This window comes from Spermophilus citellus (assembly GCF_964194105.1).
Source record: "Spermophilus citellus genome assembly, chromosome: 1".
NCBI lineage: Eukaryota > Metazoa > Chordata > Mammalia > Rodentia > Sciuridae > Spermophilus > Spermophilus citellus.
The window spans coordinates 258,052,396-258,124,484 of NC_138182.1; positions in this window are offsets into that span (position 1 = coordinate 258,052,396).

A 72,089-nucleotide genomic window follows, 5' to 3' on the forward strand; every position below is an offset into this window, starting at 1 on the left:
ATAAAGATATATATCTCATTTTTTTTAAAAAGTAGTTATAACCTCCCACTAAATTTATAGCATATAGGTATATGATTATGATTGTGATTATGTTCCAATATAGGAAAAGGTCTGAGATGCTGGGTTGCTGAAACAGTAACAAAATTGTACTGGAGTAAAGTTTGTTATTTCTTTTTGCATTGATTTGATTGTCATATTTTGTAACTCTTAGATACATTTTAACTAATTATTATTATTTTTTTTAGAAAGAGTGAGAGAGGGGGGAGAGAGAGAGAATTTTTAATATTTATTTTTTAGTTCTCGGCGGACACAACATCTTTGTTGGTATGTGGTGCTGAGGATCCAACCCGGGCCGCACGCATGCCAGGCGAGCGCGCTACCGCTTGAGCCACATCCCCAGCCCTTAACTAATTATTAAATACTACATTGATGCATAACTAAAATGCATAAGAATTTCATAGAAAATGTTACCCAGTGTTTGAAAGACTGAGAGTAACTTACAGTCTGTCTATTCTGATTATCTAACATTTCAACGTACATATTCAATTCATTCTCTAACATTTCAATGTACTTTTTTTCAAATGAACTCTCATATAAAATAATATAATAGATGAATACATTCCTACATATACAATTTTAAAGTTATCTAATATTCCTTTCCTGTGAAGTTCATTAGTTCCCTGGGCTTGTGTATCTGAAAAGACTTTGTGTCACAGAGTTATAAAAGCACTGATTTGTCCAATCCATTCTCATATTATCAACATGGAAACGTTGGAGACACAGTTAATAAACTGTTCAAGGTAAAGAAATTGGGATTATAACTGTAAATATAATCCACAGGGCTTTTCTAATACATGCATTTGGACTGAAACTTAATTTTTTTAGTTGCATTTCTGGGTATTAAGATACTCATGCTTCAGGGGAAAATCTTATAAAAGTCTTTGCTCACTTTAATATATAGATAGGAAAGAAAATATTTATATACACAACTATTTTTTCAAGAATAAATTATCCTTAAATAGAAGTCATTCTTTAAACCTAGTAGACAATGCTTTATATAGGCTTGCATTCTTTAAAAATAAATACTTTCAATATGCAAAGATATGTTTTTCTAATTTTACATGGAAATATTATCATACACAATTGCAGAAAGTTCAGGTACAATACTTAGAAATAAAGATGTAAGAGGAAGTTACCCCTAACTTGGGGTTCTCATGATTTAATGATAACTGAATTACTTTTTTTTTCTTCATTCTACTGCTCTCTCAAAACTTTATCTTATCTGTCTGTAGGTATTATTTCATTACTTTCCAGTATGCTTTGTTCTTTTAGTCTACAGAAACTTAAAGTTTGGTTCTGTTTCATGGGAGATGATTCATTCTCTTCTCAGTCCAAAACAAAAAAAAAATGGAGGGAAAGTATAATTATTTATATATGAATTAGGGTCCCACTTATAACTGTTGATCATTCTATTGCTCAGGGAAAAATCTGTTAGAAGACACTGAATGATCGATGCTTTTCAGGTATACTGCTTGGCTAAAATCACATATGTCACCCATTTTTCTCAAACATAAGTTTTTAACAAGGTTTCCAACACCATGATCTAACAAGGTAAACCATGTATGAGTTTGGATTCTATGTTCTTTCACAATGATGACAAGTAAAACTGACAGCTTTTGATATTCAAATACAGATTCAAATGGCTATTTGAGTGTTGTTTAATAGCTCATGAAACCATCTTTTCAAGCAAGTAATAATTGAACACATAAAATAATTAAAATGCTATGATATTTAGGGCATTAATAAAAGAAAAAAATAACCTAGGTCTTCCACAGGAAGGGAGACTAGAAGCTAGCTAGCTATCCCTGGAATTTTCTTCAAACGTTTTCAATGAAGTGGGGGAAGGGACAATTTGGGAAGAATACTGAAAAGACTCAGAGGTAACAAAACAGAAATTGGAAATTACTAAAATTAAAATAAAAAGATAATTTATAAATTCTCAAAATCTGGGTTGTTACTCATACACTGCAACTAAAAATACACATCTTAGCAGAGAATAAGGCTGGACTTGTATCCTCTCCATCCCAATAGTATTTAGGTAAGCAGAGGTGCTAGAGTAGTTTGCCATTGCAATTGTGAACATTCTGAAAGGAGTTAAAATCTTCAAAGAACTAAAATTACCTGAGATACATGAAATACACAGTATAGATAAAGTGCATACAACTGGCTCATTTGTTGATACCGGATCTTGGCTGTTCCTAAGAAAGTCCACAGTAAAAGGCAGGAGCAATATGGAAGTGAGGAATGGCCTTAGCACATCTTCTAAACTTGTGCAAAAATCCTGATAGTTGAATGGGAAAGATAACTCCAACAAAATTCCTGGATGTAACTGGTGATCACCTAGCAAAAATTAATCACTATCTATTAATATTCTCATCTTAATAAAAAATAACTACTATTTGATGTATCAATTACTTCTCCATCCCATTTCCTCAAATCACGATTTTCATGGTTTTTATAATATTATGTCTGAACTCTGAGATCTCACCATGCCCACTCTGCATTCTCACAAATCCAAGGCCTATAATAATCCTGTCTTTAATAGAAAAGACTGAGTATAGGGGTTGAAAGATTATTTTAATATCTACCTGTTTTATGCAATTCTGCTTGTATATTTCAAGAAAATATTCTTTAAATATAACACAGACATATTATCTTGTTACACTGTTCATGGTGTAACATATTTAAAAATCACTTAGAATTTTAAATAGATAATGTGAATTTTTTCAGTCCTATAAACATACTCATTTGAGTATGTTGATATATTTTCAGAAAATACATATTTATATGTATGTTATCAATACTCTACTAATATTTTGTCTTTCCACAACATAGCCTATTGTTACTTATTTAAGAGTATCCACTCATCAAATAATCATTTCCTCTGCATGAATTTTCCTATGATGGTTAAAGATTTGGAAAACAAAATGAAATTTTTGCTTATTAGAACATGAACACACTGAACTATTTTTCTTATATATGCAATGGGTAAACACTGTGCTAAAAAAATTTCTAAATGTTAGTGAAGTTAATGTTTTTACTTGTGTATGGATATTGCTCTATTATTTGACTATATTACTGACAGTTTCCATTATTATGAAAGATATGAATTAGCCTTCTGTTTAAGTACATAAGTATACTGTGTGCAATTCAAGACATTTCTTAACTTATCAATCAGTTCGAATAGTGACCATTTTCTTTTGTATGGTAGGAACAATTGATACCTATGTTCCCGACAAATTTTAAGTACAGAATACTTTATTTTTTAATGAAGTTGCTATGCTGTATATTCTGTCTCTATTAGTTAGTTCATCTTATAACTCAAAGTTTGTGTCATTTGATGACTTTCTCCCTTTGTTTTCAATCCCCATTCTTACCCACTGATAAAATTACATGTAAGGTTGGGGATACAGCTCAGTTGGTAGAGTTCTTGTTTCCCATGCACCACACACGAACAAAATGTAAATAAATAATTTTTACATTTTACACTGTGTAATAAGCAAACTCTTAACTCTCAGTGGCTTTTAGCAATATTTGTTTCTCGGCTCCCATGTGTGAAAGTAAGCTATTGCTCTAGCCTTGGAGTCAAGTTGTTGACTAGATCTTCTCCAGTAATTCCCATTTTTATATATTACTACTCAAGTCACTTTCTTCTGATGGCAGTTCTCTAAAGGACAAAGAGGACAATCCTTTGTGATGTGTGTGTGTGTGTGTGTGTGTGTGTGTGTGTGTTTGCTGAAGATCAAACACAGGTCCTTGCACATGCTAAGTACTCACTCTACCAAAGAACTGTCCTCCCTTTAGCCCCCAGAATTTTAAATGAGGTACAACTTGAACCTTCTGAAATTCTCGTCACAATTATTTTGTCTGAAAATAATTTAAATGTTGAAATTCAAAAATTTTATTGAGGTTCATCCAGTCTAAGATATGTTGTATAAAGAGATTTTTAACTTAAAATTTAAGACAAGTTGTATGAACTATAAATAATTGAACATCCCAAACCAATTAACATAGTGGGGTACAGGTCCTCTCCCTAATTCCTATGCTAGGAGAGGGGCTAATGTCAGTAAGTGCTTAAATTGTTTGAACAACTAGGTAGGCCACAGATTTCTAAAATTATTTAATTCATTGAAGGTTGCCTAGAATATTTTAAGTTAAACTTTAATTTTTGATGTATAAAGTTGTAATGTACCATCTTTAAGTGTCCAATTTGATGAATTTTCATAAACATATACATCTATAGAGTTATCACCAAATGAAGATATAGATCATTTTAATCACTCTGGAAATTTTCTTCTTTTTTAAGCTATAGTCCCTGAGCTTAACTCCTAGTAACCCCATCTGTTCCTGTTGTTATTTTTTTTAAAGATTTGCTTCTTTTAGAATTGTGCACAAATAAAATGATATTGTGTCTTTATGTTTGTTTCTGGACACTTTCATACAAGCAACTGTTTGTGTTTACCTAACAAATTCTGTTTTGTATACAAATGTCATTTAATTCTATAGAAGTTACCTATCTATTCACAGCAATTTTTATCCATTTTTAAGTTGATGGGCTTTTGAATTGGTACCAGTTTGTTATTATTGCATATAAACTTCTGTCATTTTTCATATTCATATATCTTATGGATATGTGGTTTTGTTTCTCTGGGGGGAATTCTGGAAATGGGTCCTGGAGTCCTAAGCTGATGCTCACGTTTTGGCCACTTCTTCTCAGAAGCATCTTTCTCTGGAACATTCTGTGCAGCACTTCCGGAGGGCAGGCTTCCTCTTTTCTCCTCTTCATCCACACCTATTGGCCCTGCAGATTTGCTGTGTATTTGCTCTCCTTGTTCTTGTTGCTGTTTAATTTATTTTTATTTTAACCTTGAAAATGAACATGTTGGAGTGCATCATTGGAATCTCATTTGCATTTCTCTAATGATTAAAGTTGTAGAAAAATCTCTGTTCTTTTGGCTCCATGTCCATCATTTGTAAAGTGCTGTTTAAGTTTTTGTTCTTTATTATATTCACTTTTATCCTTTCATTTTTTAAAGTTTATTCTCCCCCCCCCTTCATTTTCTATAGCATGTGGCTGGCCTTTTCAGCTTAATAATGGTAAATTTTGAAAAGTAAAAGTCTTTAACTTTGATAATTTATCACATTTTTTTCAACAGTACACTTTTGTAGTTGTAGATGGACAGGATATTTTTGTTTATTTTTATGTGGTGCTATAGATCGAACCAAGTGCCTCACACATGCTAGGCAAGGGATCTACCAATGAGCTATAGCCCCAGCCCCTAGTTTATCACTTTTAAAATAAAGTTTTCTGAGAAATGTGGGCATATCCATCATAATAAAACATATAATTTATTCCAGAAATTTTATAGTTAGCCATTATGTTTAGAACCTTTTTAAAATATATTCCAGAAATAATACTCTGTGAGTAAAAGTAAAGTATGAATTAGAGTTTTCTGTTTTTTTATATTAACATCTTAATTCAGCATCAGGAGTTGAAATGACTACTATTTCTTTATTAAATAAATTGGCACCATCAAAAAATTTCAATTGACAGTATGTATATGAAACTCTTGTAAACTCCATTTTTAGTTTTTTTTTAGCTTCATGCAAAATATGACATAAATGTGCTTAAAAATACTATATTTTATAATTTTGTTTTACCAATCTGTGATTTCTTAAGAAAATATTCTCCAAAATTTGAAGTCATCAATGACAGATTTATTGGTATGTCCCTTTATGATTTACTGAGATTCATATATGTTATATATGTATCAAATTTTTCATTTCTATTGTTGGTTCTTATTCTTTATGTTTTATTTAATCATGTACAATTAAAACATTATGTTTTCTAAGAGTTTCCTTTCATTACACACCTCACGCACCCCTTAATAATGTTTTACATAGGCAAAAAAATATGACCATGTGAATTCATTCTTTAAAACCCATGTTGCTTTTCAGTGTTAATAACTTCTTTAAAAATCCTTAGAGATCACTGTATTGGTAGCTTGAAAGACATTGCAACAAAATAAATGAAATAATAATTTAACTTAAAAAATCTATATTTCTAAATAATCATAACTTTCTTTAACAAAATTAACTTAAAAAATCATGAAAGGATTCTACTTGTAGGAGTTGAGGGAAAATGAACAATCACAACATATCTAGAAACTATAAAAATGATTGCTATATAATTGCTAAGTTATTATAATTATAGTAAAAGAAATAATAGAACATAGAAAAGAAATGATAGAATGGAAATAATGACTATAATATTCTAAAGTAAAATAAAAAGCAGATGTGCTTTTCAGCCATAAAACTGCCATGCTTTAATTAAAAAATTTAAGAACTATCCATTCCAACAAAGGAATTGAGGAAAGTGGCACCCATTCAATAAATGTTGTTGGAACTATCAGTTCTCACAACGGATAAGGAAAATAATCTGGAAATATCTAGCTGTAAAATGATATAAATCACAAATAAAGCAATATATCCTACTAAGAAAAAGAACTCCTGTGTAAGGATTTATGTGCTAATACCTATGATATGCTATGTTACCTGTTGTAACAACTATAACAAGATATCAAAACAATATGATCAAACCGAAACAACTTAAATGCCTATTTTGAAGAGAATGGTTGGGTATATTATTGTATATTTACATAACTGAAATATATGCATGTACATTTTTTATGATCACTTAAAAGCTACACAAAGCTCCCTCTCTATATTTGTGCATTTACTACGTGTTTATTCATGGCCAAATACATGCCAGAGTGTTCCAAATATTTGAATTACCGACAAGATAAAACAGCCATTGCTTTATTTATTTATATATTATAGTTTATCTTCTGTAGAGTAGAAGACAATTTTACATGAAATATATATATATATATATTACTGAGTCAAAAAGCTCATAGGCAGTCAGGAAACGGGTCTCAGAGAAGAAAACCATGAGGCCACCATGGCATCCTAGCCTGGAGAACATTCTATAGCTGTCCCTGCCAGCTTGAAATTCAATGGCTGTACCATAATCACCCCTACTCTTCCCCCAGCGATAGACAAACACAACATCTTCTTAAAAGCACTTCCTCACCTCCACCCTTTTATTAATAGAGGCTTAAAAATTTCTCTCACAAGATTTTTTAAAGAAGACAAAATTGGCCCCTTTCTGAATCCTGTGTCCCACCAATCTCCTATAGGAACAGATCAAGCCCATAAAATCCTCTAAACAACAAACACCCTTGCCAGCCCACTCTTGGGACCCCTCCCTGGTGGGGAGCTCTGCTTTCTTTCTATTACTCTCATAAATACTGTTACTTTGCTCTTACCCTTCTTTCCTTGAATTTCATACTTCAAATTTGCACCCATTCATGCTTCACATTGCATTAGCATTCTTAATATCATATGTGTGTGTGTGTGTGTGTCGAGTGTGTTGCTAAAAGTGCTATTGTCAATACTAACATGATAAAATTGTGAAAACTGTAAATGAAAATTATATTATTTCAACTTTCTAGACTTTATCATACCTTCCAATAATCAGAGTTGTGCATGGCTTCCATGATAGGGCAATATTCATACACTTGTCATCATCAGCTTACATCCTAGTCAAGGACCCACAGTTTTCCTTAAAAGTCTATGGTTTTATAAGAAAATGTCAAACAATGAGTTAAAGTTTTCAAAACAAGAGATTTTGTAATCCTAAATAAATTATCAAAATACTATTTTTTAATGGTGAGTTCCCCCTCTCTGTCAATAACTCCTTATAGCTCTCTATCTTGCATGTAAATTTATTCACCATGATTTCTATCATTATCTTTATATTTTTACAAATACTTTGAGTAATTAAAAGATAAAGATGAAATATTTCTTTGGAAAAAAATTTGTAAAAAACAATAAAACAATTTGACCTTCTGTGAGTAAGTATATCAGGTATAAAGGCCTCTTCATTTTTTAATCTGATAAAACCATATGAGGGCTGGGATTGTGGCTCAGCAGTAGAGCACTCACCTGGCATGGGCGGGACCAGTGTTCAATCCTCAGCACCACACAGAAATAAAGGCATTGTGTTGTGGTCCATCTACACCTAAAAAACAAATATTAAAAAAAAAAACATATAAGTCAACAAACACCCATTCTTGGTTTAAACAAGGACTGTGGAACAAATTCATGTATGAAATACTTGGAAATATTATTGTTGCTGTTATGTTACTATTTACAAGATTTTTATTTCATCATCCCAAGGTGAACATGATTTAACATTTAGGCAACCATGCATTTAGTATCTATGCTTCCTAATAATCACCCTGGAAAATAAAATAATCCTTGAAAAGGACCTGAGGGCTAAGAAAAAATAATAGGCAATGAAATCAAATTGGTGCCATGAAATTATCTGAAAGACAATGTCCTTTTGTCAATTGAAGCAAAGTTATAATATTTTCAGATGTAATTTGCATGGTATCCATTGTTAAGAGAAATAGCTGCAGTTATAATGAATGACTTCTACTTCCTTTAGTGTCCTTCTTTTAGTCAGGATCATTATATTAGGAGAATTTTCAAATTTTAAACTTCAATCTTCACTCAAAGACAGATGCCACTTCTTTCTACCCTTTCACATATTTTTCTTACCTCTTAGGATTAAAAAAGCATCACAAGGAACTCTTTGAGTCCTTCAAAGAAAAACACATTGTAAAGAATGGGATACTTTATAACCTTTGAATATGTTTGTTGACAAAACTTTTGCAAAGATGACATAGGTATAATTTGTGTGCTTTCTCATATTTTTAATAATCAAACCCCATCTTAAAAGTATATCCCCAGGTTTAAGTGATTCACCTTGTGTCTTAAATTTTAACTATTTTTAAAGGGAGGAGTTTTAAAAATGTATAGTAAGTGTGAAATTCTTCTTCAATAAATTAATTTTTAAAAGTCAGAAAGTGTTAAGATGATTTATTTAAAAATATATGTATCTATCAGGAATATCAGGAAGCTACAGCTGTGCTTGCTATCAAAAGATGTGTTGATATTTCCTTTTTCTTTTTTTATTAATTTTTTATTTGTTTTAATTAGTCATACATGACAGTAGAATGCATTTATGCACTTTGCTATATCATACATAGATGAGATATAGTTTCTCATTTCTGAGTATACATGTTGCAGAATCATATTCGTCATGTAGTCATATATATATATATATATATATATATATATATATATATATATAAATTAATAACCCCTATTCTATTCTACTATTCTTCCTATCCCCACATATCCTCCCTTACCCTCCCATCACTTCCCTCTACCTAATCTAAGGTAAAGCTATTCTTCTCTAGTGCCCCCTGCCTTCTCAGCAATTAGCATCTACATATTAGAGAAAACATTTGGCCTTTGGTTTTGTGGGATTGGTTTATTTTGCTTAGCATGATATTTCCTGTTTCAAGGGGAATAAAAGTTAAAGAAAAAAAATAATGGAACCCTGGAATTTAGGTGAAATAAGACAGGGAGGGGTAATTCCAAAAGAATGAATGTGAAAAATAATGAAAAAAATAATATTTTAAAATATCAAACTTTATCATTTACAAATCTTTAAAAATATTTTAAGATATTTAAAGTCAGGTTGCAGGATATGAAAACATGGAAAGTCAGAGTTAATTGAAAATGTTGTATCTTATAGGCATATAAGTTGCTAATAAAATTTAACATCCTAAATTTGACAAAAATCAATTATTTTTCCTTTCTATGAAAAATATAAAAAATGATATTTTCAGTATAATAAAGGAAGCTTAAGATTCTTTTAATAAGAAAAAAGTAAAGTATTTTCAGTGCAAAGATGCAAAGGACACTAAGTGCCCACCAATATGAAAATTACAGATACCAAAGACATAAAAAATAATGTATAATGTAAGATACAAAACTTTTAAAAAATAAAATGTTCATTGGAAGGAATAAAAATGGAAAATGACTAGGTTTTATTCAGAATCAGAGTGTGTCTACCCTAAAGTCAGTATGAAAGGACCTCAAAATATTGTACCATATATTTCATTTATACATACACCATAATCAGCTAATATATTATGAATGTTATTGATTTAGCAGATATTTTAGATTAGATCAGAGTTTAAAAAACAGAGGGTGCATGGTGCATACCTGTAATCCCAGAGACTTGGGAGGCTGAGGCAGGAGGATCACAAGTTCAAAGCCAGACTCAGCAATTTAGTAGCCCTAAAGCACTCAGCCAAAGACACCCTGTCTCTATGTAAAATTTAAAAAGGAAGAGGTGTGGCTCAATGGTTAAGTATCCCTGAATTTAATCCCTGGAACCACAACAAAAAAAAATTAAAAAATAATAATTCTTGTTAATTTTGTTTAATCCTTTTCAAACATATATCTCTATTTCTTGGGGGGCAGGGAGTGGTTCAAAGGATTGAACTCAGGCACTCGACCATTGAGCTACATCCTCAGTTCTATTTTATATTTTATTTAGAGACAGGATCTCACTAAGTTTTTTAGCACCTTACTTTTGCTGAGGCTGACTTTGAACTCTGGATCCTCCTGTCTCAGCCTCCTGACCCACTGCTGCTACAGGAATGCACCACCACACCAGGCTCACACTTATGTTTCTTTACATAGATTCCTGTATCTCACATATAATTTTCTTTCTCATTGAAAATTTTTAAAAATTAGTTGTCTGGCAGGTTTGCTACTAATGAAATGCCTTAATATTTCTTCCTTTCATTTTTTTATCTGAAATTTTTTTTTTATTTCTCAGTTACATTTGGATGATGATTGTTCAGAAAGCGAGCTACTTTCTTTCAACACATTCTTCTACCATGATATTCTGACTAACTTCAGGCACAGAGCCATAATACCCACCCACCATGGACAGAACTTCTAAATTCCTGAACCAAAATAAAGTGTTCCTGTAAATTGTTCTTGATAGGTAATTTAGTCACAGCAACAGAACAAAAACAAACAAACAACAACAACAACAACAAAACAATAAAAGAGAAAGACTAAAGGAGCTGCCTTTTAGAGAAAGCTTAGGGATCATAGAGTGAACCTGCACTTCAGTTTTTAACTGGTTCAGAATATTTAATTATTTTAGTTTGCACAGCTAGTCTTATTTTAAGTACAGGAAAAATCACAATCTCTTTACACAACAGATCTTAGACTGAATGAACCTCAAGAAAGTTTTTGAATTTTCATCTTTATGTTGAGACAAAATAATTGTGACAAGAACTCCAGATCTATGGCTAAGGTGCTTAAGATGTGTCTCAATTGAAATTCTACGGGTTGTATTGAAATTCTCAGTTGTAGAATGAGTACTTAGCAGATACAAGTCTCTGTGTTTGACCTCTAGCAAACACACACTCAGACATACACACAATTCTGTCACTCAGTGGTCTATTTCCTGGCATTCATTTTGAATCAAGGATGTGTCATTAAGTATCAAAATAACTCAAACATTTAATTACCTTCTGAAAATAACTAAAAATTCAACTGTTGGTAGAAGTTTTAAAAATGGAATGATAATCACCTATGTGCACTCATGTGCACACTAAAATTAAGAAACAGATCTGGGTAAGATAACATGCATGAAAAAGATGGAATATTTATCAACAAATATTTACTCCCGTCTTCTATGAATTTGAGATTGATTAACTTTTTTTGGCCAAAAGAGAGTGAAGAGGTGAGACATAAGAAAAGATATATGGTATAAAGGATTGTCCTTTTTGTTATCTGCCATCCAGAAGAAAATGACTTGAGTAGCAGTCACAGACTTATACAAACAGGGAATTACTGGAGAAGATTTGCTCAACAGCTTGACTCCAAGGCCAGAACAAAAGCTGTCCTTCACACATTGTAGCAGAGAAACAAATATTGCTAAAAGTCACTGAGAGCTAAGAGTTTGCTTATTACACAGTATAAAATAGCTCATTAAGATGTTAAAAAAATATCGATTTACATGTAATTTTTTCAGTGGGTAAGAATGGAAATGTTTATATTAGAATTGTATGATACTTATATATAATCAACTAATTATAAGGTGAATAGTTCTTTTTTATCTAATATATGAAGCAAAGTTTTACATAACTCTCATAATGATTGAAGATAAATAAAACTGCGTTATACTTAAAAGGGTTTTCTATGTGGTTGCTCATTGAACAATTTCTGTTTAGTGTACACAGCATGAACCTGGTCATGGCAATATTTATTTATTTATAATTATAAATATTCAAATCAGGAGCTTTTTAAAGCAGATATCTTAAGAAAGAAATGTTGTGCAGATGAAAATTTCTATTTCTTCAAAAAAAGTAATTAATCACTATTTAATTTAAAAAGAAAATCAAAGCTTTTCCTATATCCTCCAAATTTATACTTAGAATATTATTTAAGAATCAAATATTTCACTTATAAAAAAAGAAATTTATTTACAGAATCCTAAAATCTATCATGGAAACACTAGCATTCACTTAGACTTCAAACATACATGATTTAAACATAAAATATTTTTCTTTTAATATTGTATTTTTCCACCTTATCTTTTCTTTGCCACATTTTTTTAAAATTTAGACTCTATTTTTTTTTATGCAATCATAGGAAGAGATGTGTTTACCTCCAAACAGTATTCTCCCTAATCAATTTTTAAATTTCCTCTCAAAGAAGTTGTTGATTTCTATAAGTGTGAAAGAAATTCAGCCAAAGAGCTTAATTTATGTGCAATATTTAAGCTAAACACCCATTTAACAGAATTCTATTAAAAGTAGATAATAGTATAAAATTACAATGTAGTTTAAATATATTTAATTTTACAAATAAATATCTTTCAATTTTGTTTTCCACATCCTCTGAATCATATTATGGTTGTTACTACTACTTCTATGGTAAAAAGAAATGATAGGTATTTTTTCATAATTAGTAAAGATGCTATTTATCAACAGGACATACCAATTCTATAAATTTGTACATTTCATAAAACAGTTTAAAAATACATAAGGCAAAAATGAATTAAAAGACCCAAGAAACTGATAAATTTTTAATTATAATAAAAATTTCAAATTTCAAAATAGCTCTTAGTGTAACTCTTATGGAAGATACAAAATCAGTAAAGACATAGATGATCTCAACAGCACTCTCAATAAATTTGTCCTCCTTGGCATTTATTGAGCCCTTCCTCCAACAATGGATGGAGATATGTTCTTTTCAGATGGAAAAGAAGATTTGTCAAATTAGTACATATTATTGGCCCTAAAAGAGTCTTTATAAATATATGAAGAGTCAGTCAAATAAGTGTAAATAAACATGTGCTTAGAGCATAATGGTATTGAATTAGAAATCAGAAACTAAAATATATATTTTAATGTACATAAAGAGTTTTTAAAATAACTGATGAATAAAAGAAGGAATCAAAAGGAAGTTAAGAACATATTTTAAAACAATGAAAACATAGTGAAATATATTTACATATAAAGAAATAGATAAAGTTGGACTTAGAATGAAATTTAAAGCATCAAAAGTTGACATTAGAAAAATATTTCCACTTAATGAACTCTGCTTCCCTTTTAAAAGCTACAAAAGAAGATTTAATATAACATAAAGCAAGTAAGAAGAAAGGAAATAACGAAGATCAAAATAGAAGTTAATGATGTGGAGAACAGAAAAAAATAGAAAATAAAAGAACTGAAAAATTTAATCTGAAATGCAAAATTATGAATGGAACACTGCTAAAACTTATTGAAAGATGTGTCTTATCAAACAGGCAACTATAGGTAATAATAACATGTGTGCTTCATTTCAAAAAGGTAGAAGAACATATTTGGAAAATTTTCATCATAAATTAGTAAGCATTGGAGAGAAAGAATCTAAACATTACACAATGTATAATTCTATCCAAATATCATATACTACAATATTAAAATGTATAATTTTTATGTTAGTGTGCATGCGTATGAATTAGTTAAAATTAATTTAAATTAAAAAGTATTTTGAGATATCACGTCACTAATGCTAGACTGGGTAGTGTGAAAAAGACCAGAGGTGATAAATACTGGGAGGATTTAGAGAAAATGGATTCCTTGCACTTTATTTATAGGTATTTAATTAATAAAGCCAATATGGAAAACAATGTGGAGGTTCCTCAAAAACTAAAAATAAAAGTCCCATTTGATTGAGCAGTCTCAACACTGAATAAACATTCATTGGAAATAAAATCACTGTTAAAGCAATAACTACACTCCTGAGTTAATTGTAGCACTGTTAACGTTAGCCAATACATGTAATCAACTTAAGTGTCTATAAACAGAAGAATAGATAGAGGAAGTGTGGTATGAGTGAACACAATGAAATATTATTGTCATTAACAATGATATCCTTTCATTTGCAACAGGAATGAATCTGGAAGATATCATGTTAACTGAAAGACACCAGCATAAAAAGACAAATATTACATGATCTCAGTCAAAATATGTAATGAAAATATCCGATTGCACAAAGGTAGTGAGTATAAGGGTGATTGCCAGAGGTGATGGTGATGATGGACAAGGGAAGTTTGGAATATGTTTGTCGAAGGATAAACATTTTTGCTTTTATAAGCTTAACATATATGAGATCTTTTATAATGCGTGGTTATTATAGTTAATGATACATTGCATCCTTGAAAAATGAAAAAAGGCATGAATGTTAAGTGTTTTATTAAATAACACCTATGAGAAGATACATTTATTAATAGATTTAAACATTCACCAATATTCACATACTTCAAAAACTCAGGAACCTTATGTTACAAGCAATAAATTGTTAAAATTTTGTTATTTTTTAAAAAATAAATGATTGGAACTAAAAAAAAGTGTGACACTGTAGACATTCTCAAACACAGTTATAAAAAATATTAAAAACATTGGTTATTGTTCACCATAGAACAATATCAGAAGAGACAATATAGGCACTGAAAAAAAATATTACAGTAGGAATGTACTTCTTTATTATCAACATCTATTCTAATTCTTCCATGAAGCCTATACTTCAATAATCGTCTACAAATAAGTTTTTGTCTGAACCATTATATATCAGGCACCTTAAATAATCAAGTAAAATAAGTTAAAATACATAGTCTTAAATTTTCATTAGCAAATGCATGTGTTGTTTATTTTTTATTCTTAAAGATAAATATTTCATATAAAACAATTACATTATAATTTTAAGCCTCTGTCAAAATCACTACTTTTATTGGTTTTCCCTTTAAAAATATAATTTTTGAGTATTACAGGTTTATATATTAAAAGGAAAGGTGGTGCCTTTATTAACAGTAGTAATAAGCAGAAATAAGAAAGAAATTCAGGAGATATGGTGTGATGATTTTAGAATTTAACAGTTTTTACTTATATATATTTCATTCCTCCATTAAAGTGAGTGCTACAAAATGTATCTGAACCATATCTTCAAAGCTTTCATGTACTTTTTCTTAAAAAAATATTTATATTATGGCATCTATCATGAGTAATATGCAATTTTTAATTCTCATATGCTGTAACGTATTAATAAAATTATAGTGACAGTATTTGGTATTATGGATCCTTGAAAATCTAAAAGTAAGGGCATAAAGAAGTTTAAGGAGAACACAGAAACTGACCTGGATTTTGAAGATAAAATGTCAAAGTTGGGCTATACATACCAATGGTGCAAAAAGTGATAGGGGATCAGGATCAGGAACAACTTACTGAAAAATGTCAACATATATTTCTCAGTCAAGAATTGTATTCTATGATAACAAAATTTATATCATTATTAGCATATTAAAGCAAATTGATATATAATGGAACTTATACTGAAATAGAATATTACTTTTATTGAGAAGTTAACATAACACTTTAAAGACAGCAGAGATGGAATGGCATCATCTAGTAGGTTGTGTATGCTACAACTCATGTTCCAAAATATAGTACTGTTTCTCCCATACCCAGGATTCAAAGTTCCAGAAAACTGGGAATGGAAAAGGAAGAGGTATCAGTAACCATTAACAAAAACTTTGCTTCATAATTCTGTAAAGTCTAGAGTCTGCTTCTGTTCTCCTCTATTATATAGTATAAAAACGTTTAGTCTTCTGCACTATCTGATTCTGTAGAAGACTTTGTTCTGAAGGAAAAAAAAAATGCTTCTACCAGAGATACAACACTGATTCCACTGATGGAATAATATTTCCATTTAGTTATGTTGGGCTTCTTATATCTCTGAATAAACAAGCAAAGAACAATTACTTTCTTGACTGGGATTATTGATCCTGCTTACCAGAGATAATTTTAACTACTATACCACAATGGAGGTGAAGAGAAGTGTATTTATAATATAGGATTTTTCTTTTTATCTCCTATTACTACCACTTCTTATGATTAATGTCAATGGAAAATTGCAAAAAGTCAATTCAGGAAGAATAACTAATGCTTAATAGTTTGGAACAACAATTCTTAGTATCAGACTTTTTATTAGAGAAATAAATGTTAAGATAGGAGTTTTCTGGTGGAATTTTTTGTATCTTCTAGATATAGAATCATGTCATTAGCAAATAGTGGTAGTTTGAGTCCTTCTTTACCTATTTGTATCCCTTTAATTTATTTATTTTGTCTAATTGCTCTTGCTAGAGTTTCAAGGATGATGTTGAATAAAAGAGGTGAAAGTGAACACCCTTGTCTCTTTCCAGTTTTTAGAGGGGATGCTTTCAATTGTTCTCCCTTCAGAATGATGCTGAACTGGGATTAACATAGGTAGCTTTGACAATGTTAGGTATGCTCCTACTATCCCTAGTTTTTCTGGTGTTTTGAACATGAAGGTGTGCTGTGTTGTTTTTGTCAAATGCTTTTTCTATATCTATTGAGATGATCTTATAATTCTTGTTTTTAAGTCTATTAATATGATATATTACATTTATTGATTTCTGTATGTTGAATGAACCCTGCATCTCTAAGATGAATCCCACTTGATTGTGGTGCACTTTCTTTTTAATATATTTTTATATGTGATTTGACAGAATTTTATTGAGAATTTTTGCATCTATGTTCACCAGGGATATTGGTCTGAAGTTTTCTTTCCTTGATGTATCTTTGACTGGTTTTGGTATCAGGGTGATATTAGCCTCATAGAATGAGTTTGGAAGGGTTCTCTCCTTTTTGATTTCATGGAATACTTTGAGGAATATTGGTGTTAATTCTTCTTTCAAAGTATTGTAGAACATGACTGAGAATGCATCTGTCTTGGACTTTTCTTGGTTGCTAGGCTTTTGATGGCTTTTTCTATTGCATTACTTGAAATTGATGACAGAGGGAAGTTGCTCACCTCATGGTAGTCAGGAAGCAGAGAAAGAGAGAAAAGCTGGTGGACAAGATATAATCCCCAAGGACACACCCCCAGAGACTTACTTCTGCCAACTATACTCTTCCTGCCTACAGTTATCACCCAGTACAGTAGCCCTTTCGAATTATTAATCCATCAAGTGGATTAATCTACTGATTAGATTATAGCTTTCAACATCTAATGATTTTGCCTCTGAACACTTCTGCATTGTCTGTAATATTAGTTTATTGGGTGACACCTCATATCCAATCTATAACTAAGTACTCTATGTAGGAAAAAAAAACAAAGATGTAGAAATTGCTAGAAGGGGAACCATAACTAACTGAGCATCAAGAACAGGATCCTAACTCTATAAAACAGAGGCAACTGTGTTGAGAGGTTAGATTGCTCTTTTATCTGGAGTTTCCACAATTGTTTGAACAGGAATTTTAAAAAAAAGTTATCTTCTAATGGGTGATAAGAACATAAAAAGTCTATTTCATGCAGAAGGCTTTAAGTATGTGAACACCAGGTGCCACAACTTCCCATGAGGCACTGGGTTCAATCTCAGCACCACATAAAAATAAAATAAAGATCTTGTGTCCACTGAAAACTGAAAAATAAATATTAAAAAAAATCTCTCTCTCAAAAAAAATTATTAAAAAATCACTAGCATTTCCTAATGAACCAAGAAAATTTGGGACTTAGTAAAATAAACAACATATGTATATATGGACATATATATTTGTAAAGAACGGTAGCTGTACAATATAAAGATAAATAAATCAGGAAGAAATAAGAACAGATTTAATAAATATAGAAATTCATAGATTAAGTAAAAATCACAAATTTAACAGATAATATCAGGATAAAATGCAGAAATATATAACAGCAATATAGAGATAAATTAGACAAGAGGTTTAAAAAGTAAAAAGTTCACAAATACAGACTGTTTAACAGATACAGAAAATTGTGAGTTAAGTGGAACCTAATCATGAAATATCATGATTAACAGGTAGCTCAAGGATAGCATCCTCCCCCAAACAAACAGGCCCTGAGTATGATGAACTCTGAGGCTCTATTGCTCTAACAATATGTGGGAGATATCTCATGCCAAGGAATGTAAACTGAGTATCAATGGCAGAAAACACCTTTGCCATTCTAAAGCTAGAACTGGCATTATTGAAGTCAGTATTAGCCTCCCAAGAGTCAAGGCCACAATCACAGGATGCTGAGGTAGACACAGTAAAGAGGATCAGAATTTGATTTGTAAGAGCTAAAAACATGGGGGTTTTCTATGATCAAGTTCTGATAGAAACAATATGACAAAGACTTGGTCCTCAATGAATGGACAAAACATGACAAAGATTTGCTCCTCAGTGAAACTTTAGTACAACTCCATTGAATCCTCTTCTCAACTGGGACCATGAATTTGGCCTGGTCCCCTGCCCTGGCCTGCCAAGTGCAGTTTAGCAAAGATTTCTGCTAGATCAGATTAGTAAGAAACACCACACCTGTGATGTGTAAATCTTCCAACTTTAGCAAGAATCTGAATTATACCAAATTACCCTTGCCTTTGAAATGAAGATATTTCATTCACAAGCAAGTCCTTTGACTTCTTTGTTCACTTTTCCATAGATAGATAGATAGATAGATAGATAGATAGATAGGGAGAGATATAGAAACACTAGGTGCCACAACTTCCCATGAGGGTATTTTTCAGTTCAAGCAAAAAGATTGTGAAAGCATTCAGAGGGAAGAAGGGAAATTGAAATATGTGGATTATATAGAGTAAGCAAATGTTTATATTTTATATATATATTTATTATTATATGTATTATATATCATATATATTATTATATAATATATAAAATATATTTTATATACACAAATATATAGACATTTACACATATTATATATTATAATATATAATACTATGATATTATATTATAATGTATAATAAAATATATAATATATGATATATTATATTATAATATTATATATTATGTATTTTTGTTGTTGTTGTTTTTGTTGCTATCGGGGGCATGGACTGAACTGAGGGGCATTTAAATCACTAAGCCTCATCACCAGACAGGGTTTCTCTAATTTGCTTTAGTCTCTCACTAAGTTGCTGTCCCATAGTTATTTTATATATTTGCCAATATACATATATACAATATACATACATATATAATATCCATTTAAAAAATAAAGTGTTATATAATACAGTTCTCTTAAAAATCTGTTTTTTTTTCTGTAACTTCTTATATTTTGCAGTATCTCCATATCACTGAATATGAAAGTGATTTATAATTTATAATAATTCTATTCAAATACATGAAGGGACCATAATTCATTCATTATTTTTTCTTCAAGGGCATTTAGGTTGTTTTCTAAGTTTTGTTTTATTTCAGTGCAATGCTTTATACATTAATCATCCTCCTCAAGTGACACTTTATCAGTAATATAAATAACAACACTCTAGCACAAGAATGATGTGCATGTCTAAGTCTGGTAGAAATTATCAAACATTCCCTTTACAGGTTGTACAAGTTTACATTTCCATCAGCAATGAAGAGGAGTGATTTTTTACATTATTTTGGACCAGTGTACTCTATTTTAATAGTCATTTCCACTCTTAGCTATAATGGACATTTCTTAATGTATATTTAATAACACCCAACAAAAACATTTGAGATTAGTACTGTTTTTTTAAGTAAAAGAGGATTTTTAAAAATTTATTGGCTTGGATTTTGTCTTAATTTCACTTTATCTTTTTCTTTTAAGAATCCATTTCATTTTACTTCATTTCTATCATCTGGAGATAGTTTTAGTAAATTATATGATATTTAAAAAAATTATGAAACTATTGATGATTTTTTTGAGTGGTGCTGGGGATTGAACCCAGGGCCTTGTTCATGCAAAGCAAGCACCCTATCAACTGAGCTATAGCCCCAGCCCATGAAATTATTTAAATGTGACATCATCATTCTCTTTCATTTTCCTTTAAATGCTTTTTTACCAATGGTTACACATTTGTAGTACTTATGCATTTTTGCATTTTGTAAAGTTTAATCTATTTAAGGACAATCATTTTAATTATGTTGTGTTACTTATTCTGATTTATATTTTATAAATTTACTATTTTTATCATTTACTGTTTTATGTTCCTTAGAATTGTATTATTTTGTTTTCTGGATAGTTCAATTGTTTGCCCAAATCATTTAAGTTTTGGTTTTTCTTCTTTAATCAGTAAACACCCATTGTAATTTCTGCTTTGCCATTGTTTTTTAAACTCCCTCATACATTTTCTTTCTTTTGGGGGGTTAGGGTGGGTATATAAGTACCAGGATTGAATTCAGGGGCACTCAACCACTGAGTCACATTCCCAAACCTATTTTGTATTTCTTTAGAGCCAGGGTCTCACTGAGTTGCTTAGTGCCTTGCCATTGCTGAGACTGGCTTTGAACTTTCAATCCTCCTGTCTCAGCCTCTTGAGCTGCTGAGATTACAGGTGTGTGCCACCATGCCTGGCTCACCCATATATTTTCATATGTAGAAATTTTTTATTTCATTTTCTCTTTTATGATAGAGTAACTAATTCCTGAACAGCCTTCCTGTGAAAATAACTCATAAAATTACAGAAATTATTTTGAAAACACATTTCAGGCACTATATACCAATTATCTGTGCTCTGTGAGAAGAGAAAATTCACAAAGTAAAATCACTGTTTGCCAAGATTATTGATAAAGTACTAAGAATTAGAATCTCTGGAGTTGAGACCAAAACTATGATACTGGAGTGTGAACTCTTGTGCTTGACAAGTGCCCAAGTGTGTGGGATATGGAAATTTTGATATGGAAAGTAGAATGTTCTTAACACCTATGGCTACTGAACTATGAAAACAGGTTAGCCTTAAAAGTAAAGACAGCACTGTGTAGCTAAAACATACTCCAGAAATTAAACAACACTCTTCTAAACTATCTATGTTTCAAACTGCAAATTGGTACAACCACTCTAGAAAGCAGCATGGAAATTTCTCAAAATACTAAGAATGGAACCTCGATTTGACCCCGCTATTTCAATCCTCAGTATATATTCAAAGGATACTACATAGCCTCATCAATGTTGATAGCAACTCAATTCACAATAGCTAAGCTATGGAACCAACATCCAAGGTGACCTTCAACAGATGAATTTATAAAGAAAATATTACACACATGCACACACACACACACACACACACACACACACACACACACAGGAGCATACTTAGCCATAAATAAGAAAGCCTTTATGACATTTTCAAGTAAATAGATGGACCTGGTGACTATCATGCTAAGCGAAAGAAGCAAGTCCCAATAAACCAACAGTCAAATGTATTCAGTGATATGTGGAAGCTAAACCATAATAAGAGGGGAGAGGGAAATCATATATATTCAGTAGATTAGACCAAGTGCATGAAGGGAGAGGGGATAAGAAAATGAAACAGAGTGGAATGAGTATGGCATAATTTTCCAATGTACTTATATGAATAAACCATAGTGATCCTACCATTGTGTACATCCATAAGAATGGGGTCCTAATTAGAATTATACATATCTCATGTTTGTATATTTCCCTAACATGTCTAACTAAAAATAACCAATGAACATCTTGTTTCAAAGAATAACTCAAAATTTAGACAGTATGTAACACTGAATTGTAAATATGCATGTATTGACTTTTATAGAATTTGTCTAAAACAGTATGTATAAGAAATTTTCAGTTTTAAGCACTTAAAAGAAAGAAGAAAGTTAAAAGTCAATCATCTAAATTTGCTCCCAAGGAAGATAGAAAAAGTAAACTGGCAAATTATAAAAGAGTAACAAATTAAATAATAGTTTAGAACCATGAGAAACAAAACAGAATTAAATTAATACAAAAATTGTTCTTTGAAAATATGAATAAAATGAATAAGCAGCTAGATAGAATTATATGGAGCAAAAATGATGATATAAGAATTGCTAAAATCAGAAATTAAAAAAATGGAAGATATCCTTGTTGGAGCTGTAAATATTAAAGAGTAAATTAAGGAATAGTATAGACTGTTTTATATCACCAAATTCAGAATAATGTTATGGCTCAGAATGATCCCTTGTCCTTAACAGAGTTAAGAAAGAATTTGATACAATTCAATGTACATATTAATGTTAAAATCTTTCACCTAAGTCAATACTGAAAGAATAGCCTTATAGTTTTAAAAGCTACCTGGAACCTCCATGACAAGTATCAGACTTAATGAAGAAATAATGAATAGCTTATATTAGATTCACAAGCAAGCCAATAATGTTAATTTTTTTAGTGACATTCATATTTACTCAGTGATATGCACTTTCTTTTCTGTATGGTACAATAGGTCCCAGGCAGTCAGTTAACTTAAGACAAAATTATACGTATCACAAAATATAGAGAAGAATTTTGTCCACGAATGACATGTCTTTTTATGCAGAAATATGATGTAACAATAATAACCAAAATAAGGAAGTGTCTAGAATGATTGTCATGTGAACAAAATCACAAGTTATGAGGCTAATATAGGAGCCATTAATTTTATATCCCTATACTTGAAATAAATCATTGGAAATATAATTTCTAAATACAGTTTATATAAAATAACATGAAAAGTAAAATGTTTCATAATACATTTAGTGAAACTTGTAAAGATCTATAAGTAAAAATTATAAAATAATTCAAATGGAAGTAAATGAAATTCAAACAAGTTAATGTGGTTGTCAGGTTTTTAGGGGCCCTCATGGTTTATATTTATGGTGTATATGCCCTGTATAATCCCCTTCCCATAAATTTGAGCTGGATCCAGGACCACAGAGGAATATCTCACCTTTGATAAGCTTATGACATAGGGTAAATATGAAAAGCTACATTGATTTAATGAAGATCTCAAATCAATTGATTTCAATTCTTTATTAAGTGAGGTTCTTTTTATCATTTGTTCCTTCTTGGATTAGATTAAAGTTCCTAAAAGAGGCACTGGGCCTGTCTGAGGAAAAAGATGCTCTCATTCTGGATTCATAGATTCATCTATTTTTGAGGTACTGGGGATTATACCAAAGGGGCACTTTATCACTGAGCTATCTCTTCAACGTTTTATTTTTTTTGTTTGAGACAAGGTCTTGCTAATAACACAGGCTGGAAATTATAAACCTTTTTTTTTGTATTTAAAGATGTAAATAGTCATGCTGTGAGCCCCCTGTGAAGATGGGCACACTGCAATATCTGAGGAAATCAATCCAACAATATTTGGAATTAAATCCTGCCAGCATCCTGAAGGAGCATGAAAAAGGCCTTAGCTTCAGATGAGAGGACAGATTATCCAACATCTTGATTGCAGCCTTGTGAGACTCTGAGCAGATGACACAGCTAAACCATGCCAGAGTGCCTAATTATAAAAATTGAGATAATAAATTGACATTACCTTAAAATAGTAAAATTGGAGAATTTTTTTGTAACGATAGAGCTAGTACATTAGAGCTATATATTACATACACAGGATGAAAGTCAATATATTATTATAATTTTAATCTCCAAAATTCAACATGTAAATTGAAGAAAATGCTAATGAAAATCTCAAGGTTTATTGCAAAAATGAGAAATTCCAACTGAAATATTTCGAGAAATATAAAAACCTAAAATTTCCATAATTAATTTTAAACATAAAAGGACAAACTTGAAGGATTTACCTTCTCTATGTTCACAATTTACTATAAATCTAGAGTGTCAATCATAATATGTAATTCTATCATGATTAATATAGAGATCATAGCATAGGTTAAAAAGTACAGGTAAAACATCATCAATTAACTCAACAGAAACACTAAACTGATTCGATGCATTTTAAAATGTTAAAAGAATTAATGCTAAACAACTGCATGTTTCTTTGTGAAAATGAATTTCAATGTTCCCCTAAAATAGCACATTAAAACAACTGAAAAATGACCAGAGACAAATTTTGAAATTATAAATATTGAATATCTTGATGTAAATGTAGAAGGAGATCTACACTCTTGGAATAGGCAAAATGTTAGTAGAGAGGATACAAAATTCACTCCCCAAAAGGACAAATTTGGTAATTTATATTCATTAAAATAAACCATTTCTTTTCTTCAAAAGATTCTATAAAGAAAACATAAAATTGAAAGCGTAAGTAATAGTCTAAGAGAAAATATGACAGAATACTTTTACTCACAAGATACAAATAACTCCCACAAAGTAAACACATATATTTAAAAAAAACTTAAAATTGGTGAATGCCTTTATGAGACACTCCCCCAAAATAATGTGTGACTGGAAAATAATAACTTAAAAAAACATGAAATCATTGATACTCATGGCAATGTGAAATAAAAATCTTCATACACATTGCTCATATTCACAATAATCAAGGTATGGAAGTAACATACATGTCTGTTCAATTATTAATGAATAAAAAATATAATATTTATATAGCATGGAAGTCTGTACCACAGCATTTAGAAAGAAAGGAGTTTTGTCATTTGTAACAACTTTTTCCTGTGGAAAAATAATTTTTTTCTTTGTGACTGAATAACACTTTATTGTATATCATATTTTTTTCCTAATCATCTGTTGATGGGCTCTTAGGCTGATTCCATATCTTAGCTATTGTGAATAATGCCATAATATATATAGTATACAAGGATCACTTTTGTATGCTAATTTTATTTCCTTTGTGTATTTATCCAAGACTAGTTTAATTAAATCATATGGTAGTTGTAGTTTTAGATTTCAAAGAACCTCCCCATTGTTTTTCACAAAGTGTCTTACCTTTGATATGAGATGTTCCCCAAAAGCTCATGTGTGAGATAATGAAAGAATCTTTAGAGGAGAAATGGTTTGCTTATGAGAGCCTAATTCAATCAGTGATTAATCCTGTGATGGGAATAACTGAATGGACACTGAAGATGGATAGGGTGTGGCTGGAGGAGGTTAGTCCATTGAAGGCATGACGTTGAGATACATATTTTATATCCAGCAAGTGGAGTTCTTCTGTGCTTTCTGCTCATGATGTGAGCTGCTTCTCTCCACCATTCTCTTCTAACATGATATTCTGCCTTCCCTGAGGAATGGAGTTGGCTGTGTATGGACTGAGAGCTCAAAACCCTGAGATCATCAATAAACTTTTGTTTCCTAAAATCGTTCTGGTTGGGTTTTGCAGTCAGAAGAAAAGCTCACTAAAACAGAGTCTTTACTATTTTACCTGTTTGCCAAAAGTATGTAAAGATTTATTTACTTCACACCCTCATCAGCTATTTTATTTTAATTTTTGATAATTGCATTCCAATTGGGGTAAGATAATGGAGTCTCAGTGCAGTATTGATTTGCACTTCACTGATGGCTAAGCATTTTTTCATGAAATTATTGGCTATTTATAATTCTTTTGAGAAATATCTGTTTAGATCATGTACCATATTTTATTGGATTTGTTTTTTATCCTGTTGGCTTTTTGAGTTTTTTTTTTATATTCTAGATATTCTCTCTCAAATCCATAGATGGTAAATACTTTCTGCCATCTTGCAGATTGTCTTTCCATTCTGCTAATTGTTCCTTTGCTGTACTGAAACTTTTTAATTTGATGTACTCCCAGTTGTTAAATCTTGTTTTGGATTCTTAAGTCATTGCATTCAGGAAATCACTGTTTGGTCCAACATCTTAGCATGCTTTCCCTAGGCTTTCTTCTACTTGTCTTTCTATCTCCTGTCTTATATTAAGGTCTTTGACCCATTTTCAGCTGATTTTTAGACAGTGAGATAGAGGGTTCTATTTTTAATTTTCTATGGGTTGATATCCATGTCTACAAGCATCACTTGTTAACGAGGCTGTCTTTTCTCCAATGTATGTTTTTGACATCTTTTTCAATAATCATTTGACTCTAGAGGCATGAATTTTTTTCTGAGGACTCTATTCTGTTTCATTGGCCTAAATGCCTGCTTTTATGTCAATCCAATTTTGTTTCTGTTACTTTGGCTCAGGAGTGTATTTTGAAGTAAGTTATTTTGGTGTCTCCAGCACTGCTCTTTTTTGCACAGGATTGCTTTGGACCTTCTAAGTATTTGGTGCATCAATATGATTATTAAGTTTTTTTTTTTTTTCTAAATTGGTATGGTGGCACTTAAGAGGCTGAGAATTGCAAGTTTTAATCCCACCTGGCCAATTTAGTGTAATCCTCTCTCGAAATAAAAAATAAATAAATAAAATAAAATAAAAAATAAAAGAGGACTTAGACTGTAGCTCACGGGTAAAGCACCTATGGGTTCAATAGCGAGCATAAATAAATAAATAAATAAATAAATAAATAAATAAATAAATAAATAAATAAAATTTCTAAAGTTGTTTTTTTCCCCAGTTCTCTGAGGAATGTCATTGACCTTTTGATGAGAATTTCATTGAAATTGGAAGTTGTTTGAATAGAGTAGTAATTTTAACAATAAATATGAATACTCCTGATATCATACTATGGGAAGTCTTTCAATCTTCTAGTGTCTTCTTCAACTTCTTTTTTCAATGTTTCATAATTTTCCTATAGAAATAATTCATGAAGTTTACTCCTAAATGTTTTTTGAGGGTATTGTAAATGGGATTCATTTCCTGATATATTATTCAGATGGTTACTCTTGATGTATAGAAAAGTGACTCATATATGTTGATTATATGTGTGTGTATGTATGTGTGTGTGTATATATATATATATATATATATATATATATATATATATATATGAAATAAAGTAGCCATATTATGAATACTTTGCTAAATTCCTCAATTTGAGAAGTCTTTTGGTGCAGTCTTTAGAATTTTCATTAAAACATCAGCAAAAAATAAAATTTGATTTACTTCCGTCCCTACTCATATCCCCTTTCTGTTTTTTTTTTTTTTCCTTGCTGTGCCTAAAATTTCTAGTGCTGTGCTGAATGAGAGTAATGAGACTGTATCCTCTTGTTTTGTTCTTGAAATTTGATGAAATGTTTTTAGTTTTTCTTCATTCAGTATGATACTGTCAATGGGCCTTTCATATATGGTCTGTATGATGTTGAGGTGGGATATTTCTGTACTGAATATATTCTGTGCTTTTTTTAAAGAAAGATATAGAATTTTACCAAAGGTTTATTTCTTTTTCTAATGAGGTTATCATGTGCTCTTCAAACTTAATTTCTTATGTGCATCTATTAATTTGTATATATTGAACCATCCTAGAATGCCTGGAATGAAATCAAATTGATCATGGTTTATGATCTTTTCAATGTGTTGCTGAATGTAATTTTCATCTATTTTTTACATCTACACTCATCAGTGATATTAGTCTATACTTTTTTTTTGTTTTGAGTTGTGTCTTTATCAGATTTGGGTAACAGGGTAATACTGCTTGTGTAGAATAAATTTGGCATGGTTTCTTCCTTATTTTATGGGATAGTTTGAGGAACATTGGTGTTCCTCAAACAAGGTGTTAGATTCTTAAAAGTTTGGTGAAATTCAGTTGTGGATCCATCAGGACCTGCTTTCGGGAGGGAGTTCATTACTGCTACTAATTGCTTTTTATTTATTTATTTGTATTCTCTTAGTTTAATTTTATGAGGTCAAATGTGTCCAGAGTGTTTCCACTTCTTCTATAGTTTCCCATGTTTTGTCATACTGTTTCTTTAAAAAAATAATTCCTAACTATCCTTTGAATTCAATGTTATCTTTTACCATGCTTTATTTTTTTCATTTATAATTGTATTATTTGTGTGTGTGTGCACGCGCGCGCGTGTGTGTGTGTCTGTCTGACTTTAGGGTAGGTTAGCTAAAAGTTTACAAGTTCTGTTCATCTTTTCACAGAACCTGTGCTTTGTTTCATCGATGTTTTATATTTCTCTTTTAGTCTCTAATTCATCAATTTTGGCTCTGAAACATTATTTCTTTCTATTTATTTGGGGGTTTGTTTTATTTATTCATTTATTCATTTATTTATTACAAATACCTTTAGATATATCATTTGTTTATTTAGCTGAACTTTTTTAAAATAAAGGCATGCATTACTAAAAAGTCCCCTCAGTAATATTTTGCTCTATCACAGTGTTGTTTTGTTTTGCTTACATTTTTGTTAGCATCTAGGAAATTTCAAATCTTCTCCAATTTCTTCAAAGACCTACTCTTTGTTCAAAACTTTGTTGTTAAACTCCATGTGTTTTCATACTTTCCACATTTTCTTTTGGTATTGATTTCTAGTTTTATACCTTTGTGACTTGACATAATGCAAACATCTTTTTTCAATGTTTTTGAATTTTTTTTTAAGATTTGTTTTATCAACTAGCATATGATCTACTGTGAAAAACATTCCAATTTACTAATGAAAATCGAAAGTATTCTGCAGGTATTAGATAGAATATTCGTAATCACCTGTTAAATCCTTTTGATCTATAATTTAATAAAACTTTAATGTATTGTGGGGGGTTTCTTTTTGTCTGGATGATTTATTTATTGGTGAGGTGGGAATCATCTGCTATTATTATACTGAAACCTGTATCTCCCCTATAGCTATTTGCAAAAGTAAAAATTGGAAAGATAAAAAAGAAATTAAAATGTTAAAAAAGAAATGAGAACAAATAAACATAAAACAGTAACCACATAAAGAATACGAATAAAAAACTAAAAATTTTCATTACACTGATGTGATAGATTGAGTGGGCAGAAGTGGACCTAAGCCACCCATGTCAATCAAAAAGTTTTCTCCATCTCTACTTTTTGTGGCTAGGGTCCATTGGGATAACTTTCAGCTCCCCTGATAAGAATTTTTTTCCAATTTTATTTAGCCTGAGAGTAGACTAACTGATAATGCCATAGCTTGTCAATGAGCTAGGGCAAAACACAAAGGTACCCCAAATTATCTCTGGAGCTCAGAGGGTAGAAGTTATACTGGCTCTGTGAAAAGACCATGTATGTTCCTGAGGGTGAACAGAAATTGTATTGCCTGGAATATCTGTGCTTTGGTGGAATTCTGGTGGGTTCCACACAATCCACTGCACATAATTCTGGTGATCCAAGCTCTGGCTCTTTTGTGTAGTCACATTATTCACTTTCTAGGACTCTGATAGCTAGCCTGCTGAATGGACAATTCCAAGAGGAAGCACTTGTCATTACCCTAGACTGCACAATCTGGTCTTCATCCCCAAAGAACTCTCAACAATTTTGTCAAGAGTCTTTGCTCTGATCCAATTCACATGAAGCCACTGCCCCTTTAGTCAGAGCAATGATACCTCATAAGGTCCCAGCAATAAGAAAATATAGAGGCTTTTGTGTCCTGAAGCAGTATGCACAGACAATAAAGTTGCAGCACTGTGGCAATATGCTAGACAGTGTTGACAACTTCTTCAGGTCTAGTTCTTCATGAAAACTCAACATCTATTATGTGTTTTGGTTATATGTCTTCAAAGTGCTAAATTATGTGCCAGTAGATCTCACTGGGCATCTCTCTCTTTCACCTCTATCGCTGTGAGTGGGGTATTTCCACACCCTGCTGCACTTGCATAGAATTAGTGCTGGGGAGCTGTGTCTTACTCTGTTCAACTGCCCAAAGTCTCAGAAGGCCTGAGATGTGTGTGGCTCAGTGGTAGTGTTTGACTAGTTAAGGTGAGTGCTATTTTTAAAACTCCTCTCTGCAGAAAAGAGGCATCAACTAAATGATTTTGATAAAATATTATTTAGCACAAAAATACAAGAATTTACCAGGTATTAATATAACTATGTATAAAGATAAAATGAAATTAAATATACTTCTTTATCATAATACATGATTTGTCATTGTATGATATTTTATTTTTGCTATAACAAAGACATCATGGATCATGTTTTCTTCTGTTTCTTGTTATGGAATTTGTTCTTTATTATTATTTTTTATTGTGCAGAAATCTTGTGTATCACTCTACATTCAGAGATACAAGAAAGTGTGTCATGTTTTCATACTTGAAAACAATTATTTTTCTTCCAAATATGAAGATATTTCTCTATTTTCCAATATGCCAAAAGTAAATATTTTTCAGAACATAATTATTATTATGTCACACAATACATTTTTATCCAACCACCATAGAAAATATTTTTAAAAATTAAATATTTTATTGTACAACTAATTTTCATTTTTTATACTTAATAGTTTGCATTGTTTTCCTGAAATTTCTATGTTGGTAATTATTTTGATTTAATATAAGAAACTTACTACCAGCTTAATTGTTCAAATATTTAAATCTGTATTTAAATTTTGCGAGCTTGATATGGGTATCTCATGTAGATATCCTGGTTTTGCTTCAACTTTTAATTGAATAGATAATTTTACACATATATTTTATAATACAGGCATGCTTGTCCTCATGAGCAATTCACTAGTGTCTCTTGGTATCGTCATTCAACAAATTCACTGACAATTCTAAATGAACACTGAATAAATAAGGTAAGTAATAGCATATCTACAGGGAATGATATTTAGAGTTCACATTTCACAAGTCTTATTAATCAAAGAGTAAAACATGCAAGCATAATGAGACTAGTAAATTAGTGATAAAAAAGCAAAAGGAACTAATGTATCTAATGAATATCATAGATCATGACATGTTATTTCCAGGCTGTTAAACATGACCACGATGAACAATTGCAGGTGCTTAAAATCTCCATGACTTCATAAAGCATTAATTAGACAATGAATGTCACAGGAAATTCACTATTGTATTTCTCACAGGAAGGTGAATGACCACCTGTATCTGAACCACCCTCCTCCTGAGACGGATAAAATTGTAAATTTGTGTTAATTATCAGAGGCTTATGAATTGGAATACTAAATGCATATGTCTGAAGTTTCATCTATTTAGAAAATTCCCAAATGATTTTCTGCACATTACTATTCTGTGAGTCACGTTTCATTAAGAAAGAGAGGCTAGGGAGAAGTCTTTGTATCCATGGTGATGGTTAAATTCATATGTCAACTTTGCTGGGTGGGCCTTAATGCCCAGATATGTGGACAAACATGATCCTGAATGTTTCTTTGCAGCTGTTTTTGGACAAAATTAACATTCAGGTCAGTATATTTTGAATAAGGCTGATTACCTTTCAGAACATGAATGAGCCTCATCCAATCAATTGAAGACTTGGGTAGAACTCTGCCAACAAGTAGTCTTGAAACTTAAAATGCAACATCAGCTCTCTTTGGTGTGATCCTTCTAGCCCACTCCGAAAATTTAGATTTGCCAGCTTCTGTAATTGTCTGAGCCAAATTTTAAAATAAATCCATTGGCTCTATTTCTCTGAAAAGGCTGAGAAATACAACCATGATACTGATTGAAATTCAGAATTTATTATATTTACCCCATATTAACTTATATTCTTATTGAGTCTGCATTTGTTTCTATTTGAGAAGAAAAACAAACCATATGAATCCAATCAGAGGTACTTCCCAGTTACTGCTTAAGGAAGAAACTCTCACTAACTTTAGTAGTTAGAGATCAGAATGCTGGCACAGCTGAAAATTAAGGGACAGATTAACAGAAGCTGTGGACAGGAAAAGAGCCCACACACCTGCAAAGGGTGCTCTTCAATATTTGGTTAAATATTAAATTGTGCACATTTAGAATCAGCTCCGGAGTTCCAGTGTAGGATGACTAATCAGAAGCTTTAGGTACAATAAACACTGAACTTCTCATAAAGCAGAGCTGTAACAGTTTTGAATGTCAATGAACTTTTGTGGCATTAGTTATTGAGCACCAACAGAATACACTTTAGGTACAATGATAAATGAATCCTTCAAAAAGTAAAGGAGATACCAGACTCACCTAAGCAGGCACAAAAAGAATACATAAAACCTTCTACCATAGTCAAAGTGAAAGATATATCCCTTGGACAAAAGAGAGAAATTTCCACTTATATAGGAGGATAAATTTCTGATGATAAATAACATAGCATGATGATAATAGTTAATAATATTATTACTTTTCAAATTGTTAAAAGAGATTATTTTAAATGTACTCACCTCAAAGAAATTATGAAAGATATATTAGCCTGATTTAATTTTTCCATGTCATAAACATATATTGAAACATCTTATTATAAGCCACAAACAGAATCAATAATTATTTTATATTAAAATAAGACAAATAAGTCTGCAAGGAAAACATTAACAACATTTATAGCAGGATAATAAAATCCAAATCTGAGTTTGACCTCATAAAATAAACTGGCCAAGTATCCTCTTGTATATTTTGGTGTATTTTTGAAGAGATGTAATAAATTCTTTTTAAAATATTGGGTAAAATTCATCAGTGAAGCCATATTAATTTGGAATTTTTCTTGTAGAACTTTTTTATTATTAATTGGTATGATTTGGATATGAAACGTTCTCCAAAGATCAAAGGAGCATGTGCCAAAGTCTTCCTCCTCCCAAAGCAGCAGCATTAAGAGGTGAGCCATTTCAGACGCAATTGGATCAGGAAGGTGGTAATTTTATCAAATGATAAATCCACCAATGCTGAACAGACTATGGTAGCTAGTGGAAACTGTAGAAGTTTGTGCCCAATTCAAGCATGCTCTGGAAGGCTTTATTTGGTCCTTGGTCACATTCTCTCTTGCTCTTTTTCTCTTTGCTTCTCAGCTGTGTGAGCTGGACAGAGTTCCTCCACCACACCCTTGCACCAATGTGTGACTGCACAGAAAACAGCCTATCAGAGAATGAAAACTCTGAAATCATAGCCAAAACAAATCTTTCCTCTCTTTTTTTTTAAGAGAGAGTAAGAGAGAGAGAGAAAGAGAATTTTTTAATATTAATTTCCAGTTATCGGCAGACACAACATCTTTTTTTTTTTTTTGTATGTGGTGCTGAGGATCGAACCCGGGCCGCACGCATGCCACTCGAGCACGCTACCGCTTGAGCCACATCCCCAGCCCCAAATCTTTCCTCTTTTAAGGTGTTTTTCTAAGATATTTGTCACAGTGACAATAATCTAACATGCATATATATTTTTTAACTTATGTATATCAAGGTTTTGATTTTTTTGGTTAGTCAGTTTCAGTAGTTTGCTCTCCCCAAGTGTCTGACCATTTGACACAGATTTCAAGTTTTCAGGCATGTGTTTTGTTTTGTTTGTTTGTTTATAATAGTCCTTAATCTACCCTTAGTGTTCTCTTCCCACATGCTTTCTCACATTTTTGCTATAAATGGTTAGGATTATCCAAATCACTCCTTCAAAACTTTGTTTTGAGCTACATATCCATTTTCATCATTAGGAAGTTCTACTTTCCACAAAACACAAGGGCCTGATCCCAATTTCATTAAGTTCTTTGACATGTTACAGTAAGCATTGCTGTTTTCCCATTGCCCAATATCTTATCTTCATTTTCATTTGAGACCTTACCAGAAAAGGCTCTACAACCCATATTTACACCAACATTTTGTTTAGATTAATTATTATTATTCCTTAAGAAGATGAACACATTCACTCCAGTTTTTATCTTCCTGAGCCATTATCAGAATCACCATTTATATTCTCACAGTGGCACTATTAATTTTTCCTACCACACACTTCAAAACTCTTCTCTATATCTACCTACTACCCGAAACTGAAGCTGCTTTTTATATGCTTTAAGCATTTGCTACAATACACCTCACTTTTCAGTATCAATTTCTTCCTCATTTTGGGTGGCTATGAAGTACCATATAATGAGGGGCTTCTAAACAGTACAAATTTATTGTTCATCATCCTGGAAGCTGGGGTTCAGGTTTTGATGAGAACTCTCTTTTTTGCTATAGACTGTTGAATTCTTACATCATCCCCTGGAAATATAACTAACTAGATATCCAGGTTCTTTTATAGGGGTACTAGTCTTCATTCATGATGGCTTCATTCTTGTGAATTAACTGCCTCCTAAAGTTCCATCTCTAAATATTATCACATTTGAATTAGAGTTTCATTTTATGAATTTGGAATGAAAATATACAATTCATTGTAAATGGTCATATAAGTCTATATATTTTTATATTTCACATGTGTTAATTAGTTCAGATGAATAGTTACAACAAAAACTATAAATTTCCTGAATCAGTTTATAAATAAGACTACCAAGAAAGTGAATACTGTATACACACACACACTCATATATACATACGTGTGTATGTGTGTGTATATCTCCACACATAAGCATGTATAAATACACATACACATATACACAGATGTATGTATTAATACACATATATATATATATTAATTATTCTCACTTAACTTTTCGGATTTGATCACATGAAGTTGTCAATTTTATGGGTCAAATAATTACCAAAAATTCCATGATTTACCTTATTTAGAAAACCTTTTAATTAAATATAATGAAATGCACACATGCAACATATTTTTACACTTATAAAAAAGAAAGTTATATAAGCAAATTTTAGGAAACATATGAAACCACTTCATTGATATATGAAAGATGAAAAAATATAAAATATTCTTCATAGATGGCAATAAGAATAGCAAAGAGTCATATGATATGCTGACGTGAAAAAGAATCCAGCGTCACTAATAAGTGACTTTATTTACAAAGAATTTCAATAGGGAGAACATGATGGTCTGGTACTGTGAATGTCTCAAATCAAACAGTGAAAAGGATTTCCTTTCAGAGTGGAGGGAGGGAAGTAGAAATAACAAGGACCTTATAGGGAGTAGAATAAACTGGTGAGCAGGTGGTAAAATCCAGGTGAATCTATGAACCTATACCTGTTTGGGGTCAGTAGGTTCTTGGAAAGGACAAGTCAAAGGGATGTTGTGCACTAGTGCTTGCTTAACCTTAGAATGAGCCAAAGTTTAGGGGCTAATGAGGAAAGAAACCTGATTCAAATTAATTGAAGACTCATCAATGGGTAAAGAATGGGCATTGGAAATAACCAGTCAGGAACATTCTAAGTACCAAGCACTATCTTATATTCACAATAAATATTTATTTGGACAAAAAAAAAAAAAACATTGAGATCCCCTAGACAAAGAAATTTGCCACATTGTGGCTTTGGGGCCACAATTTACTTCAGAAAATAGGAAGATGATAGTTTGAGAGTGATTAATAATTGTTAAGCATAGCAAATGCTTATTTCATGAACATAGTTGACATCTGCATAGCAAATGATTATTTTATGAACATAGTTGACATCTTAGATGAGTCACAAAATCTCCAGCAGGGAAGGGGAAAGAGGCAATCCAAAAGCAAATTAATAAGTAGGGATGTAAAAGAATGAAGCTAATTAAATAAAACTTTTATAAAATTAATTATTATCCTAGCACTTCACACACTATATCATACATTCCAAGTTTTCTAAAGCATGTACATACTGCTTTCCAGAGTGGCTGAACCAATGTGAAGTCCCACAAGCAATATACAGTTGAACATCTTTCCCCACATCCTCACCAAAGTTATTGTTTCTTGTATTCTTGATAATTGCCATTTGGACTAAAGTCAGATGAAATCTCAGTGTAGTTTTAATTTGCTTTTCTCTGTTAGATATGTTGAACATTTTTTCATGTGTTTTTTGACTATTCATGTTTCCTTATAAGGTGAAGTACCTTATACGGTGAAGTTCATTGGCCCATTTGTAAATTGGGTTATTTGTTTTTTGGTTTGTTTTTTTTTTTTTTTTTGTATTAAGTTTTTTTTTTTTTTTTTGAGTTCTATATATATCCTGGAGATTAATGTTCTATCTGAGGTCCAGGTGGCAAAGATTTTCTCCCATTCTGTAGACTCTATTCATGTTCTTGATTTTTATCCATTGCTTTGAAGAAGCTTTGTAGTTTGATAACATCCCATTTACTGATTCTTGACTTACTTCTGGTGCTTTAGGAGTCACTTTGAAGAAGTCTGTTCGTGAGCTGATATGATGGAGAGTTGAGTCTGCTTTTGTTTCTAGTAGGTGCAGGCTCCCTGGCCTAATGCCTAGGTCCTTGACCAAACTAGGTGCCCTGAAATAGATGAATGGATAAGGAAAATGTGGTACAAACACACAATGTAATATTTCTCAGCCATAAAGAAAAATACAATTATGGCATTTGCCAGTAAATGGATGGAACTGGAGACTATCATGCTAAGTGAAATGATACAATTGCAAAAAGAATAAAAACAAAATTAAACAAAAAAAAGATGAATGTTCTCTTTTTTATATGGATGATAACCCACAAATGGGGAGGGGGGGGAGGGAAAAAAGTTCATGGGATTATAGAAAGGGAAATGACAAGAAGGAAGGTGAGAGGAAATAGGAAATATAATAGAATGATTCAGACATAACTTCCTTTGCTTACCTATGAATACATGACTAGTGTTACTCCACATTATGTACAACCACAAGAATGGGATCCCAATTGGAATGGGTTGTACTCCATGTATGTATGATATGTCAAAATGCACTCTGTTGTCATGTATATCTAAAAACAATAAATAAAAAAATATATTATATATTTATTATTATTTCTGACCATATAGTGAATAGGGACCTTATGTGGCAATGATCAAATATTATGTATAGGATGATGTTCTTTCATATTTTATTTGTTATTATTTAATTCTCTGTTGGTTCTCTTTAAGTGATCACATACAAGGGACAGTCTTGAAATTATAATAACTAAAATTAAAATTCTTTAATACATTTATGTTAATACTAAGAGGAAAACAAACATATGCAGTCAGACCTATAAGACATTCATAAACCTTCACATAGTGATGATAATATTTTCATGTAAAACAATATAATCTTTAATCATTCTCTGAATTGTATTTGTCAATTTTTTTTGTAAGTTTGAATCAGAAATGTGGATATATTATGTTGAAAGGAAAAATCACTATGAAGTAAAAAGGCATTATAAAAAGTATTAAGCATAGATAAATAAGCAAACTTTGTATAAAATATGTGTGTGCCAACACTCGATGAAAAAAGAAAAAGATAATGCCTCACAGCAATCTTGCTATTTAAGTTTGAATAATTTACGCTAATTTTAAAATAATGCACATTATTGAAATGCACTTTATAGTGCATTTGCTAACATTATATTACTTAATATTATTTAAAAATGACTCACCAGAAAAAAGAAAGTAAAAGGTAGTTTTTGAGAATGCAGAATAATGCAGCTATTTCCTCAACTTTGGTTATTCCTCTTACACCATCTTCTGGTGACTTTTGAGAATGCCATGAATTCCCCCATGAAATCACTTGTTGTTTAAAAAATAAACCAACCACTCTTATATTGACAAAAGTTTATGTCCTTAATTTTAATTAAACTGACTTATATACCCAATCATTAACTCTAGAATAATCTCTAAATTTCTATACCTGTCCTTCAATTACTACTCGTTTCGGCACTTATAATAAACATTAGAAAATTAATAACATTTCAATCCCCATGAGTTTAGAAATTACGTAGATAAAATAATTGCTAATTAGTAATTAAAATGAAGTGAGTTGAAATCAATACTTATGAAAAGTTCTATCTGATATGTACTATCACATGCATTGTAGTTAAGTTTAGCTTTATATTTTAGTTTTAATAGTTGCATTAAAATATGATAAATGTGGGGAAATGAATATTTTCTGGCAATTTAATTAATCTGCAATAACAAAGTAGAGGAGACTGGATGGCTTAAACAATAGACATTCATTTTCTCACAGTTTTGAGGATGTGAAGGCCAAGGTCAAGGTGCCATCAGGGCCAATGCTGTTGAAGTCTCTCTTTCTGGTTTGCACTTGGGAGCCCTCTCACCATGCCTTCACACACCATGGGCTTGAGAGACACAGAATTAAGTCTAGTGCTTCTTCTCCACCTTAGGATAACAATGTTACTTTTGGTTCAGAGCATCATTCCTATGATCTCATTTAACCTTTTCTTATTTTATTTTATTTATTATTTGGTGCTGGGAATTGACAGGGTCTCCTTCATGCTAAAAAACCACTCTATCACTGAGATACATTCCTAAACCTGATTTAACCTTAATTATCTCTATTTAAATACTATCTAGAAATAGTCTTTGGGGAACTGATAGGATTTCAACATAAATTTTGAGGAGACACAGTTCAACTCTTTAAAGTAAGGATGGGAATTGACATAACATTTATAAAAAGTAGTCTTGGCAATGTATGCTGTTCTCTTGAAAAGCTTTATTACCCTGTGTAGACATTTATTTCTGGGAGTTCAGTTTAACAATTTATATGAAATATTAACTATGCTTTAATTTACAAATATATTCATCACAGTTCCTTCCTTCCCTCCTTCCTCTTTCCCTCCCTCCCTTCCTCCCTTCCTTCTTTCTTTCGTTCCTTTCTTCTCAGGGATGCTTAACCACTGAGCCATATCCCCATCCTTTTTTGTATTTCATTTAGAGACAGGTCTCACTGAGTTTCTTAATGCCTTGCTAAATTGCTAACGCTAGTTTTGAGCTTATGATCCTCGTGCCTCAGCCTCCTGAGCCTCTGCAATTACCAGCATGCACCAGCATGCCTGGCTCACCACACTATTTTTCCAACATGAGATTTAAGCAATGGTTCTCAAATATTTTCAGATTGAGGCATGGATAGAAAATTCTAATACTGTATAACATGCTGAGTAAGTGGGGGTTTATAATTAAGAGGCCTCAAAATCTCAGAGCTAATGAAGCAGCATGAGTACTGACTGAGGGCTTCGCAACTTGGTGCACCTGCAGCCCACTTGTGGTACCTAATTACCAAAGCACATAAGCATGCACTGATACAAACAGAGTACCTAGTTAGTGGTGAGAACCTGATATTTTACTTTAGTGGGTCTTCTTATGAAGAATAAAATAGCAGACAGATGCAATCAAGAAATATCGAAAGAATTCTGCCACTTATGTCCATATCTCTGCCCCATTTCTCTTTTTTGGTGTTTCTTTCTTTGCTATTTTTTTTTTTCAGGGATTAAACCCAGGGACACTTAACCACTGAGACACATCCCCAGCCCTTTTAAAATTTTTTATTATCTCTTTAAAAAAATTTTGATATAATCTTTTGCTAAGTTGCTTAGGGCCTCACTAATTTGCTGAGGCTGACTTTAAACTTTCTGTCCAACTTTTTTTATATGTATTCTTTGATTGTATTATTTGATACAATTTAGAACATACAAAACATGGCTTTAGTAAACTTTACTGTTATAAAAATATGTGACATATAATTTTTAAAGCTTGTTCTAATAAAATCAATATTAACAGAAAAATGACTATAACAAAATGTGTATCATAGTGTAACTGTGCTCCTGGGGAGTATGACTCTAGGTAATTCTGTTCTTATTACCTTTTCTCTTTTGTCTATTATTAAAAATAAAGAATTTATTTATTAATTTTATTAAAACCTAACATTGAAATATATAACTTGTTCATACAATGTTTGATATGGTGTAGTATACCCTCCACAAATATATATGTTGAAGCTTTATGCACCCAAATAACTGTTTTGGATATTGGGCTTTTCAGAAGATGATTAAGTTTAAATGAAGTCTTAAATGTGGAGTCCTGATTCAATAAAATCAGTACCCTTTTAAGAAGAGAAAAAATGAAAATAAGAATACTAAGATCTTTCTCTTCCTCTGTATCTCTCTCTCTCTTCCTCTGCCATATCAGGGCACCATGAGAAGTTCTGCAAACATGGAAAAGAGACCTCACAGCAACCTAACATGATGGCACCACCATTTTAGACTTCCAAACTCCAGCATGAGAGAAAGTACATCTCTGGTGTTTTATTATGGAAACCTGAGCTGACTAATACAACCTCATAACTTCATAAGCATCTCACTGCTCTTTTTAATACACACATATACATAAACACATGCATATAGTTGTATATAATTAAAATATTAGTATTTTAAGAACGATTTTATTCATAAGAATATATAATTTTCTGAGCTCCTCATACATGTAAAAAAAAGCCTAAAAATATCAGTAATTATCTTTTACTTTTTTTGAAAATTTTAAATGATAATTTATGGTAATTACTGCTGCTTTATCAGACATTGACACAAAAGGTTATGCTTTTGTGATACTGTCACATTGCTGAAGCTCTTCATCTGCCTGACATAGTTCTAGAGTTACTTTGTCTCCCAAACTATGGGAGCTCAATTTCTAAGGCTGACATTTTCTGAGACTGACATGCCATCAACTTAATTCTGACCTGAGAAGAATGGAGACGTTTTTTTTTTTTTTTTCCCCCGAGAATCTTTCTGTCTCTTGCTCTTATTTTCCTCTTTACCTGGGGTCTTCATAGTGTCCCACCCTTTTTTTTTTCTTTGGGGTATTTAGTTGTTTACTTACTTGGTAATTGGATTTTTCTCTGAGTCTAAAATTATGCTTATGTCCTACCATATCTTTTTCTGACATAACTACAAACTTACTATATACTTGAAGTCTGAAATGCCCTTATTGTCTCTATTCCATCAATTGTCTACTTAGACCAAATGTCTTCCTTAAAGTACTTGATATCTGACTTTTAATGTCTAAGTTCAAAACTGCAAAATTGTGCTTGTTGGTTTAACACTGAAGACGTGTATCCTTGATCACAATACCATAACAAAAACTGACACCTAAAAGTATCTTTAGAAAATAACCCATTCAAATGCGTTAATTCAAAAGTGATTTGGCCACACTGCAGTAGAGGTATGTTAGTTCCCAGTTGTATAAATATGCAGGTGAGAAATGCTATGGTTTCAAAGAGTTAAATCTCCAATGACAGCTGTCAGCTTCAATCTGAAGGCTCTGGGGGAGAACCCATCTTCTAGCCTTTTTGCAGATTCTAGAGGCCACTTAAATTTACTAAGCATGGGCCTTTGCCATCAGAAGTTGTTTGCACTAAGACATTTCTAAAACACAGAAGTAGGCGGGGAGGGGATTTCATTGGTTGTCACTGCTTACTTGGATCAGAGGTCTTCCTAAATTTCAACATTGCTATGTCTTTCCTGAATATTTTAGAATAAGATCCCCATTTCAAATTAATTAATTTAATCAGACTTTCAAATACTATTTTGCCATATAAGGTAAAATAACAGTTTTCAGGGGTAAGAATATGGCTGTCTTTGGCAGGATGTGAGGGCCTTCCTAAAAGATTTCCTCTTCTGGGAGGAAATCCAGGTCATATCCAAAGAGAACTTATATGTTTAGGGTGAGACTGGCTACACCAAGAGATTTTTAGGGTAAAGTCTCACCATGTGAGAAAAACCAAAAGTATGGCTTAAGCTAGGGACTTCTGGTCACATAGTATTAGTTTGCCTGGTACCTGAGATTACCCACAAAGAAAACAATAAATTATATTACCTAAGGAATCTCCATTAAAAACACTGAAGAAAGACTATGGTAAGTTTCTTTGTTTGGAAACAGAAAAGTGTACTGTTACACCTGGATATCTCAATCTTGGGATCCCCAAATACCACAGGGAGAGAACAACAGAAACCTCTTATTCAGAACTATTCAAATTACTGCCCTGTTTCTGTGTCTTTGACTAACTTTTATATGGGTGCTTTCCCTGTAATAAGATTTAACTTTCAGTGAATTCCATAAGGCATTATAACAAATTATCAACATGAGGGTCATTTTGGAACTCCTCCCTCCCAAACATGCAGTTGATGTTACAAATAAAGTCATTTTTTAAAATATTTTTTTAAGTTGTTGATGGACCTTTATTTTATTTATTATTATGTGGTGCTGAGAATCGAACCCAGTGCCTCACACATGCTAGGCAAGCACGCTACCACTGAGCCACAATCCCAGCCCAAAAGAAAAGTCATTTTTAAAGAGGACTCTGCCATCCAACTTAGTTTAACTTTGAACATTTATCAGGAGAAGTAAGATATGGTAAAAATAAGCCTGACTTCTGAAAATATGTAGTTTGGGAAGAGGATGAGAGATTAGAAGAGGCCAAACATCTGATTTCTAGATGGCCATGAAGCAGCTGTGCTTTAATCATTTGTTGCAGGTGGAAGTTACCAACAGAATTTAGAAGTAATTGATCTAACTTCAGAGAAGCTGATTCGTTAGATGCATAGGAAATGCAACTAACAATAAACAGGTAAAATATGAAATCCTTGTTATTGTTATCCATAATCACTTAAAAGAAGGTAAGAGAATGTAATGGTTAATTTTAGATCTCAATTAGACTAGATTAAGAAATACTAGGCTGACAGAACATTAATTCTAGGTATGTCTGTTGGTGTTTCTGGAAGAGATTGGCACTAATGAGGCACAACCGCCTTCACCCAATGTGGGTGGGTTCCATGTCATCAGTGGAGAGAGTCCAGGTAGAACAAAATAGTAGAGAAAAGGGCTAGGGATGTGGCTCAAGCGGTAGCGCGCTCGCCTGGCATGCGTGCGGCCCGGTTCGATCCTCAGCACCACATATCAACAAAGATGTTGTGTCCGCCGAGAACTAAAAGAAATAAATATTTAAAAAAATCTCTCTCTCTCTCTCTCTCTCTCTCTCTCTCTCTCTCTCCTCTCTCTCTTTAAAAAAAAAAATAGTAGAGAAAAGGCAAACACTCTGTCTTTTAAAACTGGACCATTTTTTCTTCCTGCCTTTTAACATCAGAACTGCATGTTCTCCAGTCTTTGAACTCTGAGTCTTACACTGATGACCTTTGGGTTCTCAGACCTTTGGCCTGAGACTGAGAGTTACCCCAGCAGATTTCTTATTTTTTATGCTTCCAGATTTGGACTCAGCCACTATGCACATATACCAGATTCCAGAGAGTCTATCATGGGATTTTTAAACCTCATAATCCCATGAGCCAATTTCCCTAATTGTGTGTGTGTGTGTCTGTCTGTCTGTCTATCTATCTATCTATCTATCTATCTATCTATCTATCTAAAAATGACAGTGACTTGGACTTTGTGTGAATAGGAAAATACTCTTATCATCTAATGAAGATAATGTCTGAGAAATAGGAATGCTAGCTCAGGGCCTAAGAATATAAGCACAAGTATAGGTAAAATCATCAAAGATGTAGAAGTTTACTCCAAAACTTTTTGAAATGAAACCAAATTAACTGTGCTTCCAAAATCTGTTGGAAAAATTCCAGTACTGGTCAGTTAGACTGGGAGAATTTAGGAATAAAAGGGTTTATAGGATTAAAGTAAAAGTTTACTTGAAAAAATCTTGAAACACCCTTTATATAAAGTGGCCTTGTTTCTTTCATATAAATGTATTGTGGTGATTGAAACTGTGTCTGTCTGGAGACAGTTTCCCCTACCCAGGATAATAGTACACAAAGCTCATGGAGCCACATTTCCCTACACATTGAAAGCCATGCTGAATAGCAGCCATGAGATTCCTGAAACTATACAGAGTGTACATTTGCTGAATAACAACAGTGTATAGAGTGTGGGCTTGAGCTAATGGCAAAAGCCTGTGAGTGTTACCCAGAAACAAAATGGGCATTGTGAAACGTAAAATTCATCATCAGATATTTTTAGACAATAATCAAAATTGTGTATATGACTGACATACATAATATTGGAATGAGATCAATATTGGCATCAGATTCACCATTTTAGATCAAGAGCCATTTTTATCTAGAGGCTCCAAAGTTTCAATTCTGAGGCAATGCTGCTCAATTTCATATAAGAATATGTGCCTGTAAAATGATCACCCCACCCCAGCTTATGATGCAACTCCTAAGCAGCTTATGTGATTCCTCTTAGGAGGCTGCATAGCTGCTCTGAGAATGCCACAGGATGTTGCTCTCCTTGGAGCGACAGCCTTTTCAGTTTGCCTCATGCTACTTGCATGAGATTCCAGTGTGTGGCGTGGTCTTTGGACTTTGCGTGGAGTCTGCAAGTGTCTTTTCACACAATATAATCCTGCAATGTCTAACACCTTTACTGCCTTGAATAAGGTTGAAGAGATATTCTAATAAACAAGGAGTGGTAAGACTTCTACAGTAAAATAGAAATGGTTTTTACAAAAACATGTTACTGGGGAAAAGCAAGGACGTACTATTGCACAAGAGCCTCTTTCCTTTAGAGAAGGCTTTGAAACCCCCTGAGGAGCCATTGGACACTATGGTTTCTTGGACACTTGGGTAGTGTCCTATAAATTGCTCATTGCTAACCAAGAAAAAAATTGTTAGTCTTATGAATGGTAGTTTGAAAGTGAATACACAGGAACCTATTTGAAAGATGGGTACCCTAATGGAAGAAAGTAAAAAGAAATCAGCCTATTTAGTTATATTGCATGTGAGTGACCCACAGTTTTTGGTTTTTGCCAACTCAGGAGTGGTAACTGATGGATTAGCCATGTATATGGTCAAACAGAAGGACAAAAGACCTGGTTTATTAAGGAGATGTTTATATGGCATTTGCCAAGGTGAATTACTATGGATATTTAAGGGTTTAACTAAGTAGGCATGTTAATCCTCATTAGATTAATCCTCATCTAAGAACTTGGACATCATAGGGAGAAAAATAAGAATGCTCTCTATTTAGTACCCTCTTGGACTGTTACATTCATTTCTTTCTTTGATAAAATTTCACCAGTACCTTTTTCCTGTTGCAATCTTAAACTTTGAATATAATGGATTTCAGCAACCTCTGAGTCCCTTAAACACAATTTTTAAACTGACAGTGATTTGGGGAACCCCATGAATTGCAGTTGGTCTTAGAAGTTAAGATAGTGCTCTATAACTTTGTAGTTTGCCTAAAACTCTATAACTCTTCATACTTGCCTACTTCTGTTCATCCAGCATATTTTCAGTTTTATTTTTTTTATTTCTGCAATTTTATCAGGAATTTTTCTGCAATAAAGCCTAATTGAACCTTTATCAATATAAGCAGAGACTGAAATCTAAAATGTATTAAATCAACAATCACCATTTGTTGGAATAACTTTCAGTTTACAGCTAGCAGCTATGACCAGCTCGGAGTGCTTGAAGAATCTACACTTGTTCAGGCCTGATAGGAATGCCTGCAGGATGGGATGCTCTGCTCTAGGGAGACTTTAGTGAAACCACATCTTACCACTTGTGGTTAGCATTGCCAAGCTGCCAGGCCAAGAAACCAATAGCCCGGAGCTACAGGCATGGAACTCCTAACTTAAAAAACTCGTCCCCTAGGGACAAAGGCCATTCCTGATAATACCAATATTTAGAGCATCCTCATAGTGTGGTTACATTAGGCATAAGATGATTGGCTTATAGATACTATCTTGCTTATGTGTGATTGATGGACGTGCCCCACTCAAACCCTATAAAAATTGTATGCATTCCAAAAATAAACTGAGATACTGGACAATGACTTGAGGATTGTCTCCTGCCAGTTCTCTCACCAGCTCCTGGAGTCTTTGTGCTGATTCCACATCTCTAACCCACACTACAAGGTAGCTGAGCAACTAATTGACCACATCAGTGACCAGATCCACAGCAAAAATTTTCTGTTAATTATGGCATCTAGATTTGAAAGATATGCACATACAATGTACAGAAAGCACATATGAATATAATTTATTTTGTCAATTTTGATATCAACTTTAACTCATTATCATATTGAGAGCTGAATAATCTTCAGTCCTATACATGAAAATGAACTTCAATCATTTCTTTTGATCATGTACAGATTATTTCTCTTGTTGTTTGATCTTAATAACCAAATGGAGCATACAGTCTTTAAGTTCTGATTTTTAGTCATTGGACACAGGTTGGAGTTTCATTTAAAGTTATCAGAATATTAATTCTTATTATTTTTTAGACACTAGTATTCTTATCAAATTGAACATAAGTGATCAACATATATATTTTTTGAAAAGCATCTTTTGTTTCTTTAGTTTAAATTTGGTAGCCAAGTAGAACTGAATTTGAATTTTTACTTCCAGCTCTGACTGAGCAAGTCAACTTAGCAAAGCTTCAGTTTTTCTCACTTAAATATTTAGGATAATTGAGATACTATCCTTTGAAATAAATTATTACAACTATCATAATTACTTTTATGCTTCAGGGAAAACCTGTTAAAATGCAGTTTGCAAAGTGCTTGCTTCTGTATATTATATAGCATCTGCACCCACCCTGACTTGTGTCATGCTTTCCGTGGGAGGGGTTAAAATGTAAAGCCTTCAATCATAAAGATTGTAGAACTCAGGAATGCTTTTATTATTATATCTTAATTATTATGTAGGGAGATGGCCAGAAACCTATTTTTGGTAGAAGTTCTTTGTTCCCCTGTTGATTACAGCTTCAGTGTTTAGTGATTAACCACCCAAGCTCTCTTAACAGACATGGACTTTTCTTGATTATTTACTGACTCTAGCCATACCCATATTCTCCTTTACAACCTTATTCTTCATGTGTTCCCCTGACCTGCTATAACTCATTCTTCTAAAGCTTGCTGCTTACCTTCTCTTTTGCCACTAGATGGTACTCATATATTTTTTTGTATATTTCAAATACATAGGTTTGTTGTTTTAATAAAAAGATATAAAATAATTCTTAAATATAAATAACTCCAAATTACATAATTTTAAAATGATTTTCAAAATTTAAAGATAGATAATATATATACATATATTATCTGTAAATTTATACACACACACACACATACACACATATATATGATGTAAACCTCAAATGTTTAAAGCATTTGTCTTTTTCTTTTTCCTTTTTCTTTCCTGTATGAATTCCTTGTAATTGCTATCCCACCATACATCTAGGTATTAAAAAATCTTAAAATAATATTTATACACATTATATATTTAATATATATGTATAATCATTTTCTTATAAGAAGTAATACTTTGTTTTGAGGTAAACAAAGTATTACTTCTTATATATAAACACACACACATATATACACACTCACACATACATATTTTAATATCAGTTCTGTAATTATACTTTGGTAAATGCTTTCAGCTATGTTGACATAAACAAATATATTTCAGTTTCACTTATAAAAATCACTTCCAAAATGTTATTAGAGTGGTTTATTGCAGAAATATGTATAGGATTAGCTATTTCAATTTTGCCTATTGTAGGAATAAATATACATGGATACTGTGTTAAGTTTCTATCAGTAAGAGTCATGTTGAGAAAAAGTTTGATCAATGTATCCAAGAGAATGATTTGCAAAATAAATAAATGAAATGAAATGGTATTGAATAATTACATAAAAACAATAAAAATAATGTCTATTATATAATTTTTTCTTTTTTTTCTTTTTTGTGGTACCAGAGATTGAACCCAATGACACATTACTATTGAGCAACACCATCAGCCTTTTATATTTAAATTTTGAGACAGGGTCTCACTAAGTGGCCCAAGCTGGTCTAACAGTTGAAACCCTCCTTCCTCAAATGAGGCAGGCTAAGATTTCAAGCTCATTTTAAAAAAGAAACAAGGGTTCATACAAGTCTTCTAATTTGTATAAGTAATAATAACTGGTAACACTATAAATAATAACTGCCTCTGAGGAATGATTATGGAAACTTCTAAAATAAGAAAGAAAAGGTGAGTTATTTCTCCCTTTAATAGCCTCAATTTTTTCTCTCATCTGGTTGTTTTACCTATTGCAATGAACAAAATAGAAATATAATAAAATATAGTTATTTAAAGTGTAATAAAGATATCCATTTTTTTTAGTGGGGATTGCTTTCTGTTTCTCTTGGGCATTGCAGACAGCTTCTGATTACACGGCAGTGTCTTTGTTTTCTCCTTGGTAGTCAGCATCAATCATCCCAAACCGCACAATAACTCCCTCTTTGTTGATTCCTATCAATGTACAGCCAAAAGTGGCTGTATGGCAGTCTGACTTCCAATTCAATGGAATTACAGTTGCGTCTCCTGTAGAAGAGTTGCTCTTTGTAGCTAAGACTTCTAGATCAGTATAGGTTAAGGTCACAGGAATAGGAAATTTAAAAAAAAATAGCAATTTTTCACTGCTTGATAACCACATCCATGATTCCTAACTATGAGAAAAATAGCAACATACATTGGCCACTGACTGATTCAGAGCACACAGGGCTTTGAAGAATCTTTCCTTAGTCTTACAAAGTACTGGCATCTTGCTGATGCTTCAACTGAGTCTTCAAAGTGTTATCCACAGCTCTATCAAGCCAGCTGTCTCTGAATATTGGGAATATTTTTCTGCTTGGACTGCTATAATGAATGCCACAGATTAGGTGGCTTCAATAGAAATATGTTTTATCATATCTCTGGAAGCTAAAATTGTGATCTAAGGTATAAAAAAAATCAATTCTAGTGAAGGCTCTTCCTTGTAGAGAGTTACATTCTAAGTCTTCTTAAGATCTTTCATGCATGAGCATGGAATAAGAAGAGAAAACATTTTAGTATCTCTTCTTATAAGAAAACTAATTTTATTGGATCAAGGACCTATACTTATGACATCGTTTGACTTTAGTTATTTCCTTAGAGGTCTCATTTCCAAATACATCAACACAGAATTTTAGGTCTTCAACATAGTAATTTTAGGGATACACAAAAATTTGGTCAATAACAGTAAGGAACATGAAAAGACCAGTCAATATATCCCACACTTCTTTTGCTGTGCTATGAGTTCCTTATTCAGAACCAATGTTGTGTAAAGTATCATAATTAGACGAAGACATTCTATAAATCTCTGGAAGGTAGTTTTGGAAGAAGCATTAAGTGCACAGAAGGTAAATTTGTATTCATAATAAGCATTTACTCTGATAAGAAGAAATAAAACACAATTTGCCCCAAAATTCTATAGAACAGTGGAATCCACCTATTGCAGTACCTGCTTGATCACTCCAAGAGTACCACAAAAAGCCCAGACAGGTCTGGGATATCTAGTTCATTTGATATTGGCTACCTTTTTGTCTGTTTCAGACAACCAAGCTATAATATCTTAGAACTCTTTCAAACTCCTTGACTTACAACATTAAATCCACAATCTCTAAGTGGAACCTTATTTAAAAATTTAGCCTGACTCACATTTATATTCTTTCTACAACTATCTCACACTCTTAATATTATTTGCACTTATTTCCAAGATTCCTACTTGCACAAATTACAAATTTCTAGTAGTTTTGTTGGAGTGTAGCACATCTCTTGATGGGCTATATTTGGTGTCTCTTACTTTACTGGAACTTGAATCTAATAACAAGTTTAGAAGCAAAAAGTGGTGGTTGGTGGTTCTTGAGGATAATTAGCAGTGTCTTGCAAGGCAACAGCTCCAGAGGTGGTCATTTGAATTTAGTCAGGCAATGCATGTTTAATCTCAAAGATGATAGAGATGCTGCCGCTACTGCTACAGAAGACACATCCGAATTTAGGGGTCCATTGTCCCAAACTTTATCAATGTCTTTCTTCATGTCTCCATGCTATCTTTCAGGATCTCTTTTCTTCTTCATCAATGCTTTAGCTTTTTTTTTTTTTTTTTTGGTACTGGAGGTTGAACCCAGGGGTGCTTAACCACTGAGACACATCCCCAGCCCTCTTTTTTTTATATTTTATTTTGAGACAATGTCTTTCTAAGTTGATAGGGGCTTCTCTAAGTTACTGAGGCTTGCTTTGAACTTCCGGTCCTCCTGTCTTAACCTCCCGAGCCACTGGGATTTTAGGTGTGTGACATTGTGCCAGGCTCTAAGCTTTATCATAGATACTCTGTCAGGCTGAGAAGTCAACTTGCCTTCTAATTCAGGTAACAGATGGATGAGATTCTGGGTTTGGTTTTCAACAATCTCAGTGCTATTAACTACAGGAGATAAGAACCTGTTTGGGGGCAGATATGAATGCTTTCAGGCCATTTACACAGTGTTTTTGTAGGGAATTTGAATTTGAACTCATACTTTTCTTTCCTCGCATTGACAAAAACATTCAGAGAAAACAGCAAATCTCATTAGATTTGTTAGTTGAGGGGAAAATGTTCAAAGGTATGAATAGGAAAAGCCAATAGAAAATGCCTCTTTCAGGATCTGATTAGGAAACAGTCATGACATTTTACTTATTTCTATTGCCACATCTTTACTACTGGAAATACATTTGTAGCATCTTAAACCTAACCATATTAAAGAGCCCTTTCCAGAAACCCTGGCCCAATTTTGAAAACCCATCTTATGAGTCTGTTCCTCTAAAACCACTCCTGGTACCAAAATCTATCACTCAGGGTTCCCTGGAAAAGCAACTACAAGCAATAGAATGTGTATGCAGATATAGAGAGGTTTATTTTAAGCAATTAGCTCAAGCCATTATGGAGGTTTTTGTTATGGTTTGTATGTGAGGTGTCCCCCAAAGATCATCTGTGAGACAATGTGAGAGGATTCAGAGGGCTAATGATTGGATTGTTAGAATCTTAACCCCATCAGTGAATTCATCACCTGGTGAGATTAATTTAGTGGTAGTTAAAAGAAGATTGGATGTGGTTGAAGGAGATAGGGCATTGGGGGCATGGCTTTGGGATATATGCTTTTCTATCTGGCAAGTGGAGACCTTTCTGTTTTCTTTGCCACACTCTTCCTCCATGTTGGAGCCCTGAGGGATGGAGTCCACTGTCTATGGATTCAGACCTCTATAACTGTGAGCCCCTAAATAAAGTTTTCCTCCTCTACAGTTGTTCAGGTTGGGTCTTTTAGTCACGGCAATGAAAAAGCTGACTAAAACAGTTGGCAAATCTGAAATCCGCAGGATGGGCTGGCTGATAGGTTAGGCACCCAGCAAAGAACTTAGAAAAGACCTAAGGGAAGCCATCTGCTGAGGGAATTCAGGGCTTTGTTATATTCTGGCACTCAACTGGTTAGATGAGACCCACTCATCTGGAGCAGAACAATCCATTATACTCACAGTCCACAGACTTAAGTGCTAATCTCATCAAATAGCCTTTTAGAAACTTCCAGAGAAATGTTTGATCAAATAATTGAGCACCATGGTCCAAACAAATTAACACATAAAAATACCATCAATCCTTACATTATATATATAGGACTAAATAGTATAATATATACTATATATAGGAAGTATATAATACCTTATATTTCTTATTTTATGCCAAATTTCATTTTATTATAATAAATATTTCTAGCATTTTATAGGGAGAAATGATTTTTAAAGTGCTCAAATTGTCCTTTCACTCTTTTTTTTCCCCTTTTCTCCCCAAGATAGTGAAAGGAAAGGCAATTTTCTCATTGTATACAAAGGCTTTAGCACATGTACTAGTTTTATTTTTTGAGAGAGAGAGAAAGAGAGAGAGAATTTTTCAATATTTATTTTTTAGTTCTCATGGGACAAAACATCTTTATTTTATTTTTATGTGGTGCTGAGGATTGAAACCAGCTCCCTGCACATGCCATGCAAGCACACTGCTACTACTGCTTGAGGCACATCCCCAGACCATGTATTAGTTTTTTTTTTTTTTTTTTGTGTGTGTGTGTGTGTGATAACAAATAGCTATCAATCTCATTGCTCAGAAAAACAATGTTTCTTCCTGAAGGATTGCGGCAGGTATATACTCAGTTGAACTGCACAATTTTATTCATCCTAGAAGAAGCACCTGCTCTCTGGGATGGAATACTGTTATTGAAGGGAGCCTAAGAAGGACAAGTGCACTCTGTTGCCTCTAAAAGTGTTTATTTCCATTGAGTACTCTCCACATTCTGTTGAAAAAACCAGTCAATGTGGTGGGTGTGTGCAAAGAGGTACACATTTTCTACCCTATTGCAAAGCACTGGAGAGTCCCATAGGAAAGGCAAAGAACAGCTATATGAAGTTCAGAGAGAAGATAAGAATTGTGAAGAATAATCTAGTCCAACAATGTCACCACAAAAGCGCATTTTACCCAGAACTATAACATGGGACTGAGTGGGAGTCTTATTAAATCTTGCAATTCACCCAGTTATTCTACTGAAAAAATAATATTATTTCACACCAATTCATGGTGAAAGCATAGTATCATGGCAATGAGACATTTTCATATAAAATAAATCTGATGGGATATTATTAGAATCTGTTGTAAGGTCACATAATTATAAAAATATTATCCATAATAGTTGTCTTAGCTTTTTTGCTACTGTGACTAAAGAATCTGACCAGAACAACTGTACAGGAAGAAGGGTTTATTTGAGGGCTCACAGTTTCAGAAGTCTTAGTCCATGAAAGTCCAGCACCATTCCTCCCAGCTCCAAGTGAAGCTAATTAACATGGTGTAAGAGGTCGGCAGAGGGAAGCAGCTCACATGATCCGGAACCAGAGAAAATCTACTTGCCAGACACAAATATATACATCAAAGCCATACTCCAATCCCTAACACCATACCTATTCAGTTAGTTCCATAAAGGATTAACTCACTGATTAGGCTAAGGCTATAACCCAATAATTTCTCCTCCAAACTTTCTTATATTGTCTTACATGTGAGCATTCAGGGCACACCACATCTAAACCATAACAATACATCTACAAATAGTTATTTACATTGTCTCAAACTCTTCAATGTGGTTGACTTGCATGCATCTCTAAAAGTCTCATGAAATGAATATAAAATAATTATTTTATTCTCTCCATTAAAAGATGAGAAAAACTGAGCACAAAAAAAGTTTACCTAAATGCTCATGATTAGTTAGGAATTAAGAAAATGAGATTTTCATTACAAGCCTGTAAGTACCACAATATCACACATTATACTTAATAATAAAGCACAGGAAATTATAAAATCCCACCTTTCAATGTAAGAAGTCAACTGTATGTAATCATATTTAAAATGCCTGAAAGAAAAGCTAAAATGATATTTAAGAATTTGATCATTTTTCTAAAAGAGTATAAAAATATAGATGCATAGGAGTCTTAGATAATTTTTTCTGAAAATCTCTGAAGTCATTTATGCATTTAATTTAGAAGGATATTATTAACATGGATAATATGCTAGAGTGATGGATTTTATATTCACAGATTTAAATTTAGGTAATAGATAATTAATCCTAATCAGAATCCACAAGAGTTATTTTAAAAGCATCCCTATCATTCATCTCTTCAGTTTCTATCAGGTATTCATGTTATGAATTTCTTTCTGTCATGTACATTGATTAAGAGACAAAACATCAGTTGTAAATGTGTTTTCAAGATTATCTTTGGAAAGGAAATTTTAGCACGTGTGTTGATTAAACTATTTTCTTAAAGTAATCATTTTCTTTAAAAAGTTAAGAGCAAGATATTTAAATATAGAAATAAGAGTTTTATGTGACAACATAGGCAGTATGCTTTTAAATATGCTTAATTGTACAAAAATGCAACAAAGTATATATTATTGGCAAAAGGGATATTGTGTCCATCTTTTGGGGTTGGAATGACAAAATGTTAGGCACTTTCAAATATATATAATATACATACAAATCCATAAATATTGCAGAATTCTATTGGAACAATCCAAAGAATTGATTTAGAAACTTTGATTTGCCCTGTCTAGCATATTTATTGACTCATCTACATTATCATATCAAATAAACCGCTGTATCTGCAGCAGTTTCTTGGTTCCTTATTAGGTAGTTGACAGCATATTTTTTAAAAAGCATACAAAATTGGGGCTGGGGATGTGGCTCAAGCGGTAGCGTGCTCACCTGGCATGCGTGCGGCCTGGGTTCGATCCTTAGCACCACATACAAACAAAGATGTTGTGTCCGCCGAAAACTAAAAAATAAATATTAAAATTCTCTCTCTCTCTCTCTCTCTCTCTCTCTCTCTCTCTTAAAAAAAAGCATACAAAATTAAAATAAACATATTATTGGAGAAATAAGGTATCGAATGAAAGTTATGGGCCTGTGGTTTTTTTTTTAAGAGAGAGAGAGAATTTTTTTTTTAATATTTATTTGTCAGTTTTCGACAGACACAACATCTTTATTTATATGTGGTGCTGTGGATCGAAACCAGTGCCGCTGGCTACTGCTTGAGCCACATCCCCAGCCCTGTGCCTGTGTTTATTGCAAAGAATTCTTTTGTCTATTTTTGAATATTTCTTAAAATATTCATAATGATAATAGTAACTTTAGTGTTCTTATATACATTTTATATTTTCTCTCATACATTTTATTTTTTATCAATCAATAAGTTATATTTATTCCAATGTTTTGTAAACCTAATAGCATATCACCACAGTGTATACAGTAAAATTTCATAAAATAAATCAATGTAAAAATTTTAACACATGTTTAATCCTAGAAAGTTATAATTAGCAAGTAGAATATGCATTGAACACAAGCTATAAATAACTATATAATGAAAACAAATATAAAAAATTAAAATAGAAAATAAGCATTCAAAAAGATAAAATAAAACTTAAAAACTTTAAATGAATAAATGTATTTTTTATTTGTTCTTTTTTAGATATGCATAACAGTAAAGTGTATTTTGATGTATTATATATACATGGAGTATAACTTATTCTACACAGAATGGTATCATACACTTTGAATGGGTTTATTATATTGTGTAAAAAGCTATTAAAAATGAACTTACATGTGTCTGTTCAAAATAATATAACTTTGTAGTATTCCTGCAAAAGAAGAAAAAGTGAATTTATTTGATTGGTTACAAATCAGTATACATAGTTATCATTTGAAGGAAAAGCTTCCATTAACTTTTCTTTTACCAGCAAGTAAAATAATTTCCTGTAGGAAGAATTCAATTAAGAATTGTAAAGCATGCAGAACTTCATAATTCAGTAAAGAAGCCAATTTTTGTCCATTTATGTTCTAGGAATCAGCATTATTTGTCAAGATTCAGCAATTATTCTTCCGAGTGTAAGTCCTCTCTCACTTTTATGGCAAGACATGGAGAAATCTAGAATGAAAGAGGGCACTTATAAAGCCAAAATGCTATATTTCTGGTTATTGTATTTCTGCATATGCGCCAGCCCTTGAGACTGATATTTTTGAAAATATAGTGAGAAAGTATAATATGAGATGTACCTTCTTCACACATTTTTAAGCATATGGTATTGTTAATGTCAAGCATGTATTGTACAGTGGATCTCAAGAATGCGTTCTTATTTTATAACTGAAATCTTATACCCCTTGAACAAAAATTCCCCATCTCCTTCTTACTCTAGTCACTAGCAGTTTCCATTCTACTTTCTGTGACTATGCTTTGACATTTTAGGTACCTCATATAAGCACCTCATCAGATGCTATTATTATTACCACATTTTTGGAAATGTGTATTCAGGGAAAAAAATTATTAATTTATAAATTAATAATTTTCTGTGTCTTTTATTAAAATTGGGGATTAAACCCAGGGTTGCTATATCTCTAAGCTATGTTCCTTGATCTTTTATTTATTTATCTTAAATTTTGAGACAGTTTCTCACTGAGTTGCTTAGTGCCTCATGAAGTTCCTGAAGCTTGCTTTGAACTTGGAATCCATCTGTATCAGTCCACTGAGTCACTGGGATTACAGGTGTAATTGTGCACAACACAATGACCAGCAGACCACTTAAAAATTTCAGTGGTAATCATACACAACCCTTCAGGTTCAACTTAACTCATATTTTAAGTCCCTTTTCATATATTGTCATTCATGGTGCTCTGCTGGTATGTCAATTGCAGATGGTATAAAAATGAACTCAGCAAATTCTTTTAGATCTGTACCCTAGATCAGTGCAATTTTTGTGTGTTCTTCTCTCTCTCTCTCTCTCTCCTCCCTCCCCCCCCCCCTCTCTCTCTCTCTCTCTCTTGATACCAGAGATTGAACTCTGGTTCACTTGGCCACTGAGCCACATCCCCAGCCCTATTTTCTATTTTATTTAGAGCCAGGGTCTCACTGAGTTGCTTAGCGCCTAGCTGAGTTGCTGAGGCTGGCTTTTGAACTAGCCATCCTCCTGCCTCAGCCTCCCCAGCTGCTGGAATTATAGGCATGCACCACTCTTCCCAGCTTAACTATTTATTTCTATACAGAAATATTATAACAAAACTAATGGATTTAAACAATCGACTTTTATTTATCTCACATTTTCTGTGAGTTCAAACTTAGGGCACATTTTAGTTTTGTCCTCTGCTTCAAGGTCTCATAGGATGTCACCAAGTATCAACCTGTATTACAGTTTCATTTGAGGTTCAACTAGCAAAGATTGGCTTTCAAGTTTACATAGCTGATGGAAACCAACAATCCTATGGAATGCTTGACTGAGGACCCTAGTTGCTTTCTAGGTGTTAAATTGAAACATGTTTTGGATGTGGTCTTTTGTACAAGACAGCTCAACAGCATGGCACCTTGATTCTTCAAGACAACAAGAGAATCTTCTAGCTACATACGTGATGATACATAAAAAATCATTAATACATCAATCCAATTAATCCTTACATGCATCCTTTCACATTTGCTGTCTGCTATGGCCTTATGGAGTCTATCTTAGATCTCATTCTCATTCAAAAGAAGCAGTTCACACAAGGGTATGAACACTTTGCAATGGGTCTCATGGGAAACCCTCTGGAGATTGCGTGCCATACCTACATTATATGGTCCATGTCCTTTCTGATACTTTACTTCTAGTGTTTTCTATGTTTTGCTTTTTCATTTCTGCACCTGTAATAATATATCCACATCTTTCTCATCAAGAAACATCCTTTGCCCCATATAACATCATAAATACTAAATAAGTTATTAAAACCTACCAACAGATAATTGGGCATTTAAATAAAGATAAGAATTTTATATGAGTTTACTCTTAGATCTACCACTTGTCTATCGCTACTCAGAGAAGAAAAGTGCTGATAGATTGTAGGAGAAATCTGATTTCTAAGTTAGTTTTTAATTTTCTCACAATGGTTGATATAATCAAATTTTTGCATGTGTAACATAAGCAATTTTATATCAGAGACCATATCCTATATACAAACTTCATAGAGGCACATAATTTCTTATGCAACAATAATTCAAAAATATGTATGATTGATGGGTCAAGTCGAGTAGCTCATGAATGTACACAGAATGCTAAATTACTTTTAACCAAGCAATTTAATGTGATTTTGTAATATAATCTGCATAAAGACTATGTTAGGAAGATGAATATTTTAAGAGAAGCTTAATGGCTACTAACCAAACATGATAAAAATTGCTTTTGACATAAAGTAATGCAGTACTCTGTAAATATTTTTTGCTGAATAAATGAATTCTTTAAATTAAATTCAGCATCAAATGGCACCAACTTTCCCCCCTTTTTTTTTCTTCTATGATAATTTGCTGCGGAGTTTATTAGTTATTTTAAATTGCTGCTGAAACTTAATCTAAGATGAGAGAATCATGCATCAGAATATAACATAATGACACATAATATGGGCTTGGTAATAAAAAAGCAAATCCTTTCAACTGCAAAAAACATCACATTTAATAGCATTCACTCTAAAGGAAAAGTATGGCTTCCAGACAAATTACTAACACTTCTATATTGAACAGTGGCATGCATTCATTAGTGGTTGCCAAAAGATACTTATGCTTATGTTCAGCATTGAACTTCTTATTATCTAAAATTCCATATTTTTAATCACTCAGCATATATTTACTAACAATTATTTGCCCGCTTCAGTACATGAGTCAAATATTTGACATATAAAATTGTTAATAGATTAAATTTAATATAGTTTTTAGATATGTGAAAAGTATGCTATATGATTAAAATGATTTTTACATGGTTAGATACAAAATGAAATTCTTATAATACTAATACTTCATTTGAATTGGTTTATAAATGTCATGTTAGCTATAAGGCAATGAATTGTGTAATGGATTGTAGAAAGCTTTTTCCTAGTCATGTACTGCACTTCAGAGGTGAAGTTTCAAAGTCATATAAACTTTTTATCAGACTAAGATTAGTAGAAGTTTATAATAACTTAAGTAGTTTTTCATTTTTTGCTTATTTTTCATTATTAAATAAATGCATTTCAAAACACATGATTTTTTTTTATGTAAACAGGACCTAGTTTTCAGTTATGTGGATATTTACATGTGTTTTTATTTTAATGTCTACACAAGAAAAATAACTTTGAAGACCTGGTATGAGTACATTGATAGTTTAAAAATAGAATATTAATTTATTAACAGATGTCATTTAGCAACTAAACTAAGTTTGTAGACAATTGCCATGTTTACAATGAGATGCTACACTCTTGAGCTAATACAATAATGAATATAATGTTTATGTATCCGATCACAACTTAAAGTGAGATCTGGATTTGAATAAATAAATGCACAAAGATATACAACAAAGGCTTAGATACTACATTCATATTAGTGAACAAAAAAATTCTTTAAGAATTAATAAAACAAGATACATATTTTAGTTGCAAAGTCAAGAAAATGTTTTGAGGAAGAAAGGATTTGTGCTGCACCCAGAAATTTCTAGTTTTAATACTAAAATATAATAAAATATAAATAAATCTTGAAGAGAAAAATGTACATGAGCAACCTTTCAGAGGAAATTAAATTTGAGAGTTATGTCCTTTTTTATTTAATATTATATTTTTTAGTTGTAGTGGGACACAATACCTTTGTTTTATTTATTTATTTTTATGTGGTGCTGAGGATCGAACCTGGGGTTTAACATATGCCAGAAGAGTGCTCTACTGCTGAGCCACAGCCCCAGCCCTTTCATCTTGTTTTTCAGTCTTCCTGTATCCACACACTCAGACTCCTGGGAAACTTTGAAGTTCTTCCTACTCATTGGCATCCATTATATTTTGACTTTGGCTTCCTGCACTTGACTCATTTTCACTAGACTTATTCTAAGTAATCAAGCTATGCTGTTAGGGGAACATGCTGAGGTTATGCTGCTTATCTTATAGGAGAATGTGAGACTAACAGAGGGCTGGGGCTGGTGCTCAGCAGTAGCACACTTTGCGTGGCATGTATGAGGCACTGGGTTAAATTCTCAGCACTGAATATAAATGAATAAAATACAGTTCAATCATACAAAAAAATAAAGAAATACTAACAGAGTCACACAGAGCAAACACACAAAGACCCATGGAGACATACAGAGACCTAAGCTAGCCACCCAAACCACCCAAACTGCTTCTAAGAACAGCTTTCTCTAAGCTGACTTATAAGCATAATTATGACTCCACCTATGATTCTGGAGCTGCTCAACTGACAGCAGCCTATGAAAGTTTATAATTGGAAATAAGTGATTGCCACTTAATTCTGGTGTCATTTGATGTACATGATGGGCAACAGATTTTCAAAAGGAAGAGAGAATATAGCTAAAACAGAAAAAACAATGATAAGGCATTGCCGCAAATGGTGAAGAAACAGGTTAAGGAGGCCAAAAAATGTTGATCTTTACTATCTAGTTTTGAAATACTGGGTAAAATTAAAAATCCAATATTTTAAAAGTTGAAAATGTGTAAAATATAAATATCAAAAAGTGTTTTAGGTAGAATATTAGGATATTTAGACTTTTATTTGCATATCATAAAGTACTACAAGGAGGATACATTCAGAATAAAACTATCCAGTTTGAAGATGAAAGTAAGGAATACAAAAATTAAAATATTTTTCATTAGGTAGACTGTTCAATGAGTAAAATACCTTCAATTCAGTCACAGTATGTGATCCTACATTGAATTCAAAGTATTATCAGTATCACAAGGTTTCCATGTAAAGACCTACAGCTTATGTAAAGAAGACCTCTTTAGTTTAAAAAAATCCATTTAAACATAGAACATTATTCTCTGGCAGTCTGATTTCTTTACATCTCAAGAGAGTGTTATGTATATTAAAACGTTCGATATAGCTTTTGACAAAAGGACTGAAATCAAATACATAAAAAAGTTTAAGTTTTTAGAAAGATTTATTGGAAAAGTTATCTCTCTCTCTCTCTCTCTCTCTCTCTCTCTCTCTCTCTCTCTCTCTGTATATATATACAGATAGATAAATATAGATATAGATAGATAGATAGATGGAAAAGTGATAAAATAGGAAATGTCCTTCATGGTTTGAACATTTTAGAAGTTGAAAGTAGGCTGTGAACACAAAAGACATATTTTTTCAATATTCTTTTTATGGGCAGCCAGTGAAGACAATATAAAAGGAAAGACATTCTGAGAGCAGACGCAGAACCCACTGAGGACAATGGACAGGGAGACAACTCAGTGAGAAAAATCAGGGTCTACTTAAGGAGAAACCCTATTTGCATGGTGGATCAACTGCAAGAACCAGTGGGAAGGGAGGGCAGGCAACTAGCTAACTGGGTCCATAAGTGGCCTGGGAACAGGCATCGTATTAGGATATGGTGTAGTTGATAACATCTGGATTTTGAGTCTTGTGACATAATTGGGTGAGTGTGCTGTGTTTCCTGGTGGCAAGTACATTTAACACATAGGTGGTACATAACTAAATTACTGGGTCTAAGTTTTTCCTTATATACTTCCTTGGTGAAGTACATTTCCCCTCTTGACTTGAAATGCCATCACTATGAGGTAAAATAAAAAGCAGTCTGGGGCTTAGGTTGTGACTCCGCGGTAGAGCGCTCGCTTCACATGTTCGAGACCCTGGGTTCCATCCTCAGCACCACATAATAACAAACAAATAAAATAAAGGTATTGTGTCCAACTACAGCTAAAATATAAATATTCAAAAAAAAAAGCAGTCTGCCTAATCCTGCAGTTATTGAAGACACTGGAGGCAAGTGTAGCCTCTTCCACAAATGTTCTTAGGGAAACTGGAAACTTACATGCAAAATTCAGTCCTATCACATGCCACACACAAAAGTGAACTAAAATAAAAATGAATGAATAACTTAATTATAAAAAGTAAAACTATACAAATCCCAGAAGAACACAGGAGAGAAACTTTTTAATGTTGGTCTTGGCAATTTTTTTATACAAATCAATGATGCAGGCAATGAAAGTAAACATAGACAAGTGGTATTACATCAAAATGAAAAGCTTCCACAAGACAAAGAAAAAGACAAAAATAATAAAAATGCTACATACAGAATAAAAGAAAGTATTTGTAAGTCATATGTCTGATAAGGGTAAATATACAAAATATATACAGAACACCTACAACTCAATAGCAACAAAGACCTAAATGAGTTTTAAGATAGGCAAATAATTATCTTAAGTTCTGAGTCCTACATATTTGCAATGTCTTTGTCATTTCATGCTCCAGCGGTGGCCCTTCTCCTGGGAATTCTATGGAACTTCAGTTTCTAGTTGAAACCCCAAAGTGGCAACAATTCCTAAGAAGCAATAGGTATCTAATTATCACTTCACCACTGCCTTAAGCTTTCTGCTGAATGCCTTTTATAAGTAGGCCCTCTCTTTCAGCAAGTTTTTGTTCAGAATTACAACCGTAAAAATCAGAAATCAAAGATACATAGAATAGGTATAAAAAACTGAAATTATCTTCAAAGGTGAAATATGACTTATTTTCTACCACAAAATGGTAGTTTGATCAAATAGGTAATAACATGGAATTGGGAGCAATAGATGCTCAGTTTGAATTTTGGCTTCTGCATTTACTTACTGAATATCCTTAGAAAAGATATTTGGTTTCCTGTGCCTCACATCTCTTAATTTGAAAGCAGGTGAAATAATGATAAAGTATAACTAACTGGTATTTTTGCAAATTAATTGAATTTAAATATGTAAAGCATTTAGCTAAATGTCTGGCATATGATACTCAGGCAGATACATACTATTGGAAAGTCATGAGATATGGAGATAAATGAGTGGTTTGTCTCATGACACTATAATTTATTTTTATTTTTATATTTTGGTAATGGATTTATTAAACCCGGGGGTACTTTATTACTAATTCACATTTTCAAACTTTTTATTCTTTTGTTTTGAGACAAGATTTCACTAAGTTGATGAGTGCCTTTCTAAGATACTGAGGCTGGCCTCTAACTTAAGATCATCCTACTTTAGCCTCATCAGTCCCTGAGATTTCAGGAATATACCATTGCACTTAGCAAATGAACTGCAAGTTTGTTCTTTCTTTCTTTCTTTCTTTCTTTCTTTCTTTCTTTCTTTCTTTCTTTCTTTCTTTCTTTCTTTCCTTCCTTCCTTCCTTCCTTCCTTCCTTCCTTCCTTCCTTCCTTCCTTCTTTCTTTCTTTCTTTTGCTTTGCTTTGGTTTTGGGTACTGGGGATTGAACTCAGGAACACTCAACCACTGAGTGACATCTCCACCCCTATTTTGCATTTTATTTATAGACAAGGTGTCACTGAGTTGATTAGTGCCTCACTTTTGCTAAGGCTGGTTTTTAGCTCTCAACCCCCCTGCATTAGCCTCCTGAGCTGCTGGGATTACAGGCTTGCACCACTCCACCTGGCTACACTGCAGTTTTTGATTCATCTTTCTTTTCCTTGAGAAGACAAGATTCCTAAGAGTATGATTTTTAACTTATTAGAAAGGCTTTACTCCAAGATTTGATGCATTGATTGACACATTGTGGATAACTTCAGTTTTTGAGAATTGTTTTTTGTTTGTTTGCATTTCAAGAATTTAAAAAGTGAAGAAGATTGCCATTATGTAGAGAAATAGAGTGGAAGTCATGCCTAAACTTAGCATATTCATGAACACTGTGTTATGTACACAATATGTCAAATTTCTTATATAACTTTGGACAAATGTCAATAATTACCAACGTATTTATTTATCATCTATCTGTCTGCCTATCTGTTCATCTATATGTTCATTTATCTTCTATGTTCATGGGTATGTGCTATCATGGGTATGTGCTATCAGGTTGATGATAAAAACTCCTTTTGTTTCATTCCAGATCATCATTAAAAGTGAAACGAAGAAGGGATTTTGCTAGGTGGTAGAATGATGGAATTCCATGCATGAAGTTTTGGGTTCTATTCTCTTCCAGCACCACAATAAATAAATAAATAGATAAACAAACAAATAAATAAATATCAAAATCATTAAAATTACATGTCGTTTAGTTCAGAGATTAAAGAAAGTGAGAAAAAATGAGGAAAACTACAAAATAATTAAAAGCTTGAAAATAGCAGTGTTTAAATTAATAAAGAATAATTATAAAAATAGTTTTGTTCATTATATACTCTATAAAATATTCTATGAACACTATATACTGATTGCCTCATGCATTGCCCCTTTGGCCAAAAGCACTTACTTCTATGGATTTTGGCATTTCTCCCAGGAAAATCTATTCCAAATTTTCACAAAGTTTTTATTGATAAATTCAAGTAAAGGACAAACTATAAATTAATTTTCCACAAAATAAATTCAATTATTTTACAGGGAAGACTTAGAATGTTACATATGAGCTTAATATTTCTCAAAGAAACAGTTTTTATTTCAGCTGTCCCATAGTAAAATATACAATATATACTTTGAGAAAATACTTTGTACTTAAGCACTGTTGCTATAATTAGGAAAACATAATAGAATACCTAGAAATAAATCTTTGTTCTTTCTTTCTTTCAAAACCATTGGCAGGTTCAATATAAACATAAGAGGAAAAAGCATGAAAACCAACCCATACCTTTCAAAAAACTGAATTTAACATATTTCTGTATAAAATAGGAGTCATTGTTTCCTAGAACTACAGAAAAATCATATCAAGCATATGTTTATTTTTGAAAGTTGTTGCAAATATAGTTATAAATAATAATATATATATAAATATATATGTATATTATATATATATAAATAATATGTGCTATTTTTTTCATTAAAATTTTATCAGTATTGAACTCCTGTTTTAACCTGTATTCAATATTGAGATAAGTATTTTTCATCTCAATGTCATTGATATTACTTGGTGTTTTAGCAAATGTGATAAAATAATTAGTGGTTTACACTAATATCTGGCACATCCCAGAAAAAAATAATTTAAATGGACTTACTAATTATTAAAAACTAGAGATCTAACATTAGGCTTTGATTTATAGCAATGATAACTAAAAACAAAAAGGATCATATATACATATATATGATTATAATAAAAGAGAATTTATCAGATTGATTGACATGACCAGAAGTTTGATAGTTCTATGATGACCATCTGCACAGTAGAGAGCTGGAGAAATCATTCACTGCTCAATCCAAGAAGCTATAGCATTAGAACTAGAGGGTTCAAAGATGCAGCCTCAGTTTTGGAGCAAAGGCCTCAAAACTCCCTAGAGAGCTGCCAGTTAGAATCCCTTTGAAAGAGTGAAGGAGCTGGTGTCTGATGTTCTCAGACAATGGCAGCAACTATCTAAAAATCCACTCGAGATCAATGAGTCTGAGTCTGCTAGGGCTTCCTAGTTCCTCCAACTATCCGTTCCATTCCCTCATTTATAGTGGGTCTCTCCCTCAGCTTACTGTACCATATGCCAACCACTCAGAAGTCTCTTAAATTTTGGCACCTCTTAATCCAATCAAGTTGACAACTGAGATCAACCATTACCTCTTATCCATGGATGTCACTCAGACTGTTCCATTCACTTTATAGACATGATATTCAGCATTGGCATAAATTGACATAAATGCCCAGGAAACCATAGTCAAACCTTGGTAGGAACATTTACTTTATATAGTTAATAAGAAGTTGCCAAATTAAAGTATGATTTCTTTAATATTAAGCTGTATCAAACAACAATACTTTTCAAATATAGACATTCATTTTAAGGACTAGTGTACTTTGAAGAAATTAGCAAGGTATCTCTATTTTCCTGAGCAATTCAAGAATTATATTACCATATAAAGTACAGTGTGGTTTGTCTCTTGCTTCAAATTGGCACATGCTACCATAATAAATAACACATATTATATTTTTATGACCACTTTCCACAGGAAGTCTCCCCTATTGTAAGGAATCAAATAAGTTTTGCTTCATTTTCCTTTTGCAAAGGGAAGAAGATAGTAAATTATTCCAGTAAGATTGAAATCAGCAACATCTGTTTACAAAGTAAAATATCTAAGTTTGTAAGCTAAATAAATCACAACCCAACAGTATTTAATCATTCCAAAGAGTGAATGATTATATTTAGTCACAATTTATATTCATGCGATCTGTCTAGATCGATGGCAGTCTTATTTAGAAAATATGTCTAAATGTCCTTCAGCTAAAACCAAGTTATATTTTTGATAAATGTTCATTTTATCTACTTCAAATAGAAAAGGACAATTTATTCCTACATTTAGATAGGTTAAAATATGCTTTGCTGTTTTGTACTTCCAACACACTTCTATTTTTTTTATGGAGAAAATGGTGATTTACCAAAGATGACATGTTGCAAAATAGACTTTGCTAGAATTTATGAATTGCAAAATGCTCTCTTGATAGTAATCAATGGTAGAAACACTGTTTAAATTTTCTCATTTATTTTCAAGTTCGTACATTATGACGTTGGAAATAGAATCACTCCCCTCTAAACTTTTCATGTTAAAAAATAAAATTCTGCCTTTTTCAGGAAGGAATTGAGTTAAGGACTTAGAGCTACACTTTTATATTAGAGAATGCCATTATTCTCAGACAACTAAGAAATGTTTTTTTTCTGCCCTTATGATTAGAATCTCAAGAATATGGTCAATAGAGGAAGAAAGAGGGGATTTTATCATACATAGTCAGAAGTGCATTTCTAGGTTAATATCAAAGGCTCAGACAAAAGCAAAAATGTTGCACTTAATAGTCAAAGTAGTATAGTGAAAATCACTAATTAACATATTATTTTTTCCATTGATCAATTAATTAATTATTTTTTGGTACAAGGGTTTGAATCTAGAGACACAACCATTGAGTTACATCTTCAGTCCTTTTTATTTATTGATTAATTTTTTGAAACAGCGTCTCACTAAGTTGCTCAGGGCCTTGTTAATTTGCTGAGGCTGTCTTCAAATTTGCAATGCTCCTATCTCAGCCTCCTGAGCCACTGGGAATACAGGCATGCTCCATGGTGCTTGGCAATATACTATTTTTGGTTAATAATCATTTAATATTAGACATAGAGTATAATTGGTTAAATTTTCACATTAAGTTTCAGGAGCCTAATATGATGAACAACTTAGTAATATTCATATGGTAACAGAGGTTGGATACCAAATGTTATTTTTATTTTGTATATAATATTAAACCAAATTTTCTTAATTCTCTCATCTATATTTTTATATTCCCATTGTGAAATGGCCCCTGCCTTTCCTCTCTTCCCCAATCCTTTTGAACTCTTTCATCTGCTTGCGTCTCCTACTGGCATTCAAAATATACTTTACCTTTAAGTTTGAGTCCATCCTAGTTTCTTTAATTTTTCTTTTCTTAGAAAGACCTTCCAGTGATTATTTCCCAGGTCTCCAAGTACCAGTCCACTCTAAGAAATACCAAAAGTTCTGAGGCTTGGGCATTGACTTAAAAAAATGGAATTTTAAAGAGACTTCTTCTAGCTTGGGTTATTTGGTTAATAAAACCTCTTTTACCTGCATGCTTTTGGGTTACCACACTTTTGGGAATTTGTTGGTAATTACTAGGTTTCAATCTATTAGCAATATCAAAATTCTCACTTTTGTTCTCTTTCATTTTTCACAAACTATTTATACTATTGAATTGACTACCAATATCAGTGACTTTCAGCAATGAATCGTATTCTGTGATCCATAAAATGAATGTCTTTCTACCTAGTTTGTTGATGAGGATATCTGTGTATATGTTGGTGTGTGTGTGTGTGTGTGTGTGTGTGTGTGTGTGTGTGACAGAAGGAAATTTTAGAGAATTAAAACCTTTTTACTTCTATCTAATTCTTATATCTCTAATCTTACCTGTACTCGTTTCATAACATATGGTACATCATTTTATAACTTTATTATGAAAATCAATATTTATACTCAAATTTGTAGGTATAATAATCAATTTTCAGCCTGATGTGTCTCATATGATCTGTTAGCATTATTCAATACAGTCTATCTTTCTGTCCTAAGTGCCACTTTTCCCCCGATGTGGATTTAAAATTTTATTCCTATCTCACAGGGTGATCCTTTGAGATTTCATTTCCAGATTCCTCCTCATTTTCTGAGGTTCAATTTTGAAATATCCTAAGCCACAGTCTTTGTTCTCACCTATAAATACTTCTCCTATTTATGTGTTGCTTGGTTTTAAATACAACAATGTGTTGATGACTCCTGAATTACACATTCAAGACTAGACTGGAATATCAAAATGCTTATTCAAAATGCTTCCTTATATATTAAATATATTTCTCAAAGCCAGTCCTTGCAAATTGAAATTCTTTTCATAATTCATCTACTGTATGCACACAAATAGTCACATAAGTGGTAATACAATCCCTCAGTGTTCAGGGAACACTGTGTTCTTTTACTCCCCTCTTTCCCTCATGTTCCATATCCAATCCACTGGAAAGCAAAGTTAGTTCCAATATAAATTCCTTTTAGAATATGACTACTGCTCAGCAATTCTGGCAAAGGTATCTTGATGCCACCCATCATGAACCTTTTCTTGATTAATGAAAGAAATTCATATTCCTATCATCTGTTTTTCACTTACATTCCACACTATCTTCTGCTTAAGCACAACAAAGAGCCTGACCTTTGGAGAAATTAGATTATTAAAAACTTAGAATTCATCTGAAAAACAATATATCTTTTGAGAGATACCTGGCAAAAATTGCCCTGCTATTCTTTCCCCTGGAACACAAAGACTAATATCCTTAAATCTTCTTTTTTTTTGACCCCAAATTCAAGTTCCAAGTTCAATGTTTCTCATATAAAGAACTTATATAAATTTTTTGAGTTAAATAAAATGAAGGAAAACCTATTTGTCTAGTGACTGATGTGGACAGATGTGTTTGGTATGCAGTAAACAAATACAGGGTTTCCAATAGCTTCCATGCACATTTCTAGTGGCCTTCCCACTTTGGTATTGAAAGCAACTGAAAACCTGATTCATTACCTCCGTGTGATTCCTGAAGTGCTTCAAAGCTATAAATAGTATCTTGATTATTCTTCTAAGTAGCTTTAAATCATTGTAATCTCAGTATTAAAACATTCTTACTTGAAAAATCCAGAGCAATATGTGCTTTCCCATCTAAATCTTATGGCATTCATCTATGTTTTAGAGCATAATGGATATAAATGTATAATTCCATATATGACTTGATTTGATTTCATGTAACAATAGTCTTAACATCACTGGTAAATTGTTTGTACAGATAAACACATAGTGTAATAGCAAAACTTTGACTTAAGTTATAATCTACCATTGTTGAAATGAAGTATTTATCAAAGGCAAGCCTTTAGGAAAGCTGCACATACAATATTAGAAATAATTATGAAAGTGACTACTCATTACACTGGAGACTTTATAGAAATAAATGGCCAGAATGTTATTTCAAATTTCATTTCAAGATCGGATATCAATACTAAAGACCTTCCATGATTATCTTGAAACAATGTCTTAGTTCTTGAAGCTCTGGAGTCAATATATACAAATTCCATTCCAGATGTATATGGCTACAGTATAAATAACTACACAGTAAATAACATTCAACTCTTTGAAGATCATTTATACCAATCTTAAATAATTGAGAAAATTTGAAAACTGGAATGTGGGCACTTGGGGTGATTCTAATTAATCTGCCTATTGAATCTCCTTGTCCCCCTTAGCTTCCCTTCCAAGATAAAGCCACTGTTCTCTCCACTATTAGAGCGACAAGCCTCCCTGTAATTATAGAGTTCATGCTTTTCAAATCAGAGTGTCTTATGTGAAGACACCAACTTTCTCAAAGTCCTACTTCAGCTTCTCTCATTGAATCTAGAACCAAAACTAGAGTGAAATAAGCAAATTACCCTTGGAGAGGACAAAAACCTTGCTTTGAAATAACAGACTAGCTATTAAAAGAACCACAAGGTTTCCATGACCTGTGTGGGCAGAAATAAGAAATACTTGTGGGAATAAATTTTATCATGGAGGAGGGTAAGCAATGTTGGGCAAAGCTGAAACTGCTTAAGTGCTTCAATTTATTGTGGTAGTCCCGGCCTTTGAAGTAGAATTAGCATTGAAGCCAATTGTCTGACAGAAATGGAGATTCCATTGTAGCCTAGAATAAAGGTACTATAGAATTTCATTTTTTATACTCAAAAGGATATAAGAATAGATTTGTAATAGTTAAATCTGAGAAATATTTCTACCTGTGATGTCACTCTAGTACCTACTGCTAAATAAGGTTAGGTTTGAGTTTCTTGTAAAGGAGATATACTTAAAGAAACTACTGGTTATTGCTGAGCAAATATTGATGGGTGAATTCGAACTGAAGAGAAAACATAAGTTGCACAGTTGATCAGAATACACTTGAAGAGTTTTCCCTGAATCTATCTTCATGTTTCCACAATAAATATTGTGCTATTTCCCTTGTGTCTGAATACACTGTGGGGAAATAGCAGAATCTCTACATCAGTTCCTTGATCATAGATAAGGGTTAATTACCGTTAAAAAGAAAAACAGAAGCCCTTGGAAATTTTGCTTCCTAAAAATATGCTTAAACAAAAGCAATGTACCGTAGCTGACAGATTACAGATATTATTGCCGCACTCAAAGACATGAGAAATGCAGAGATGTCTCTTTTATCACTTCCTCTTTAGATTTCTCTGTTTGACCTCTGCAGTTAAAAGTGATGATAAATGGATGTGTATTATTGTTATTTTATCAGAGGTTAAATTCTATTACACCTGCTATGACAGTTGTTTTATCTTTACTGGAGTCAATCAACCAAGGCTTTGATCCTTGGTACACAAATGTTATTTATGTTTCATTTATAAAATGGCAAATGTCAAGGGCAGTATTCTCATAATGTGAGTACTTTAGTACAAGTTTACTGCATAAGCTTAGGACTAAGAGTATTCAACATCCCTCTGTCAAAACTAGGCTCACTATTATCTTGATCATTTGTTACCGTACAGGGAATTTTTTTCTTATGAGTTGGTGGTTTCATGGTGATAACCATTACTAAGAACCAGCAAATGCCTACGTAATTCCCTAAAAAAATACATTATCCAGGAGATAAAGTAAAATTCTCAAGAAAATGCTGAGACGTTTCACCTTAAAAAGAAGCTCAATAATTGCTTAGCCTCTTAGATTTATGGAGGTAACTTTTATCATATCTATTTATGTGTTGCTTTAAACTATTTACTGAGAAAGTCCTTAAGCTATTTCTTGTGAGTGGAGACCAAAGCCAGTAATACAGGTTATTGCACAAATTGTGCCTTGTAATTTTACAGATGTAATTGTGCTTAAACAGTTTCTGGCAGTTACAAATGTCGTATTATAACTGTTAAAATCAATAGGAAAATAACAATGCAATCTTTTAAGATCGGAAGAAAATTGCCTCGTTGCTGCATCCTGCTTGGACCTGAATACCTGATTATGAGGAGCCAAGTGAATAACATACCTTGACTGTATTTCATAATCTAGGCATTATCTGACCCACAAAGTCACAAAATTGTTTTGTGCCACTAAACTTAATAATCGGGTGGAAATGGTAAGTATTAAATTGGGTTGTAGCAGACCCTAAGACTCAATGAAGTTGTACAGTGACATGGTTCACATTCCCAGGACACACCCTGGTTCTCCCTTGCAACTTACCCCTCAACCCACACCTCTAGCTTCATTGGCAGTTCTTTATGTATGATAGTTGGAACTAAAACAGATAAATGTAGTCTTGCTTTACAACCATTATATATAAGGTACAAATACTGAAGATGAACTAAAATACCATAACTCTTATTTGAGTATTTCTAATTGGAAATATATATATATATTTCCATGAACTTCTCAATAGGTAAGTGGCCCATTATCAATATATTATTCTTTTCTATTTTCAGTCTATATATGACTTAGATTTTCTTAACTAAATGCTGAGTCATACACTTCCTGTCTCATCCAGGGTTTAAATCAAAATTCTTTAAAGGGCCTATATTACCTTATAATCCTGGCCTCCACATACATTGTGGACTCTCTCTTATTTTTTTGATTATTTCACCCCAAGCATACTGTTCTTAAATTTACCAGACATTGCCCTATCTTAGGATCTTTGCACAGAATATTATATTTTTTGAAATGTTCTTTTTTGCCATGAGCTTACACCTACCCCAATTCATTTTTTCTCTATAAGAAAACATTTGCTCACATATTATCCTTTTAATGAGTTTGTTTGTGTATTTTGATGACTTCTCTGTCTCACAAATATATATTGTTTATAATTAATTTTTCAAATTATGAGGTCTAAATGATGTCCAATGCTACAATAAGCTGCATAATTTTTAAGATCAAAATGAAGTAGCAAACGTATACAACACAAGAATCACACTTAGGGATTTAAAATATGTATCAATCCCTAGTAGCAAAATATTAGAAAACATTGCTTTTTAAATTTTTTTTCAAGAAAATTCTAAAATTATTCTGGATATCACATAATAATATTCAGTCCTAGTTATCTCAAAATAATTTTAAAAACCTACTTATGCTTTTCTACCATTTTATCCTATACAAGAGATAGAATAATCAGAAATGTTTTAATGTATGCAATGTCTTAAATATACACATTTCATTCACATTTGCTGACTGTAAAATGAAAACCAAAGAAGGTGTGTTATTGATATACGGGCCTGAGAGTTATTTCTTAAGACATCACAATGGCACTGATCCTAAAAATGTTACAATGAAATAAAACAGGGGAAGCAATTGGCAGGAAGTACATGAAGAA